At 44.7% G+C, this 72,089-nt stretch overlaps 3 protein-coding genes across 3 annotated transcripts; 1 reads left to right on the forward strand and 2 right to left on the reverse strand.

The window, feature by feature from the left end:
• Positions 1 to 24,118: 24,118 nt before the first annotated feature.
• Positions 24,119 to 27,551, forward strand: LOC123120329 (uncharacterized). Its single transcript, XM_044540299.1, has 4 exons — positions 24,119 to 24,478; positions 24,551 to 24,946; positions 25,353 to 25,617; positions 25,703 to 27,551. Exons 1-4 carry the CDS (start codon positions 24,450 to 24,452, stop codon positions 27,230 to 27,232), a joined length of 2,220 nt encoding a protein of 739 aa, XP_044396234.1. The 5' UTR covers positions 24,119 to 24,449; the 3' UTR covers positions 27,233 to 27,551.
• A 2,174-nt stretch (positions 27,552 to 29,725) lies between these two features.
• Positions 29,726 to 34,561, reverse strand: LOC123120330 (PP2A regulatory subunit TAP46). The gene is made up of 9 exons (XM_044540300.1): positions 34,245 to 34,561; positions 34,038 to 34,160; positions 33,840 to 33,926; positions 33,611 to 33,715; positions 33,126 to 33,287; positions 31,852 to 31,887; positions 31,684 to 31,755; positions 30,855 to 31,132; positions 29,726 to 30,196 (listed from the first exon to the last, which is right to left on the reverse strand). The coding sequence occupies exons 1-9, from the start codon at positions 34,389 to 34,391 to the stop codon at positions 29,962 to 29,964; spliced, it is 1,245 nt and encodes a 414-aa protein (XP_044396235.1). The 5' UTR covers positions 34,392 to 34,561; the 3' UTR covers positions 29,726 to 29,961.
• A 3,249-nt stretch (positions 34,562 to 37,810) lies between these two features.
• LOC123120331 (uncharacterized) lies at positions 37,811 to 41,769 on the reverse strand. The gene is made up of 2 exons (XM_044540301.1): positions 41,388 to 41,769; positions 37,811 to 38,800 (listed from the first exon to the last, which is right to left on the reverse strand). The coding sequence occupies exons 1-2, from the start codon at positions 41,467 to 41,469 to the stop codon at positions 37,983 to 37,985; spliced, it is 900 nt and encodes a 299-aa protein (XP_044396236.1). The 5' UTR covers positions 41,470 to 41,769; the 3' UTR covers positions 37,811 to 37,982.
• Positions 41,770 to 72,089: the final 30,320 nt, after the last annotated feature.

A 72,089-nucleotide genomic window follows, 5' to 3' on the forward strand; every position in this document is an offset into this window, starting at 1 on the left:
CTCATCATGTAAAAATTTCAAGATTTTATCATGTTCTGACTATTCACAAATATTCAAAACATAACAACAAACTTTCTATTTTTAAAACAACAACATATGGACTTGCAAAATAAGCATGGTAAAGGCTATACTTGACCTTATTATTGAAATAAAAGATGCAAAACATTACTCTAAATAATAGCAAGCAAATCCTAATAAAATAAAATGGCGCTCCAAGCAAAACTCATATCATGTGGTGAATAAAAATATAGCCTCAAGTGAGGTTACCGATGAACGAAGACGAAAGAGGGGATGCCATCCGGGGCATCCCCAAGTTTAGTTGCTTGGGTATTCCTTTAATATTACCTTGGGGTGCCTTGGGCTACCCCAAGCTTAGGCTCTTGCCACTCCTTATTCCACAGTCCATCGGAACTTCACCCAAAACTTGAAGACTTCACAACACAAAACTCAACAGAAAACTCGTAAGCTCCGTTACTATAATAAAACAAATCATTCACTTTGGTACTGTCAAGACAAGATTCATAATTTTTCTCACATGATGCCTACTGTACCATATCATTTCTACAATTAATATTAAGCAATATAAGCCATAGAAACTAGAAAGCAAGCAAACTATCCATCGAAAACAGAATCTGTCAAAAACAGAACAGTCTGTAAAGATCTGAATTGAAATCATACTTATGTAACTCCAAAAATTCTGAAATATAAGAACAACCTGGGAAATTTGTATATCAATGAACTCTGAAAAAATCATAATTTTTCGACGCTCCAATGATTTTTAACAATTCTGTGACTGGGCGCAAAAGTTTCTGTTTTTTGAGAGAATCAAGTCAACTATCATCCACGCTATCCCAAAGGCTTTACTTGGCACTTTATTGAAACAAAAGCTATAAAAAATGATTACTACAGTAGCTTAATCATGTGAACACACAAAAATAGTAGGGTTAAATATTGGGTTGTCTCCCAACAAGAGCTTTTCTTTAATGCCTTTTTAGCTAGGCATAATGATTTCAATGATGCTCACATAAAAGATAAGAATTGAAACGCAAAGAGAGCATCATGAAACATATGTGGCAAGCACATTTAAGTCTAACCCACTTCCTATGCATGGGGATTTTGTGAGCAAACAACTTAGGGGAACAAGAATCAACTAGCAGAGGAAGGCAAAACAAGCATGACTTCCAAACTTTCAACACATAGAGGGGAAACTTGATATTACTGAGATATGTAAAAGCATGTATTCCTCTCTCATAATAATTTTCAGTGGCATCATGAATGAATTCAACAATATAACCATCAAATAAAGCATTATTTTCATGATCCACAAGCATAGAAATTTTATTACTCTCCACATAAGCAAAATTCTTCTCATTCGGAATAGTGGGAGCAAACCCAACAAAATAACTATCATGTGAGGCACAATCCAATTGAAAATTAAAATCATGATGACAAGTTTCATAATTATTCTTTATAGCATACATGTCAGCACAATAATCATCATAGATAGAAACTTTGTTCTCATAATCAATTAGAACCTCTTCCGAAATAGTGGATTCGTCACTAAATAAAGTCATGACCTCCCCAAATCCACTTTCATCAATATTATGAAAAGATTCAACACCCTCCAAAATAGTGGGATCATTAGTACCTAGAGTTGACACTCTTCCAAACCCACTTTCAACAATATAATCATCATAAATAGGAGGCATGCTATCATCATAATAAATTTGCTCATCAAAACTTGTGGGACAAAAAAATATCATCTTCATCAAACATAGCATCCCCAAGCTTGTGGCTTTGCATATCATTAGCATCATGGATATTCAAAGAATTCATACTAACAACACTGAATCGTGCTCATCATTCAAATATTTAGTGCCAAACATTTTATAGACTTCTTCCTCTAACACTTGAGCACAATTTTCCTTTCCATCATTTTCACGAAATATGTTAAAAAGATGAAGCATATGAGGCAACCTCAATTCCATTTTTTAGTTTTCTTTCATAGACTAAACTAGTGATAAAACAAGAAACTAAAAGATTCAATTTCAAGATCTAAAGATATACCTTCAAGCACTAACTTCCCCGGCAACAGCACCAGAAAAGATCTTACTTGACGGGGTGTGAGTGCCGCTTACCTAGCCTCCCCGGCAATGGCGCCTGAAAAGAGCTTGATGTCTACTACGCAACCTTCTTCTTGTAGACTCGTGTTGGGCCTCCAAGCGCAGTGTTTTGTAGGATAGTAGCAAATTTCCCTCAAGTGGATGACCTAAGGTTTATCAATCCGTGGGAGGCGTAGGATGAAGATAGTCTCTCTCAAAAAACCCTGCAACCAAATAACAAAGAGTCTCTTGTGTCCCCAACGGTAAATTGTATAGGTGCACTAGTTCGGCGAAGAGATGGTGATACAAGTGTAATATGGATGGTAGATATAGGTTTTTGTAATCTGAAAATATAAAAACAGCAAGGTAACAAGTGGTAAAAGTGAGCGAAAATGGTATTGCAATGCTTAGAAACAAGGCCTAGGGTTCATACTTTCACTAGTGCAAGTTCTCTCAACAATGATAACATAGTTAGATCATATAACAATCCCTCAACGTGCAACAAAGAGTCACTCCAAAGTCACTAATAGCGGAGAACAAACGAAGAGATTATTGTAGGGTACGAAACCACCCCAAAGTTATTCTTTATGATCGATCTATTGGGCTATTCCTATAAGTGTCATAAACAGCCCTAGAGTTAGTACTAAAATAACACCTTAAGATACACATCAACCAAAACCCTAATGTCACCTAGATACTCCAATGTCACCACAAGTATCCGCGAGTTTTATTATATGATGTGCATCACACAATCTCAGATTCATCTATTCAATCCAACACAAAGAACTTCAAAGAGTGCCCCAAAGTTTCTACCGGAGAGTCCAGACGAAAACGTGTGCCAACCCCTATGCATAAGTTCACAAGGTCATAGAACCCGCAAGTTGATCACCAAAACATACATCAAGTAGATCACGTGAATGTCCCATTGTCACCATAGATAAGCACATGGAAGACATACATCAAGTGTTCTCAAATCCTTAAAGACTCAATCCGATAAGATAACTTCGAAGGGAAAACTCAATCCATTACAAGAAGGTAGAAGGGGAGAAACATCATAAGATCCAACTATAATAGCAAAGCTCGCGGTACATCATGATCGTGCCAAATCAAGAACACGAGAGAGAGAGAGAGAGAGAGAGAGAGAGAGATAGAGAGAGAGATATCAAACACATAGCTAGCTACTGGTACATACCCTCAGCCCCGAGGGTGAACTACTCGCGCCACATCATGGAGAGCGCCGGGATGATGAAGAAGGCCACCGGTGATGATTTCCCCCTCCGCCAGGGTGCCGGAATAGGGTCCCGATTGGTTTTTGGTGGCTACAGAGACTTGCGGTGGTGGAACTCCCGATCTAGGTTTATTTCTGGGGGTTTTGGTATTTACAGGAATTATTGGCGTCGACAACAAGTCAGGGGGGTCCATGAGGAGCCCACAAGGTCGGAGGACGTGCCCGGGGGGTAGGGCGCGCCCTCCACCCTTGTGGAGGCCTCGTGGCTCTTCTAGCCCAACTCTTTTGCTTCAGGGGCTTCTTCTGGTCCATAAAAAATCATCGTAAATTTTCAGGTCATTTGGACTCCGTTTGATATTCCTTTTCTGTAAAACTCAAAAACAAGGAAAAAACATAAATTGGCACTGGGCTCTAGGTTAATAGGTTAGTCCCAAAAATCATATAAAATAGCACATAAATGCATATAAAACATCCAAGATAGATAATATAATAGCATGGAACAATAAAAAATTATAGATACGTTGGAGACATATCAAAGAGCTACCACAATTTTTCTGGAGAGAAGAAGTAGTGGGCAAGTGCACTAAGTGAGTGGGGTCGCGTGGGCCCCATAAGACACTGATACGTTTACATCGTATCTACTCTTCCTAATGCTTTTCCTCTTGTTTTGGATTCCAATTTGCATGATTTGAATGAAACTAACCCGGACTGGCAGTGTTTTCAGCAGAACTACCATGGTGTTGTTTTTGTGCAGAAATAAAAGTTATCGGATTGGAACGAAACTTTGCGAGGAATTTTATATAATAAAAGATAATTTCTGGAGCCAAGAACCACCAGAGGGAGGGCACCTGGGTGGGCACAATCCACCAGGGCGCCCCCCTCCAAGCGCGCCCAGGTGGGTTGTCCCCACCTGGTGGCCCGGCAGACCTCAACCCTGATACTATAAAATCACATTTTTTGAGAAAAAATCAGGGAGAAAGTATTATCGCATTTCACGAGATGGAGCCGCCGCCACCTCCTATTCTTCATCGGGAGGCCAGATCTGGAGTCTGTTTGGGGCTCCGGAGAGGGGGATCTTTGATCTTCATCATCACCAACCCTTCTCCATCGCCAATTCCATGGTGCTCCCCACCGGGAGTGAGTAATTCCTTTGTAGGCTCGCTGGTCGGTGAGGAGTTGGATGAGATTCATCATGTAATCGAGTTAGTTTTGTTAGGGCTTGATCCCTAGTATCCATTATGTTCTGAGATTGATGTTGCTATGACTTTGCCATGCTTAATGCTTGTCACTTTTGGCCCGGGTGCCATGATTTTAGATCTGAACCGTTTATGTTATCACAATTATATCCATGTTCTAGATCCGATCTTGCAAGTTATAGTCACCTACTACGTGTTATGATCCGGCAACCCCGGAGTGACAAAAGTCGGGACACTTCCCGGTGATGACCGTAGTTTGAGAATTCATGTATTCACTATGTGTTAATGCTTTGTTCCGGTTCTCTATTAAAAGGAGGCCTTAATATCCCTTAGTTTACAATAGGACCCCGCTGCCACGGGAGGGTAGGACAAAAGATGTCATGCAAGTTCTTTCCGTAAGCACGTATGACTATTTACGGAATACATGCCTACATTATATTTATGAACTGGAGCTAGTGTCGTATTGCCCTAGGTTATGACTGTTATATGATGAATATGATCCAACGAATTCACAGATCCAATGCCTACGAATTTCTCTCATATTGTTCTTGCTAAGTTACTACTACTACTGTTACTATTACACTTGCTACAAAATCATTGCTATCACTATTACAGTTACTATTGTTGTTGCTACTACTATCAAAACTATCATACTACTTTGCTACTAATCACTTTGCTGCAGATAATTAATCTCCAGGTGTGTTTGAATCGACAACTCAACTACTAATACTTGCAAATATTCTTTGGCTCCCATGTGTCGAATCAATAAATTTGGGTTGAATACTCTACCCTCGAAAACTGTTGCAGTCCCCTATACTTGTGGGTTATGAGACACCATGGTGCTCCCGGGGGTGGGCATGCCCTGCTGTCTTGTGGGCAGCAGGGCACCCCCCTGGGGTGTGTCTACTGCAGAAAATTATTAAATATTCAATAAAAATCATGTTGAAATTTGACGATATTCTAAGTACTTTTATTTTTGGTTCTTTTTTATTGTATGGATAATTAAAAAAAGAGGAATAACATGGCATTTTACTTTATTAAACTGTAGATAACAGAGTAAACCAAAGTTACAGAAGGTTGTGCTTACGGAATTCATTGAGCACATGTCCCACAAAAAGAATCCATTAATAAGGTTGATCAGGTCTTATTAACAAACTATTTCCGAGTGACATGTGATGTCTACTACACAACTTATTCTTGTAGACTAGTGTTGGACCTCCAAGCGCGGAGTTTTATAGGACTGTAGCAATTTTCCCTCAAGTGGATGACCTAAGGTTTATCAATCTGTGGGAGGCGTAGGATGAAGATAGTCTCTCTCAAACAACCCGACAATCAAATACAGGAAATCTCTTGTGTCCCCAACACACCCAATACAATGCTAAATTTTATAGGTGCACTAGTTCGGTGAAAAGATGATGATACAAGTGTAGTATGGATGGTAGATATAGGTTTTTATAATCTGGAAATAAAAACCAGCAAGGTAACAAGTAACAAAAGTGAGCAAATATGGTATTGCAATGCTTAGAAACAAGGCCTAGGGTTCATACTTTCACTGGTGCAATCTCTCAACAGTGCTAACGTAATTGAATCATATAACAATCCCTCAACGTGCGACAAAGAGTCACTCAAAAGTTCTTATCTAGTGCAGAACATAAGATGAAATTGGTGTAGGGTACGAAACCACCTCAAAGTTATCTTTTCCGGTCAATCTACTGAGCCATCCCTATAAGTGTCACAAAGCCCTAGAGTTCGTACTAGAATAACACCATGTGATACGCACCAACCAACTCTAATGTCACCTAGATACTCCAATGTCACACAAGTATCCGTGAGTTGATTATTCAATATGCATTAAACAATTTCAGATTCATAATATTCAATCCAACACAAAGAACTTCAAAGAGTGCCCCTAGGTTTCTACCGAAGAAATAAGGACGAAAACATGTATCAACCACTACTGCAGGATGCTGCTAACGCGACACTACGATCAGAGACCCTTCGAGAAACTATGTGCGATGCAATAATCGCAAACGATGCTGTATGAAAACCGTTAGAAATGTATAAAACATTTGCGATGGCGGAGCCATCAAACACGGTTCATATTTTAGTTGCGTGTGCGATGCAGGGCATACGGTTCAGTTCAATTAACCGTTTGCAATGAGGAGGAACAAAAGAAACGGGCAGCCAGATGAAGGCGTGTGCGATATACAGCATATGGTTCACTCGGATGAACTGTTTATGATGAGGCAACACAAAAGAAACGGTCAGACAGATGAAGGTGTGTGCGATATACGGCATGCGGTTCACTCGGATGAGCTGTTTGCGTTGAGACATGAGAACAGAAATGGTTCAACTTAACAAGATGTGTGTGATACGCAGCAAATAGGTCTATAATCAGAAATGTGTGTGAAGACCGATAATAACACAGACGGTTGCTGCTAATAAGACGTGTGTGTTGTGCGATGTGATTGCATAGAGAACAACATATATATATACATACATACATACATACACACTTATAAGGACATGCATTCGTATTTTATTAGTTAAATCCTACTTATAAACCAGGACGGGGGTATAGGAGGTAACTAAATCGCAAACGTTTTTTTTGTATTAACCGTATGTGTACATGTCCTTTCGTCCTCCTCTCGCACGTCTTGTCTCCCCGCTGCCGCAGACGGCTTACAACGCAAGCTTGCGCAGCGCACAGGGGTGTTCTTTTGGCCAAATGGTGGCGCCAATTAATCGTCGGTGAGCCCATTCCCGCGCAACCTCGCAGGTTCCTGCGCAAGCTTCCCGCCCGACTCGATGTAATCCCCCAAAATCCCAATGCTTACCGGCCTGCTATAAAAACCCTCATGGCCGGCGAGTCTTGCGTCACATTTTCCCCTCCCTCCCTGTAGCTTATCTCGTCTACTTCTCCCACAATCGCCAATGGCATCGGTCTGTCGTCGTCGCTCAGCCACTCCGCCTTCATCAGAGGACGACTTCAGCTGGGAGGCTACACCGTGGCGGCTGCGCAGTCCCCGGCGTAGTGTACTGCGTGTGGCATCCCTGTTGGGTGTGCGCGGAACACCCACCACATGCTCCGCCGCCGCTGCCCGTCGGCAACTGTTGCCGGCCGCCGTTGCCGCCACACCACCATTGAAAGACAGGGCCATCTGCCGCTCCGCCGCCGCGGCCCGAAGGCGGGAGGTGGCCGTCGTGGCCTCCACCCCACTGCCGGCCACCGTGGCCATCACCCGCTCCGCCACTGGGGCCCGAAGGCGGGAGGTGGTGGTCGTGGCCGCCAGCCCACCGTCGACCGCCGGGAACATCACCCGCTCCGCCACCGCCGCCCGAAGGAGGGAGGCAGAGGTGGAGGCCCGCACGTGCGTCAGCGACCTTGTGCGCTACATCGAGTTCCTGCGGGAGGAGGAGGAGCACCTCATCGAGCACGCAAAGAGCCTTACCGCAGCCGTGGCCGCAGCACACGCCGACGCAGAGGCGAGGAATCAAGAGATCTACAAGCAGTCCGGCCGCTTCGAGAGGGATCGTCTGGAGCGGCAGTGGGCGTTCGAGCTGGCGAGCGTCGCTGAACGTGCAAAAGCGGCAGGCACCGTATTGCATTTCTCTGGCTCGTTGGTAGGCTCCTCCTCCTCCTCTGCCTCTCACTGAGCGCTCGATAGAGGAGAGGCTGTCGGAAGTTGCACAAAGCCCCTCCATGGTAGTAGTAGTATTTAGGGGCTATTTTGTTCAGTTCATCTTACTATAGATGTGTGGTCGAACTGTACAACGTACTTAGAATTAGCTAGTATATATAGTTGACCTAGCTATTTCAGTATGTGGTTGGCAACAATTGGGGAAAAGTTTGGTCGGTTCAGCTGTCGAGTTGAACTGTTTGTATAAATTAAGAACGACTGCTTAATCTATGAATGAAATCTATGCTTAATTACTGAATTTTAGTTGCAAAAATTAGATACTTCTAGTGATTTCTAGCTGCATATTTTGACAAATCACAGTGTTACAAGGATTGACAAATGGCAATGTTACTAGATCAACAAATGTAAATCTTTCCAGTTTGATAAATGGCAACATACCCAATATGACAAATGCAAATCTTACCAAATTGTTTGTACGTGGTTGCACACGGGTCATCCAAAACAACCGCTTGCGTTGAAGGGATGCACAAATCCCGCGCTGCTCTCACTTTGCGTACAGGTGTTCTATCTAAAATGTTTGCGATCAAGAGCTGCACAAATCCTGCTCGGCACATTTTCCCTTGGCTTCCTCGGGAAGCTGTCGGTTTGCATACGGGTGTTCTAACTAAAACGTTTGCGATGAGTGTTTTATATTTAAAAACCAAATTAAACTGCGGCTTGGGCGCCATTAATGGAGAGGATGCGAGCAAGGCGGGCGGCCATGGAAGTCAAAGGGCTCGCTTCCCGGTGAGCCTGCGCGGCGTACAACTCGCACGCTTCCTGTTGAGCCTCCGCATTCGAGTACAGCTCGCACGCCTTCCGTTTAGTCAAGCACTCAAGCACCTGTCCACACGGCACCTCCTAGCCATTAAAAGAGTGAGGCATGGCGTCACGTGAATGGTTAACAGAATGCACACAATTTAAATTATACAAAACGTTTGAGATGTTACAGTGGCAGCTATTTGTTTCAAAATGCCTTTGTTGGCTGTTATTCGAGTGCGCCTTCTCTCAAAATGGACACGAAAAATACCACAGCATGTCGGGTGCCATTCCATTATAGCATGCCAAGTTCCATGAATTTCAGACGAGTTTTGGATTTACTAGAATTTAAAAACAAAGTATCTCAACGTTTTGCCGGCAATCAACAGTGCCCTGGTGTTTGAAATTCATTCTCATTTCTTGCATGGGACCTAAGCATGCCCCGTAGGACACAGATTTGATTTTTTAACCAATTTATATGCACTGGAGCTTGTGCATGTAGTTCAAATTTGAATTATGCACATGAAATGCCTAGAAAACCCAGTTAATGTATAAAAGTGTCCAAACGAACCCCGAAAAATTACAAAAGTAAACACAACACTACCGTTGTTCTATGTTGACACTAGAATTTTTTTGAAAGCAATAAGAGGCAACAGATATTGTTTCGTCCCCAAAGGTGGCAGGTTCCCTACCAAAACCATCACGCTTATTGTGAGAAGCTCTGGTTTGTGAGAAGCTTATACCCAAACCTGCCCTAAATGGGACAAAAATTTTACCATGGCATGTTGATGCCGCTCCATGATAGCATGCCAAGTTTCATGAATTTCAGACGAGTTTTGGATTTACTAGAATTTAAAAACCAGGTATCACAATGTTTGCGGACGAGTGACGGTGCCAAGGTGTTTGAAATTCATTACCATTTCTTGCATGGGACCTAAGCATGCAACCGAGGACACATATTTGATTTTTCAACCAGTTTATATGCACTGGAGAATGTGCATGTAGTTCAAATTTGAATTATGCGCATAAAATGCCTAGGAAACCCAGTTAATGTATAAAAATGTCCAAACGAACCGCGAAAAAATCCAAAACTGAACACAACACTCCTGTTGTTCTATGTTGACACTCGAATTTTTTTGAAAGCAATCAGAGGCAACGGATATCGTTTCGTCCCCAAAGGTGGCACATTCCCTACCGAAACCATCACGCTTGTTGTGAGAAGCTTATACCCAAACCTGCCCCAAATGGGACAAAAAATTTACCACGCCATGTTGATGCCGCTCCATGATAGCATGCCAAGTTTCATGAATTTCTGACGAGTTTTGGATTTACTAGAATTTAAAAGACATGTATCTCAATGTTTGCGGCCTAGTGACGGTGGCAGGGTGTTTGAAATTCATTCCCATTTCTTGCATGGGACCTAAGCATGCACCAAAGGACACATATTTGATTTTTCAACCAATTTATATGCACTTGAGCATGTGCATGTAGTTCAAATTTGAATTATGCACATAAATGCATTGAAAAATCACTTAATGCATAAAAAAGTCCAAATGAACCCCGAAAAATCACAAAAAAACACAACACTCCTGTTGTTCTATGTTGACACGAGAAATTTTTTGGAAGAAATAAGAGGCAACAAATATCGTTTCGTCCCCAAAGGTGGGCGTTCCCTACCGAAACCATCATGCTTGTTGTGAGAAGCTATGGTTTGTGAGAAGCTTATACCCAAACCTGCCCCAAATGGGACAAAAAAATTACCACGGCATGTTGATGCTGCTCCTTGATAGCATGCCAAGTTTCATGAATTTCAGACGAGTTTTGGATTTACTAGAATTTAAAAACCAAGTATCTCAATGTTTGCGGCCGAGTGACGGTGGCTGGGTGTTTGACATTCATTCCCATTTCTTGCATGGAACCTAAGCATGCAACCAAGGACACAGATTTGATTTTTCAACCAGTTTATATGCACTAAAGCATGTGCATGTAGTTCAAATTTGAATTATGCACCTAAAATGCCTACAAAACCAAGTTAAGGTACAAAAACGTCCAAACGAACCCTGAATAATTCCAAAAAAATTTGACGACACACATATAGTTGCATGTTCACTCCAGATAAAAGGTCTAGCATTCAAACACCGTCCATTGCAGCTGTGACCCCATTATGTAATTCAAATGAAGATGAAAAATCAAGTAGATCACACACAGTTTATTATCAGCAACCGTGTGAGATGCAGCACAAAATATCCTGGAGCACCGTTGGTGTATAGTACGCCTATGGCTTACGCAAGAAGGTGCGTCGGCTACAGTCCACAGCCGGCGTCTCAAGCACACTAGCTCACTCCCCAAATATCATTTCACTGTTCAATCATCGCCGGTGAAAGATGGGGACGTGGATCCGCATCGTGAGGGCAACTTCGGCGGCCCACTCCGGCGAGAGCGTGGCCGCAGCCGCCAGGCGGGTGCTAACAAGCTTCGTGAGGGCGACCGCAATTTGCGTCCGGTCGGCCAAGGCAGCCCAAACGGCCGCTGTTGCTTCTCAAGCGGCGGCAGCAGCATCTGCCTCGGGGATATCAACTGGCGAGAGCGGCACAGCAGCTGTCCGTTCCGCAGCGGCGGCCTTAGCCCTGATGGAGGCAACCCGCCACCATGTCGAGGCCGTCCACGCCCACCTCGTGGCGCTCACCGCACAAATTGAAGGAAGTTTCTCCGACAATGGTCGGCAACCCACGGCCGAAGAGGTGGCAATCGCCGAGAGAGTTCGAGCAACCATCCGTTCCTGCGCGGCATACCTTGCGACGATGGAGCCCGCCAAAGCCCAGATCACGTCCGCCCACGCCCAGCTCGTGGCGGCCTATTCCAAAGATATGGCGGACGCGGATGGCGAGATGCTTGCCGAGTATGGTGCGATGGATACCATGGAACCCCTTCCCCAGGAGACCGTCGGGCGCGAGCTGGACATGGAGGCGGCGGCGGAGATCGACGAGCACCAGCCGTAGTAGTACTCTTTGTTTTGTTTAATTAAGAGCGCCGGTCTTTAATTTGTTAGAGTAATGTTTAGGTCAGCTAGCTCTGTTTAATTGTTGAACTTGCTCGATTAAGAAGTGTGGGTGTGCTGTAGTCTCCTTTGTGTAGACGTGGATGACCACTGTAACCATGGAAATTCGAACCAAAACTTTTGACGTTCAAACTCATCACACACGGGTTAAGCTATCTGAATCGTTTGTGATGTCCACATATCGTACACCGTTCTGAATAAGGGACCGTGTCTGATGACACTTTGCACGCCAGTTTTTTGGCTGAAGCGATTCCAAATTTTTGGCTTCCGCGGAAATATCTACCTCCCCGCCCCTCCCCCTTAACAAAAGCCACATTTCCCCCTCTTTCCGCCTTCCTTTCCAAGTTGAAACCTTCACTCCTTGCTTGCAGCGCCGCTTCCTCATTGGCAACCCTCCTTCACGCTGCTCGGCCTCGTCTATCCAGGCAGGTAATCCACACCCGACCCCCATCCTCCTCCTCCTTCCACATCCCACATGCCCTGACCGCTGGCGCGAGCGCGACACTTTCCACCCAAATCACTGACCCCTCCATGTTGGGGAACGTAGTAATTTCAAAAAAATTCCTACGCACACGCAAGATCATGGTGATGCATAGCAACGAGAGGGGAGAGTATGTCCACGTACCCTCATGGACCAAAAGCAGAAGCGTTAGCACAACGCGGTTGATGTAGTCGTACGTCTTCACGATCCGACCGGTCAAGTACCGAATGCACGACACCTCCGAGTTCAGCACACGTTCAGCCCGATGACGTCCCTCGAACTCCGATCCAGCCAAGTGTTGAGGGAGAGTTTCGTCAGCACGACGGCGTGGTGACGATGATGATGTTCTATCGACGCAGGGCTTCGCCTAAGCACCGCTACAGTATTATCGAGGTGGACTATGGTGGAGGGGGGGCACCGCACACGGCTAAAAGATCAAACGATCAATTGTTGTGTCTCTAGGGTGCCCCCTTGCCCCCGTATATAAAGGAGCAAGGGGGGAGGTGCGGCCGGCCAGGGGCGCGCCAGGTGGAGTCCTACTCCCACTCCCTCCCTTTTCCTAGTTGGATTAGGAGTGGAGGGGGGAAGAGGAGGGAGAGAGGAAGGAAAGGGGGGGCGGCGCCCCCCTTTCCTTGTCCTATTCGGACTAGGGGGGAGGGGCACGCGGCCCTGCCCTGGCCGCCTCACCTCTTCTCCACAAAGGCCCACTATGGCCCATTAAGCCCCCGGGGGGTTCCGGTAACCCCTCGGTACTCCGGTAAAATCCCGATTTCACCCAGAACACTTCCGATATCCAAATATAGGCTTCCAATATATCAATCTTCATGTCTCGACCATTTCGAGACTCCTCGTCATGTCCGTGATCACATCCAGGACTCCGAACAACCTTCGGTACATCAAAACATATAAACTCATAATATAACTGTCATCGAAACGTTAAGCGTGCGGACCCTACGGATTCGAGAACTATGTAGACATGACCGAGACACGTCTCCGGTCAATAACCAATAGCGGAACCTGGATGCTCATATTGGCTGCCACATATTCTACGAAGATCTTTATCGGTCAGACCGCATAACAACATACGTTGTTCCCTTTGTCATCGGTATGTTACTTGCCCGAGATTCGATCGTCGGTATCTCAATACCTAGTTCAATCTCGTTACCGGCAAGTCTCTTTACTCGTTCCGTAATACATCATCCCACAACTAACTCATTAGTTGCAATGCTTGCAAGGCTTAAGTGCCCAGAGATACCTCTCCGACAATCGGAGTGACAAATCCTAATCTCGAAATACGCCAACCCAACAAGTACCTTCGGAGACACCTGTAGAGCACCTTTATAATCACCCAGTTACGTTGTGACGTTTGGTAGCACACAAAGTGTTCCTCCGGTAAACGGGAGTTGCATAATCTCATAGTCATAGGAACATGTATAAGTCATGAAGAAAGCAATAGCAACATACTAAACGATCGAGTGCTAAGCTAACGGAATGGGTCAAGTCAATCACATCATTCTCCTAATGATGTGATCCCGTTAATCAAATGACAACTCATGTCTATGGCTAGGAAACATAACCATCTTTGATCAACGAGCTAGTCAAGTAGAGGCATACTAGTGACACTCTGTTTGTTTATGTATTCACACAAGTATTATGTTTCCAGTTAATACAATTCTAGCATGAATAATAAACATTTATCATGATATAAGGAAATAAATAATAACTTTATTATTGCCTCTAGGGCATATTTCCTTCACTCCACCCAATAAGCGCCGGCCTAAGCCATGGTGCACGCGGTATAGCCAGGATCTCAAGGAGCATTTGGCAGCGGAGAAGCAAATCGTGATCGCACGGGCGGATGAGGTCGCGATGGCTGCCATTCGTGCCGACCCCCAGATCTTGGAGGAGCACCTCGCCGTCGAGGCCACCGTTGACGCCTCGCGCGTCGACGCCACGACGCGGTTAGCTGCTTTAAACGACAGTTTGTGGCGTTTTCTCGAGGCCATCGTTTGCTAGCTACTGCCTTTCCTTAACAAATTATAGTGAATTGTGCTATCCACTTTTACCATGCAATCTTCTGCTATAGTGTATATGTTCTATATGTCATGCAATGTGGTGTTCAGTTAACTGCTTGGTTCAATTCTGCAAATGTGATGTTCAATTCTTTAGGGTGCAACATTTCCAAGTTGTTAAGCATGCTTGGTTTGGTTAACTGTCTGATCTTCTATTACGAGTGTGTTATATTGTGCAATGTGGTGCTCAGTTAATGTTTGGTTCATTTGTTGTGGTGTTTAGTTAACTGCTTTGTTCAGTTCTGCAATGCGATGTTCAATTGTTGTGGCTGAATTCTGTTATTGTATACCATGTGAGAAATAAATCGAATTTGGTTGTACTAAATACATGAGAAACAAATACAATTGCTATATTTCCAAGTTGTTAAGCATGCTTGGTTTGGTTAACTGTCTGATCTTCTATTAGGAGTATGTTATATTGTGCAATGTGGTGCTCAGTTAATGTTTGGTTCATTTGTTGTGGTGTTTAGCTAACTGCTTGGTTCAATTCTACACTGTGATGTCCAATTATCATGGGTAGAAATTTGTATTGTTGTGCATGTGAGGAATAAATCGAATTTGGCTGCACTTAATACATGAGAAACATATACAAGTGCTATATTTCCTAGTTCTTAATCATGCTTGGTTTGGATAAATGGGTTTTCCATGTGGCTTGAATTAATCGGATGAATCTACAATGTGCTTATTTTTCATCAACATATTTTACTGATAGCATGCGAACCCTTACTTAACCTGATGACTAACTACCTTATATGTGTTGCAGGGAAACAATGGGAAGCACTGAGGTTTACAATCAAGGTTAGCACGTGCATGGTCCATTGTCTAATAGCACATTATTGTGCAATTGCAGGAACCATTCTAATATTTAGCTTTTTAACAATTTGGTCTTGCACATGTAGGTCCTGCTGTCAGAGGTTTTGACCCACTGTTCGACCCTTTTTGCATATGGGGAAATGAGTTGTCCATGAATATCAGTCAAGTCAAGAAACTCAGAAAGATTGTTAGGATAAAGAAATTAGCGACAAAAAACAACAAGATCTTTGTCTGCACAATGAAGAAGACATCAGTTCACTACAGGATGGTACTAACTATTATACCTTGCCTTTTTTATTCCTTTGCCCCATTTCCAATATAGAGAAGATATTTATGCACATCCTTGTTTTCAGGCCTTTCCAAAGCAGTTCACAGATGATTACCTCTCAAACCACATGTATGGTCAGGAGGCGAGGAAGTTATTCATACAACACCCACGGTTCAATATTGAAGTGTTCCTGAAGAGGACGAAGGATGGACGGTCAATCATCCACAGGCACTGGCCTAAAGTTACAAAGACCTTCAACATCAATGAAGGCTCAATATTCGCCTTCTGCTTCAGCAGTTTTCCAGATGAGATACATCTGTCGATGTACCATCTATGATGCTAATTTCGAAAGGTTATAGATGTTGCATGTGAAACTTGGTCCTGGTGTAGTTGTGTAATGGGGTAGCTGAGTGCTGAAGCTATATGATGTTGTACTCTGATGTATTATGAAAATGAAATATATTGTGTGCTTAATATGAAATGTCAATTAGATTAATAAATGGATTATGAATAATCGGATAATTAGCCTGCTAGTGGATAATTAGCCTGCTAATTGGGTTTTATTATTGCAAACGGTTGTTGAATAAAATACCATGGGCGATGACCTCAGGCAACGCACACAGTTTCTAGGAATAAACCGTGTTGGATCAATGAACAATCACACACAACTTTCTCTTGAAAACTGTTTGTGTTAGGCCACCTTGCGCAAACGTTTACCACATAAAAACTGTGTGTGATGGACAGCCTTTGCCACACAGTTTCTTCTATGGACCGTGTGTGATACATTAAATAACGCAAACGATTTAACGGGAAAAATTGTGTGTGATGTACCTGTGAACGGAAATGTTTTCCTTGGAGCGACTGTGTGGGATGTACATACGAACGGAAATGTTTAGCGGGGACTAACTGTGTGGGATGTACTTGCGACCGAAAACAATTTCGCCGTATAATTGTATTTTTTTAAACTCTACTGTATGTATTTCTATATTTGAGTGCTCGCCGGTCGCACACGACCTCATTTTGCCGAGTGTGTGTGCCAGGAGGGCATATCCCCGACGGTTTCTGGATCGTGTGGGAAGGACCCCCCTATCGCCCACACTCACTTGGCGACGGTTCCAAAGGCCGTCGCGGAAAGGGGTTAAAAACCGTTTGTTTAGGAGCTCGCTGTACTAGTGAACCCCTATGCATAGATTACCCCGATGTCACCTCAGGAATCCGCAAGTTGATTACCAAAATATATATCAAGTGAATCAATAGAACACCCCATTGTCACCACGGATATCCATATGCAAGACATACATCAAGTGTTCTCAAATCCAAAAAGTATTCAATCCGATAATAGTAAAACCTCAAAGGTAAAACTCAATTCATCACAACAAGATAGAGGGAGAAACACCATATGATCCAACTATGTTAACAAAGCTTGTGGTACATCAAGATCGTGCCAAATCAAGAACACGAGAGAGAGAAAGAGATCAAACACGTAGCTACTAGTACATACCCTCAGCCCCGAGGGTGAACTACTCCCTCGTTGTCATGGAGACCGCCGGGATGATGAAGATGCCCTCCGGTGATGATTTCCCCCTCCGACAGGGTGCCAGAACAAGGCTGCAGAGGAGATTGCTTCGGCATAGAGGCTTGCGGCGGCGGAGCGGAAGTTCTAGGTTTCTTTCTGGGGTTTTTGGTATTTATAGAAATTTTTGCTGTTGGTTTCACGTCAAGGGGGCCCATGAGGAAGCAACAAGCCCGCTAGGCACTTCTTGGGGGGGGGGGCGCTGTGTGAGCTTGTCATGTCCTCGTGGGTCTTTTGGTCCTCCCACAAAGCTTCGGGGGTCTCTTTTGGTCCATAAAAAATCACCGTAAATTTTCAGTCCATTCCGAGAACTTTTATTTCTGCACAAAAAACAACACCACGATAGTTCTGCTGAAAACAACGTCAATCTGGGTTAGTTCCATTTAAATTATATAAAAATTGTACGAAAACCATATAAAATTATTGTAAACATGGCATGAATACTTCATAAATTATAGATACGTTGGAGACGTATCAGCATCCCCAAGGTTAATTCCTGCTCGTCCTCGAGTAGGTAAATAATAAAAGAAATAATTTATTAAGTGTGAATGCTAGCATAGTGCATAAGTTTGATCAATGATAATTTCAATCACTTTATCTAGCATCATAACAACAACTTTTTCTCATAAAACTTAACTTGATAAAGTAGCAATCAGTTCACATGTTATGGTTCAAACAATGCATTCTCTTCAAACTTAACCACCTATGTTCTTAGTCACCAAACATTTCAATGCATCTTATCTTCAATAAAGTCTAAGTAAGAGTTCCACATACTCAATTATTATATAGTCTTCTAGGATTGCTAGTACTCAAAGCATATTTTTAGAACAAATGGCATCCATCAAACACAGAGAAAGATAGGGGCTTAATATTTCGCCTCCAAACTCATTTATCATATAGATAATTGTCAACAATAATAAACCATGGTCAAATATATTTGAATGGCCATATATGCCTGGATCTTTCCCCACCACATGATGATTGCCAACTAGAGAATAGGTTCGAATAAGAAGAAATACTATTGAGGCCCTTCGCAGAGGGAAGCATGGATTTGCAGAGCTGCCAGAGCTCGAAGCTTAAAACATAGATGAATACATTTTGCGAGGCATGCCTTTCCTGCCAATGTCACGACCGGGAGTTCTCAATATCTTCCATGCTAAACACATTATAGGCGGTTCCCAAGCAGAAAGGTAAAGTTTACTCCCCCTCAACCATTCAAACACAAGCCATGGCTAGCCGAATTCTCGGGTGCCCTCCATACAATCAACTTTCCGGGGGAGTTTGTTTCATTATTTTTCGTTTTGATCATAGGACTGGGCATCCCAATTACCAGCCACCCTCGTGCAATGACAAGTGAATAAACACCCATCATGAGAATAACCCGCTTAGCATGGAAGATACTGACCACCCCATGCTGCTTCATGTTAAGAATAGGGAAAGGGCACTTAAATACAAATTATTTGATAAAAATCACCCTGAGATTATTACCTTGCCTGCTCCTTCCTTGTTTGATTTATCTGCAGGCCAGTATCTCGTTCCGCTAGCGACCATCCAAGCGTATCGGAACCCTGCATCAGCCACAGAGCTAGAGCCGGAACCACAATTTGATCCTCCACGACAGTCTAATTACCAGTGGGATCCGGAGATGATTGCCAACCAGTGGCAATCAGATGCTTCTTCTTCTCAGTACGACCCCAACTATAACTTTGGATATCCGCCAGGCCAGCCATGGCAATAGACCAACCAAAAGCCTAAGCTTGGGGGAGTACGTATTTCTCACCGACATTACATTTATGTTCACACACTCATTGCTAGTTGTCGGTGCTCATACTCTTTCACTATAATATCCATGCTAGTTTATTTTCTTTTTCTTGCTTTCTTCTTGTGTGTTTGAAAAACCTTAAGAAAACCAAAAAAATTAGTAGTAGCTTTTAGCTAGTTTACTTTTCTTGCTGTAGTAATAACTAAAAGAAAACCCAAAAAGATTTCCTGTTCTTCTTTTGCTTGTTGGGAGCTTTCTCGTGTAAATAGTTTTATTTCTTTTCTTTTCTTTGGGGGTCGATAGGAGAAGACCATGATGAAAATGTTGAAGTGGCTCTTATATGCATTATTGTTGATTTAACCAAGAGCCCATATTGCCTTGTCTTCTCCTGTTTATTGAATGCTTGCAGATTCCAGCTTAGTCCAATGCACGGGCACTATTATTATTCACATCGTTCAGTCGTGCAAGTGAAAGGCAATTATGACGATATATGACGGACTGATTGAGATGGGAGAAGCTGGTATGAACTCGACCTCTCTTGTTTCTGTAGATATGATTAGTTCATCGTTCCTGATTCTGCCTATTATGAATAAACATGTTTGCAATGACAATTAGAGATTATAGTTGCTTATGCCATGCTTAATTAACTAGGAGTTTATAATGGTTTACCTTGCGTGTCAACATGTTATTAAAATGGTTGTGATGTGGTATGATGGGGTGGTATCCTCCTTTGAATGATTCAAGTGACTGGACTTGGCACATGTTCACGCATATAGTTGAAACAAAATCAACATAGCCTTCATGATATTTATGTTCATGGTGGATTATATCCTACTCATGTTTGCACTCAATGTTCATTAATTTTAATGCATGTTCATGACTGTTGTCGCTCTCTACTTGGTCGCTTCCCAGTCTTTTTCTAGCCTTCACTTGTACTAAGCGGGAATACTGCTTGTGCATCCAATTCCTTAAACCCCAAAGTTATGCCATATGAGTCCACCATACCTTCCTATATGCGGTATCTACCTGCCGTTCCAAGTAAATTTGTATGTGCCAAACTCTAAACCTTCAAATGAAATTATGTTTTGTATGCTCGAATAGCTCATGTATCAACTAGGGTTGTCCGTATCTTCCATATTAGGCGAATTATTCTCAAGAGGAGTGGACTCCGCTCCTCACTCACGAGAAAATGGCTGGTCACCGGGATGCCTAGTCCCATGCTTTATGCAAAATCAAATCAAAATAATTGCAAACAAAACTCCCCCGGGACTGTTGTTAGTTGGAGGCACTCGTTGTTTCGAGCAAGCCATGGATTGATGCTTGTTGGTGGAGGGGGAGTATAAACTTTACCATTCTGTTTGGGAACCGTCTATAATGTGTGTAGCATGGAAGATATCGCCATCTCTTGGTTGTTATGTTGACAATGAAAGTATGCCGCTCAAAATATTATTTATCTCTATTTCAAAATCAAGCTCTGGCACCTCTACAAATCCCTGCTTCCCTCTGCGAAGGGCCTATCTATTTACTTTTATGTTGAGTCATCACCCTCTTATTAAAAATCACCAGCTAGAGAGCACCGCTGTCATTTGCATTCATTACTGTTAATTTATATTGGGTGTGACTATGACTGGATCTTTTTACCATGAATTACAATGTTTAGTCAGTCCTTGATCTTTAAAGGTGCTCTGCATTTATGTTTTGCGGTCTCAGAAAGGGCTAGCGAGATACCATCTTGTTATATCATATCATGATTGTTTTGAGAAAGTGTTGTCATCCGAGATTTATTATTATTGCTCGCTAGTTGATTATGCCATTGACATGAGTAAACATGAGACCTAAGTGTTATTGTGAATATGGTTAGTTCATAATCTTTGCTGAAGACTTGAATGCTGGCTTTACATATTTACAACAACAAGAGCAAACAGAGTTTGTAAAAGTTTTTCTTTATCACTTTCAGTTTATCAACTGAATTGCTTGAGGACAAGCAAAGGTTTAAGCTTGGGGGAGTTGATACGTCTCCGTCGTATCTACTTTTCCAAACACTTTTGCCCTTTGGACTCTAATTTGCATGATTTGAATGGAACTAACCTGGACTGACGCTGTTTTCAGCAGAATTGCCATGGTGTTATTTATGTGTAGAAACAAAAGTTCTCGGAATGACCTGAAACTCCACGGAAGTTATTTTTGGAAATAATAAAAAATACTGGCGAAAGAATCAAGGCCAGGGGCCCACACCCTTTCCACGAGGGTGGGGGGCACGCCCAGGCGCGCCCCCCTGGGCGCGCCCCCTGCCTCGTGGGCCCCTGGAGCTCCACCGACCTCAACTCCAACTCCATATATTCGTGTTCGGGGAGAAAAAATCAGAGAGAAAGATTCATCGTGTTTTACGATACGGAGCCGCCGCCAAGCCCTAAACTCTCTCGGGAGGGCTGATCTGGAGTCCGTTCAGGGCTCCAGAGAGGGGAATCCGTCGCCATCGTCATCATCAACCATCCCCCATCACCAATTTCATGATGCTCACCGTCGTGCGTGAGTAATTCCATCGTAGGCTTGCTGGACGGTGACGGGTTGGATGAGATTTATCATGTAATCGAGTTAGTTTTGTTAGGGTTTGATCCCTAGTATCCACTATGTTCTGAGATTGATGTTGCTATGACTTTGCTATGCTTAATGCTTGTCACTAGGGCCCGAGTGCCATGATTTCAGATCTGAACCTATTATGTTTTCATGAATATATGTGAGTTCTTGATCCTATCTTGCAAGTCTATAGTCACCTACTATGTGTTATGATCCGGCAACCCCGAAGTGACAATAATCGGGACCACTCCCGGTGATGACCATATTTTGAGGAGTTCATGTATTCACTATGTGTTAATGCTTTGGTCTGGTACTCTATTAAAAGGAGGCCTTAATATCCCTTAGTTTCCGCTAGGACCCCGCTGCCACGGGAGGGTAGGACAAAAGATGTCATGCAAGTTCTTTTCCATAAGCACGTATGACTATATTCGGAATACATGCCTACGTTACATTGATGAATTGGAGCTAGTTCTGTGTCACGCTATGTTATGACTGTTACATGATGAACCGCATCCGGCATAATTCTCCATCACCGATCCAATGCCTACGAGCTTTTCACATATTGTTCTTCGCTTATTTACTTTTCCGTTGCTACTGTTACAATCACTACAAAACCCAAAAATATTACTTTTGCTACCGTTACCATTACTTCCATACTACTTTGCTACTAAATACTTTGCTGCAGATACTAAGTTATCTAGGTGTGGTTGAATTGACAACTCAACTGCTAATACTTGAGAATATTCTTTGGCTCCCCTTGTGTCGAATCAATAAATTTGGGTTGAATACTCTACCCTCGAAAACTGTTGCGATCCCCTATACTTGTGGGTTATCAAGGACAAACCTCCTAGGTTTTAGGGTTAGGCTAGATTAGGTGAGGTTGGACTATAAATAGAGAAAGAAGGGAGATTTGGATCACCCGATCGAGATCGGATGGTCGATAAAGAATAGACTAGGGGAGTCCAACAACGAACCGAAGATATCTTAGGGATATTTGGGGATGATCCGAATCCCACGGTGATGACTGAGCGGGTCGGGTTCGGGTAAGTTTCGGACACGGGTGAGGGGTCGATGCACTGTGCAAAGAGGGGTTAGGCGGTCATGGTCAAGAGGGAAGCGAAAATCTGATTGGTCTGGAACGGTCAACGAAGGCAAAGCGGTTCGAGGAAAGGTGATGAAGGCAAAGGGAGAAACGGCAACGACGAACGAATGTAAGTTTTAAAACATGACGGCAACAGAGTGCCGATGCAATGCAAATGATGACATGATGAAATGCAACAAACAAACAAATAACACAGCTGGCACGCAAAACATGGAAGGCAACTGGAGCGTCGGTGTTGGGGCGTCACACAAGTAGCAGGCACCCATAGCGGATCTTGAACAATATGCGTGTGTCTGTGTGCCCCAAGAAGCATTGAGTGTTTCCACATGGGGATGGATGCACCACGAGTAATTTATTTTGCTTTTAGAGAAAAAATGTAAATTACAGTAATTTTGCTAGTGTATTAAAATGTAAAAAACATTGATGTATTTGTTGTCGCGGGGAAACTAGACATAATGTTGACATGTTTTGGTTGAACTTTCCAAAACTATTTTTTATTGGATCTACTATGTACGTCAAATGCTTCAGCTAAATATTTCTTTTGACACATGTTTCCATTTTATTATTTGCAATAAATTAGAAGCACCAAATACGTAGTAATTCATCTTAATCATATCAAGAGGTCCGTTGTTGTTGAATCAAGCCTTCCAATGGATGATCAGCTCACACTCTTAACAATTTTCAACCCTAACCCCTAACTGCTTTTGCGTTGTTTCCTCTATTGGCTTTGTCAACCCTTTCTCATGTTTTTTACCACTCCAACGAGGTTTTTACACTCCTTTCCATTTTCATTGTCATGCCATCTTCACTAGCAACTCATTCCGTCCCATTATCTCGTTACCGACTCTGCCTCGAACTCCATTGACAATCAGCATTGCAAGAAATCATTCGTGCTCAAGTGAAAAGGTCTAATCCCTTGAGGTACAATATGATGTCTTAACAATGGATCCATGATGGGAGCATCTCAATATGGTAAGCGTTATTAAAGTTTGTCACGGAGAATATGTGATGATGTGATAGAAAAAAATGTCGAGCGAGAACACTATTAACATGTGTGCAACTAAGACCCTGTTTGTTTGGGGTTTTGCTTCAGCTTTTCCACTTAAAAAGCCCCTATTAGGAGCTTTTGTGGGTTTTTTTTTTGTTAAAATGGAAAAGTTGGAAAGGCTGAAGTAAAAGCCCAAACAAACGAGGCCTTGCACAAGTCTTTCAAAAATATATTAAGAGTTGGACGCATCGGTAACTACAAGCTTTAAGCTACAAACATTTTTATAATGATTTGAGGATTGCTCACCACATCTGCCACTCGGTTTTCTATTCTCGCCAAAAAAACTTATTGATTATTGGGTGATGATATGGTTAATTTTGAAAACAAAGTACACACAAATTTCAATACTGGAAATGCTCTGAATAAGACGGGCATCGGCCCATCTAAGCTACCGGACCGGACCCAGCCACGAGCCTCGGTCGTTTTCTGCCGCAGCGACCCACCCCGGCTGCACCCCCGCAAACCCTCGTCGACTGTTCTCCGCCCGCCGATGAGGCGAACCACTTCGCCGCCGGCGTCTTGGCCCGCTGTCGGCGTTAGCTTCCGCCTCCTAAGGCAGCGCCGCCAGTGCCCGTGCTGACTGCAGCGCAGAAGGCGTTCTGCTCAAACCCGGCGCCCCCCTACCGAGGACGCTCCCCCAAACCCTCGCCGGCCGCTGTAACTTCTCTTTGCACCACATATCCCCTTCGTCCTCGTCTCCATCCATCTGCACTGAGAGTGAATTAGGGCAATGGAGTTCTCCGTCGAGGAGGAACCGAGGTTAGCACATGGCATTGCATGAGTGATTCCTTTGCCTTTATTCCCCATTTTGCTTATTTCATTTTGGCACAGGTCGGGCGCGCCCCTGGCACTCGGGCTCGGGGAGGACGCCATGGAGGCGGTAAGGAGAGCTTTCCCGGGTCAGGATTTTGCTATTGATGTGGTGAACCGAGCTTTCGGTTGGCGGAATCCGGAGGAGCGCAGCCAACAAGATTCCTCTGCCTGTGGTATCAGTGGAGCATGTACATCGGAAAAGCGTGTGGATTTGGAGCAGGTGGAGAACGCTGGGAAGAGCTGTGCGCAACAGGATCCCTCTGCCTCAGAAATGCAGTTGAGATCTCAGGAAGCGGAGCAAGCCGGTCAGCGCTGCGATGCCCCTCCCGCACCTGCAGACGTAGGCGCTGAAGCCGGTGGGCCTCCCGCACCTGCAGACGTAGGCGCTGAAGCCGGCGGGGGCTGGAACCGCAGGTATGCCAAGGTTGACCTTGAGGCCGCTGCACATTCCAAGTCCACTGGATATATTGTTCGTTGTTACTCGTTGTGGAACTAGTTGTGGAAGGTGTCTGTGTTCTGTATTCTTCGGTATTACTGTTTATGTTTGTAAGTAGCAAAGTTGATTGGTTGCCACAAACCATGATGCATATGAAACCAGGAATACTAGCGCATCCTATTTGTTCCGTTCTATCTGACGAATTGCTGCTCAACAAATATCAACAGGCCCACTTGGTTGCCCCCATCCCTAGTGGTTTGAATTATTTTTAGAAAATTCGACGATGCACACCGATGTAGGATTCTATGGCATTGCAATGAGAAAGTGCTTAATGCTGTATCAACATGCAACAAAGCCATAACTCTTGCTTCTTATTGGACTCAGGGTTAGGCGAGGCCGTATCCCAGATGAACGGGAACCAGATGCCCAGCGAGTAAGTGCGCTAGAGAAGGCATTGACTGGCTTCGCGGAGAGGCAGACTGATGTTGTTGTTAATCCAACAGTGGGGACCTGCTTTGATTCGATTACAGAGGCATATGATTTTTATAACCTCTATTCCTGGGAAATGGGGTTCGGTATAAGGTACGGCAAGAGCAGGCGGAATACAAAGGGAGGTAAATGCATGCAGGAAATTACTTGCGTTAATGCGGTAAGAATACGTGTATTTTACTAGTCATCAGTTCCTCAATTGCAGTTGGTCCCGAAACATTATGCAGTGATTATGTTGCTTTCAGGGTAAACCAAATATGGGCGGGAAATCGCGCAGGTGCGAGTGCACAGCACTAATTAGGCTACTCAGAACTGATGACAACGGATGGTATGTCACCCAGCATAGGAAAGTGCATAACCATGCTTTTTCCACTACATATGGAAACAAGGTTCATTGGCCATCTCATAAGCATCTAGATAAGTACACCAGGGATTTGGTTCGTCAGTTAAGGCACAATAATGTTAATTTAGGCGTGTATGATACGATTGCTTCTTTTTTTGGGCGAATGGAGAATGTCCCTTTCAATAAGCGTTCGATCAGGACACTGTGTGGGGAAGTTATCCGTGAGCAAGCTGATGACGATGCTAGGAAGACCATGGAGACAGCAGCTGCATCTGGAGAAAGACCAGAAAACCATACGGGGGAGGAGACGACATTCAACTGTATGGGCTTAGCCTCAACCACGGTTGGTTCCCCGAATATGCCGGTTGATCCCCTGAGGTACCCTGAGCAGGACGATACACACAGCAATGCTGAGGCAGGCAGGCTGGCTGATCTGTTGTTAGCTTTTGGGGATTGTCACCTGGTGCTTAAAAGCTGCACCTATGATGATCTCATCAACTCCAACGGTACCATGTCGGGTCTGGAAGAGGCAGTGAAGGCTGTTACACCCCATCTTCAGCAGGGCATTTTTGGTGACCTGTGGTCCAGGGCCCACAATTCTGGAGGCGTCGTGTCAGCTCAGGTGCTGACCATCAAGGATCTGTTCAGATTCACGCGTTGGCTGACAACCACCACGGGCCAGCATAATCTGCGGTGCGTCCAGCAGCGTGCCAAGCTGGTCAATTCTGGGAAGGCTGTCTTAGAGCCCGAGCAGATAGCCCTCCTCCACCTTTATCAGGCTGAGAATGATGAATATTCAGTTAAGATGAACAAGCTCCAGGGAGAAAGGGATGCGAAAATTGCCCACTATATGGCGAAAATTGATGAGGCCCGCAAGTCCTTCGAGGTCAGCATTCAAGCTGCAAAGCAGCACTACCCTGTGTCCGCCTCCTATGTCGCTCTGGATAGCAATGAACTCCGCGGGCAGTGCTGGACCATGTATCTCGCCCAATGTCGGAAGGAGGCGAAGGATCTGAACGCGAAGGCCTCAAACATCGTCGAGAAGTATGGGCCAGAGGTCATACAGCGTCACCTATTTGAATTTTGCAGCCAAGAGACAAACCGTCAGGCCCTCCTCAAGTATGCCCAGACCAAGGTCAATAAACTGAAAGAGGCAGGAGATGCTCGTGAAGATACTCTTCATGACTACATGACGCTCCTCGATATTGAAAAGGCTTATGCACTACTCGCTGCTGAAGAGCAAATAGCCAATGGCCCAGACACTTGTGGGGGCAATGAGGATGCGGATCACGGTAATAGAAACAATACCATTGCAAGATGTGAGGCTGCTGAGGGTGCTCGAGGTGATGGACAAGATGGGGGTGAAGGTGCGTCCGAAGGCCCTCCGCGGCAAAAGCGTCAAAGGAACGACCAAGACTATGTTTGGTGGTGACTCTTATAGCAGGTGGTTCACATTTATCGTAAGAGGATTGCGTGCATGATATGTTTCCATATCTTGCAAGTCCAAGGTGGGATATGAGGTTCAAATTAGGTTGCAGGAGGATTCATGGGTTCTTAATATACCTTGCTGTGAGGTATATTAAAATTTGTACAATGGTTGCACTACCATAAACATCATGTTGTGGAAGCTGTCGAAAGGCTGGTGTGGTGTAAGCTATTGTTCAGTTGATGTCTTCCCAGGTTTCCCTTTTCTAATACTGACAGGCTTGGACGCTGACCAAATCAGGGAAATACATTGTTACCTCTTTATATAGCTGTCTGATTCATCATAAGTTCATAACATAAATTTTTCTGTAGAGAGTTAAAAGTTTCTGCAAGAGTTAAATTTCTTGGCAAGATGCTCCAACGATTTGCATTTCATCGTTATCTTTTTGGGATTGAATTTGTGAGGTAGTTAGTGATCTCTCTTTTGTACACAAAATGAAGCTGGGGACCGTTTCGAAAAAATGAAGCTGGGGAGATCCGTGGAGAATGCTTACAAAATGTACCAAAACAGTGTAAAGATATACTCCCCCATTCCAGAATGTAGTGCATATTAGGTTTAAAAAAAATCAAACTTATCTATGTTTGACCAAGTTTATAAAAATTATTAGCATCCAAAATCCAGAGATTAACGACCAACTTGAAACTGAGACAAGAGTTGTCCGGGCGACCTTTACTCCCGCAAGATTTAAGAGAATCCTAAGCGAGAAAAAGCAGAGCCTATAAGCGTCAAATGATTGAGTATCACCGAGAATTTGATTGAATGCTAACTTAGACTTGTTACTCTTGAGGATTATGCATCCTCGTAATGGTTAGGAGTCGTTCAAAGATAATCCAACGTAAGGATTAGTCGATGAACAAATTTGTAATGGTCCGGAGATCACCACAAGATCTAATGAGTGATGGAGCGAGTTTCGATGAACTTAGCACAAAAAGAACAAGGCGAGCTGTGGCTTAGGCTCTCCAACCCAGATGTAGCTCGGGCACTGGCGTAGCCAGGATCGAGCCGGGCCTCTGGCAAGCTCCAGGCTGAACACGCGCTACAGTGCTAAACACTGTCGAAATTGCTAGTCAACAAAGATATGACCCGAGCCAGGACGCGGCCTTGCTGCTGGGGTCTGGTCTATGCCACTGGGGTAAACACATCGTTGTGTCGCCGTCGAGCGATGGGTTCTATTTCACTGCGCCGCTTTATTTTCTGTAATTCGTCTTTGTTTTGAAGAACTTTCCTGTCCTACTTTTATTTGTGAATGTTGCAAAGACGTTATTTAGTACTCCCTCCGTTCCATAATGTAGTGCCTATAAATTTTTGAAAAAATCAAACCTTGCAAACTTTGACCAAGTTTACAGAGAAAAATATTTACATTTAGAATGCCAAACATATATTATTAGATTCATCGTAAGATGTATTTTCATATTTTATATATTGACATTGTATACATAGATAGTTTTCTCTATAAACTTGGTCAAAGTTTGTAAAGTTTGAATTTATAAAAAATCTATAGGCACTACATTATGGAACGGAGGGAGTATTCCCTCTGTAAAGAAATATGAAAGCGTTTAGATCACTAAAGCATATCATCGCACCGCTTTATTTTCTGTAATTCGCCTTTGTTTTGAAGAACTTCCCCGTCCTACTTTTGTTTGTGAATGTTGCAAAGACTTTATTTGGTATTCCCTCTGTAAAGAAATATAAAAACATTCCTATATTTCTTTACGGAGGGGGTATTTTATATCCCGCTGCTTTGCTTCATGTTTAGCTTCGTACTCAGTCTCTCTTCTCTAAAGTGTACATCTGTTTGTATGTTAAAACTTATTCTAGCTCTACTGCTGCATAGTTTTTCTGTTATCTACTGTACTTCTGTTGTTAACTTACTAGTTTTGCTATGCATGCTTCTAAGTTATCTACTCTGAAGTTATTCCGTTTACTCTGTTTTTCTTTGAATAATTGTTCTGTTTTGAAGAAAATATCAAAATCCTTATTCACTCCCCTATGATCGATAACTTTGATCAGTGTCCACCTACCCGACCGCGCCCACCCTCCACCCGTATGTCTGGCACCGATGTCCTGCTTGCCACCTTCCCCAAGCCCGGTACCACCTGGCATGTCGAGGCCAGGGCAGGTTCTCCTCCTGGACTACGACGAGCTCACCGCCGGAGCCTGGCAGGACTAGAGGTGAAACCGGTTTAGGAAGACCGACATGACCGAGACGTCAGTGTTGATGGCAAGGAGGAGCAATAAGGTCCCTGAGAACAACTTCTGAGGATATAGATTGGTGGACATTGACAGATCAGAATTACTCTCTCCATTTCTAAATATTTGTCTTTCTAGATATTTCAACAAGTAACTATATACGGAGCAAAATAAGTGAATCTACATTCTAAAAATATGTCTAAATACATCCGTATATGGTAGTCCATTTGAAATCTCTAAAAAGACAAATATTCGGGAACGGAGGAAGTAGTTGATTCATGATGTCAAATGCTATATCAATAGAGATATGGATGGCACCTGAAAAAGGGGGATATGGATGAAATAGTGCACTTGCACAACATTTCTACAAATAATGTACTCTGGTGATCACTCTTGCAAACGTGAGGGGAAATAACAGAAACGTTATAATAGTATATGAACATCAGCTACATGTCGTATCTTCAGCAGTGTCAATAGCTTTCAATTTAGCCGCAGGGAGTGAGCTTCTTGTTGCCTGCACCGCGTGGGTTTTCATCCTTCCAGTCATCAAATGCCCTTGCTTTCTCCTCTTCTGCGTCCTCGTCGTCCTGCGCCAAACTAGTGTCATCCTTGTGCCAAGAGGAGCTTGCCTCTTGAATCATCTTGGCAGTTCTTTCTTGCCATTGCTCCATCATTTTCATTTCAGCTAAGCCGGCCTGTTCGATGCTCATTGTCGGCATCCTGTGGTTTCATACAGTCAAAGAGGCAACATAAAATAAAATTTCAACCTGAGAATAATCTCATAGTATAATTTGCAAATGATTCTGCATACTGTCATGACCACACAATGCAAGACGACTTCAAGGGACAAGATACACAATTGGCCTAGCGTTCCAGGGAAACTGTCTAGTGGTTTCTACCTAACAAGTACTCCCTTCGTCCGAAAATATTTGTCGAGAAACGGATGTGTCTAGACGTATTTTAGTTCTAGATACATCCATCCTCCGACAAGTATTTCCGGACGGAAGGAGTATAAAATAGCCATGTCTCTTTATTTGGACCCTTTTTGCATAAACTACGGCCTCATCTGAGGTACCCCTTCAACCCATTATCTCAATTAATTAGTGTCCTTCACCGAAGGAGATTTTGCTAATTTCTCTCAATTCGTTTGTACTTTACCAAAACAGTGAAGTGGACAAGCAAGCATGACAGAATAACAAACCTACAGTACTAATTAATTACTACCTCTGTAACCAAGTATAAGACGTTTTTGCAGTTCATGCACTACCAGTTGCGACAAGTAGCAATCATTTCACGTTCTGCCATGGTCACCAGACAGCATAAAACATAAACAAAAGCAATGAAGTGTCGAGGCATGTGACAATATACTGAAGCATACCTGAAACTAGGCTGAAAAACTTGTGCTGCCATTCTTTCCCTCTCACTGGTGAGTCCCCCACCAACAAGACTTGCAGGTCCAAATATCAGGGGTTGGTGTTTGTGGTCATGAGCTTGTGAAACACTTGCTCTGCCTTCAATGACATCTTGAGCAAAAGTTGCACAAGTGATTGGAGCAGCTGGTTTGGAATATGGTGCACGGCTGGCAGCATTCTGGTGCCATGCTTCAGCCTTTTGCCTGCGCTCATCTAGCATTTCTCGAGCAAATGCATTTCCATCCTAAACACCGCAAACACACAATTTTGCAATTAATGAAGGAAAACTCCATGTACATGAAGAGATTACTCAAGGGACCCACAAATAATTTTAAAAAAACTCACCGCCTATCCTTAGACATCACAGAAGACACAACTGTACTTAACAGAGAAAACCTCCATGTACCCCTCCGTTTCTTTTTAGTTCGCATATAACGGAGGGGGTACATGGAGGTTTTCTCCTAAACACCGTGAAGTAAAAAGAAACGGAGGGAGTACATGAAGATATTACCCAAAACAGACATGCAACACAGGGGGGGGGGGGGGCAAAAATTCAGAAACAAACTGTTTAACACATGATAAATACAAATTCAGAAACAAAAATATTTCCAATTGTACATAAAAATTAACTTTGGGCCGCATATTCAAGAAATGGTATGTAGAAGAATGTCAACCACAATTTTTGTAGATGTTATCCAATATGTAAAGGAATAAAACATTGTTTTATAAAAACCACTGAAAGAATCAGTCAAAGATCCTCTCTTATCAAACGCCAGTTGTTTCAACAAGTTTTACCTTTTCTTTTCTTTCTTTTACAGCCAGAAGCATCTCTTCTTCCTTCTTTAACATGTCAACGAGATCAAAAGCCTACAAAGGGAAATATAAGTATATACATTCGAAAATCAAATAATATTCTGAAAGACAGCATGTCAACTTAGAAAATAGAAAAGAGCACAAACTGACCTTGCAGAGAGCCAAGGAGATAGTAGCAAGCCAAGCCTGAATGAAAGAAAAAAAAATGATACCATAAGTTTTGACAGATTACAGAACCAAGGTACCAGATTACATACTAACAGTATAAGCTTGGGAACAAACATAGACAAATCACAAAAAAGCTCGCATCGACATGCACAAAAAGGAAAGTGCGGCACCAGATAATTGGAATCTTTGGCACAAAAATCAGGTAAACAAAATATTTTCACATAACATCAACCAGGCTGCAAATGTATTTCGCTTTGGATCAGTACAAGGATTGAGTGATGAAACTCAGGAATGTATACACAGTAACACGCTAGAATTCGATGTAAGGGCTTAAGGGGCTCAACCAGCGAGCGCACAACGATATATAAATATGTAACCAGAGTACCGACCAGATATGCTTCTTTGAACAGTTATCTAGACTTTGTCTATTCACCTTGCATGAGAATCGCTCAATGACTCATATAAAAGGGCTACTATGGGGAACAGGTGAACTTCAGAGGGACTTCCTCTGCCAGTCATCCAGTGTCTACAAGCAGGATTCACCCAGACAGATCATGATGGTGGTGTGAATCAGAACAAAATTGCAAAATAAACTGATATTATCTACGAAGATTAGCTAAACCTAGTATTTTGTGCCAAACAAATCTAGTGTGTGCAGTCTGCAATCTATTCAAAGATTAATGCACTTATGTGAAAATGAGAGAAACTAAATAGCATAAAAACAACAGAGAGGATTAAAATTAGAAGACCTGATAGTGTGCGAAATTTTAGGTCAGGCACTAAAGAATAAAATTAGTATGGTCTTGTTATGTGCTACAAAATTCTGATCGCCCCCTAGAAGGTTTTCAAGAACCTAGCTGGACACATCAAAATCCAGACAATCAGTATAACTTGGTAAATCAAATTATTTCCTGTCGAACTGAACAGAGCCTTATAAACTAATTAGTACATGAAAGATACTTCCAGATTTTGGAATATTTTTAAGGATATCTTACAGCTTTAGTATATATGCTGGCATTCCAGTTTAGCAAACAGTGTTTGATTCGAAAATTATTAGCAGGCCATGCAAAAATGCTAGCTACTCTCTCCATTCCTAAATATAAGCCTTTTTAGAGATTCCAATAGGACTACATACGGAGCAAAATGAGTGAATCCACACTCTAAAGTAAGTCTATATACATCCGTATGTGGTCCGTATTGGAATCTCTAAAAAGGCTTATATTTAGAAACGGAGGGAGTAGATGTCTGATGCTAACCTCCCTTTCTTCCTCTCCATCAGCCTCCAAATCATCTTCTTCCCCGGCTTCAATAGGTGCTGATAAAGCCGTTGCTCTCAATGAACGCCCGCGCCTTTCCTTTCTCTCTTTGATCTCTTGGAGCTTCGTTTCTGCAGCCTTTTGCCGCTTGAACCTGGCAACCTAAGCTCGAGAATTAAGGCAACAGAGTAACTTACATGAAATTAACGAACTTAGATAGAGATATAAGTATCCCAAAGTTTGAAGGCTTAGCATGATGGTCGCATCCCAGATTATCATGATTCTCTTACCGAAAAAGGCTTTCGCCCCGCTTTATAAATAAAGCAAACCACCGAGCACAAAGTCAACAAGTTACACACAAACACAACGCCACCGCAGGCAAGGTCCAACAAACACGCACACGAACACTACCCAAGGCTCATGATTCTCTTGTAAAATGGAAATTATTCAGTGAATCCTAAAGATTTTAGGGTGCAGAGGTAAACCTTTTGTGCTCTTCGGTTTGCCCCTGTTTCAGACTGCCCCTGCCTATATAACTGAAGCTCGTCCTCTGGAATAAGCTCCAATGCTTCACATACAGAAATGAACTCCTGTAGACACCAGCAAGGATGATTAGCACATGGTAAATGGGTAATCTAACGATCTGACACCACACAAGGAGGCACGCATGATAAGTGCTCGACAAATCAAGCACAAGTAACGTGACGACCTAACCTTCAAATGGTCCTGCGATGCCTTGAGGACCGGAATCCGGTCCTCCTGCTCCACTTGCTCAGTCATTTCCCCAAGGTAGTACGGCACCTGAAGAAACCAAACACCCTAATCACAGGTCGGACCAGGACCAGCTATAAAACGGAGAGGAAACTCCTCAGATGTGGCGTGAGAGGGAGAGGAGGGGGACGGTGGCCATACGAGCAGGTACTTGAGATTGGCGGTGGAGACGTCTTCCTTGGTCTCGTTGGAGGAGAAGAGGCCGAGCTTGCTGACCATGTCGTCGCAGCGCCGCAGCAGGTCGACCCCCTTCCGGATCCCTTCCTGCCCAAGCAAAACCGATCATGTGAGGAGGAATCGCGCAAACCAACCAAGGGCCGGTGATCCGGAGGAAGGAGCTAAGGGAACCTGGTCGATGGAGGAGCTGGAGGCGAGCGAGTGGAGGTGGGATGCCCTGTCGAAGAGGGCGGGGAGCGGGAGATCGGCGTCGTCCTCCGCCGCGTGGACGCGCAGCTGCGTCTCCATCCTGTTGCTGACGTCCTCCATCTCCCCCATTTTCCAGCGGGCGCCTCGACACGGCAAGAGCGAGGGCAGAGGAGGTGGGGGGAGATCGCCGGGTAAAACCCTAAGGAGGGGCAGCAGGGCAGAGTCGCCGGGAGGGAGAGGGGCGGAAGAAGACGATGGTGGAATGGAAGTGTCGGGTTTGGTCTGGCCTGGCCTGGCCTGGCCGGCCAGGGGAAGACATGTGGCTCGGGGTGGCCAATCTGGCGAGTAGAACCGGGGATGAATGTTCGAGAGAATTACATGTTCGAGGGAAGCAAATGTTTCTTTTTTCGTATACTTTAAGAATTATAAACCCCTTTGTATTAAACAAGGAAAATGATTCAAATCACCTGACTGATAACGACACGTGCTTCCGCCGGTCCCGGGGCCGTCAGATCGAATTTTAATCAGATCGACCGGGAGTAACGTATTACCTAGAATAAACTTTGCAACTGAGTCGTTGTTGCCATCCCCAACCGTAACGAGTGATGTTGCTGAATCTGGATCTGAATCCTCTCGTGAGCAGTTGCGTCCCGTGCTCTCCCGAGCTCGCCGTGAAGCCAACGCCGTCATGTGCTGCTTCGACGCCGCCGCCGCTGCTCGCCGCCGGCAGCACGCCGACAAGGTCGACTCTCCCCGTCTCCGGGGGTCCGCTCGCGACCAGTGGCCATGGCCGCTCGAGCGCGGACATCGGAGCTCCGCTTCGGCGGTCGCCGTCCAACTATGATGCTCCGACCCCATGCTGCATTGCCTCCAACACCACCATCTCCCCTTCCCCAACCAGACTGAGCTCCTGCTCGAGGCCATGACCGCAAGCAATGTGATGCGGGGACTTTCCACAACAAGACATTTGTTGCAAGCAAAAAAGATTTGCAACAAGGGGTCATTTACAAAAATATATTCTGTAACACAATCTTCGTTACAAATATTGTTGCAATAAGACTAGTGTTGCAGAAGGGTTCTCGCAACACGACTTATGTTGCAAAAGTGACGATGACGCTTGACAGGATGATTGCGTTAGATTGGACGCCTCGTAGACCGGCGGATTTTTTGGAAAGATCCGTCGGCCGACGCGTAACACGGCTCAACAAACAAGGTTTAAAAGAGGCACCCTTCTTAAGTAGCAAACCAAATATGCCATTCTTAACGACTCAGTCGGTGTGGTGATGCCGATTCATCTGCCACCAATGGTCCAATTTGATACCAACGGTTGTGATTGAGATTGAGAATCTATCTATTTTGCAAAATGCCCCTGGAATCTATCATGAGTTGTTAAAACTATAAGCCTCCTTTGGTTCATAGAATAAAAATAGTGTAGGAATAGAAAAATTATAGTAAGTGAGATAATACACATATCGATTGTCATTATTTGATGCATAGGACATGAATATTTTCATTGAGTCGGCTAATGCTTTTTCCTTTGAAATGTAAATAATTGATTCTTATCCTACATAGGAATAGAGATCCATTTCTACAAACCAACGGTCTCCAAAGGATTTTTTTTTTCTTAAAATTCTATCCTTTAGAATTCCTACAATATTCCTATGAACCAAAGGAGGTCATATAGTATTTAATCTTGGAAATATAAAGTATGTATGTCACTTTCATCCCTGGGAATGTGTAAGGCCTCCTTTGGTTTGTAGGATATCTAGAAATTCCTTTAAAGCCCTTTGGCTTGTAGGAATAGATTCACATTCATATTGAAGGAAACAAATATTAGCATAGACTTAATAAAAAAAATTATCATATACATCAAATAACTTCTCTTTTCCCTATAGGAATTGAGATATGTCATCTTATTTCCTATGATTTTTCTATTTCTATGATTTTCCTGCCATATGAACCAAAGGAGGTCTAAGTTTCTTGCTAGCTATTTCTATTCTCGGAACTTTTCAAGTTTCTCTGTTTTTACGACAATCAATCTTCTTCTTCTTTTTCTTTTCAAACCGTAGGCAAAAGTTTTGCCACATCGATTAATTAAGAAGAAGATGATTGCATGGTTAATTTACAGAAAACCGGGCGCAAACCAATGCAAACTTAGCACAAACAAACTACTCCCACGGCATGAAACCCCACAACCACGCAGGCGACCTGCCAAAACTCTTCGAATACACAACATCCATAAAACCCGACACTTCTACTATGCCAAGTGACTCCCCACGAGAACACCTCGGCACAAGACATCGGGCACCTCCCAACCCACAACGTTAGCCCAATCCAAGAGGACAAGCCGAGAGACTGAAGATCATCCATCAAGCAACCATAGACACCTTGCCTTTGGCATCACTTTTGCCCTTGCCCACCTTCTTTTTGTTTGCCACTTATTGGCGTCCTCGAGGCAAGCAATCGACCTACCCAAATCAGGTCAAGCAACCTCCACGCTGGCTAGAAAATCACAAAGTTCCTTCGTAAAAAGAGCATTTGGATTTGAAGTAGGTGCCAACACAAGTGGCTCAATGGTCATGCCACTCACAGGCATCACCTGTCCGACGGTCACAGACGAGGGAAGGGCAGCAACATCTAAAACTCCACGCTCCACGACGCCGAGAGGTAGGTTGTCTGACCCCTGACAAGGCTCCACGGGCGGTGTGTGTGTGGGGGTGGGGGGGGGGGGGCACCACATCCACCTCCGAAGCCTGACAAGGCTCCACGAGGGTGGTGAGGACACCCAGTCCACCTCCAAAGCCTGGAGAGAGCCCAACTTGAGTTGCTCCATCGATACAGGCAAAACAGGTTACCCACACAACACCACTGGAGACACAACCTCAGCGGAGGCCGCACCCTCGGAGTCTGGCAACACAAGGGGCGTCGAACTAGACCCAACACGGAATGAGGAGCTACCAAAAAGCTCCGCACCCGCCACATCCAGGAAGCCAACAGAAGACTCAACCACGGGAGCCTATGCAAGAGGGAGCCTTTGCCGAGCAGCCTCCGCGCGCTCCAGAAAGCTCCCAATACGCACCAGCCAGCCTTGCAAGAAGTCAGCGATCTCGTGAAGCGGCTTAATTGCCTCCTCCATTTGCAAGGAAGTCATGCAATGAAGATCAGATCCTAGCAGTTTCGTGTGCACCCCAAGAGCAGACTGGAGCGTCACATCAATCAGGACAGAAGCCGAAGCAACCAACGAGTAAGGCGAGGAATCACGACGAAGAGTCTTCATGTTGGGAGGATTGACCTGCTTCATGCGCCGTTCACAACCACAAGGCCTCGTCATAGACGAGATGGTCCCAACGAAACTCCTGTCAACAATGGCAATTCTTATGATTGGCACCAACAAACTAGACAACCTACGGAACTTCCAAAACTGAACATTGCACGAAAGGGAGGTCTTTTTTTGCGGGGTGCACGAAAGGGAGGTCCATCCGGATCCAGGTGGCAAACCGTCTTCCTACGAAATGGCAGCAACACTCAGGAAGAGAGAAAACAGAACATATCACAAAGAGCAGCAACAAAACCTGACACATCTCCTTACAGGTAAAGCGTTGTTGCAACATCCAGCCATTACAACCTGCAGCTCCGCATAAAAGACACTAGAAACCGCGCATCATTTATCATACAACCAAAACCTTTCCACGGTTCTCGCTCACTCTCATCGCCACCAACTCAGAACCCACGCTCCGCTCGCTGCACGTTTGGCCTATTGTCAAACGGAAACCGCTCACCATGCCTCCCCCTGTCCCGGTGATCCTGCCATCTGCCCCTCTGGTGGTGGCTCTCAGCCTGGTTTCTCTGCTTGCTGTTCCTCTGCTGGGAGTACCCGCCGCCACTGTTCCTCTTCCTGCCATATGCGCTGCATGGATCCTGGTAGTATGTGTTATTGTTGCTGGATGCTCCATGGGAACTGTTCCAGTTATTCCCTGAGCAATGGTTGTTGCTTGAGCTGCCCCAACCGGGCTGCGCCAGGGCATCACCCCAGCCGGTGCTGATTTTGTTCCAGCTGCTCAGAGGCTCCTGACTCGCTGCCCAACCTGTGTTGGATGCCGAGTTGTCCGCCTCCCACTTGTTCACCTCAGGGGTCGGCTTTTCTAGATAGATGTCCCAGTTCCCCGTCTGGTTCTGGGCACACCTGTTATTGGCAGCTACGGCGGGCTCGTTGTCCGCCTCAAAGGGTACCCGCACCTTGTCCAGGTCAGCTACCAACTCGGGGTCGACCTCGCCACGATGGTCGACCTCATCAATGTACAGATCAGGGTCTGGGTAAGGTATATCAGAAGGTTGGCCATGGTAATGAGACCAGAACCTTGATTTTGCATTCTGGAAATTCTCAAAAGCTCCCGAGTCATCCCACTGCTCTATCTCCTTGTACATATAGGCAAAGTGCTTGTTCTCGCAGAACCTCTGCCACGAAATGCCACCAACAAGACTGCAAAATTCCCTTTCCCATAATGGGACTTGGCATTGATTATCCACGTGACTGTATCCTGTGCGTATTAAAAACGATATTAGATTCATGGTGTGAGCACATTAACGCAGGGAAATAAAAGATTCCTGACCTACTGCATTATGGGAACAGAAATAAACAGGAGATGGAACGTACTGAGGGCATTCTTTAGCCTGGACTGCCTAACAATCTAATCTATAAATTCCAAAGCCACAGGCTGCTCTAGAATTTTACATTGTTGAGTACAGTATCCTGGGGGAGAAAAATATGAATTGCTGAGCAGCAGTGCATTCCTAACTTAGACTCAAGTAGGATATGAAAGTACTTGTTGTTGCTTTATACGGGTGAAAGATGAGTCAAACCAAAGATACATCTTTCAACTACACAACTATACAACTGTGGCAGAGTAGCAAGTTCAATACATAAAGTATGAATTCAAGTATTTGTGGAACACTCTGATCAAGCATAAGTGGGTTTTATAGTCTGTCATTCTAATTTACGCCAAGTATAGACAACTGTCAAGAGAAATGAACCAGCGCAAACCAGTACTTTGAATTTGTCGAGGATAGCGGCAATAAAGCGATCCTTTCAGAGATCACAGAAAAGGAACAATGAGTCACTCAAAACACAATTTAAAGGGTTCCATCCTAAAACAACACCATTCCTTCTACGGGTCTGCTCCTATGTAGCCATATGACTACATCTTTAATGGCTATGTCATTTATATAGTACTCCCTCCGTCCCATAATATAAGAGCGTTTTTGACACTACACTAATGTCAAAAACGCTCTTATACTATGGGACGGAGGGAGTAGTAAACTAGTGATAGTCATAATTAGTAGAGTGAGAAAAAAAGTGATCGTGCACCGGCAAAAAGATCATGGTTTTGAGGTCCTAGTGCCTGAAGAAAACATGCACAATGCAGTTACATAAGTGGTGGGTTCCTTGCATATCCTACCATTGCAAGGAGCAAGTTAAAATTTAATGGTCCCACATCTGACAAAGACGCTATACCTCTTTGTTTTCTTTTTTGTTATCACATCGTCAGCCAGCTGACTACAGTTAGTGTTGGCTGACTACAAATAGTGTTAAACAAACATCGGTGCCCGAAACTATTTTTCCAGATAAGACACTCCGAATGCAAGTCGGATTCCAAGTTTTATTAGTTATGTCCTAAAAAAAACCTTGCTGAATCGTACACCCAAATCTGAGTTGGATTCCAACACCCGTGTCCATGTCTGAGCAGGCAAGCAACTATTTTGCCGGATAAGACACTCCGAATGCAGGTCGGATTCCAAGTTTATTAGTTATGTCCTAAAAAAACCTTGCTGAATCGTACGCCCAAATCTGAGTTGGATTCCAACACCCGCGTCCATGTCTGAGCAGGCGAGCAACACTGTCTACATTATGGTTTGCAAAAGACATTCCTTCTTCCATGCTCCTTGGAGGAGCAAGTTGAAGCCTGTCTTTAGCCGTTTAGCGTCAATACTCAATAACATTGACTTCTTCATTTTCCGCACTGCTGTGAATACTGAATAATACTCCCTCTGTAAAGAAATATAGGATTGTTTAGATCATTAATATAGTGATCTAAACGATATTATATTTCTTTACAGAGGGAGTACCATTTTGAGGGAAATGTTCTAAAGGGAGCCCGCCTTGGTGCTAGACACCATCCTCCTGCGTTGCTTGCCTAGCATGACTAGTCGGTAGGCGCAACACGCTGTCCAACTACTTGACCAGTGCTTTTTAGAACACATTGAGGTCTTATAATTAACCTAGTTTTATAAAATTTGTGTGTATGAACATTATATCTTTGTCCCTTCCCTCTATATCCAAGCCATTTTCATCTGTGTTTGGGTGAGTTGAAGCGGTCAAGCAACCAATACAAAATTGAGATATGAAAGATGGCATTTTAATTTTGCTTAACCATTTATTTTCTTCCCGTGGATTCGGGGGATGGCGGCGTTTTAAATTTTCTATATCAGCGAAAGACCATGCCAACTATAACAGTTATCACTTCCATGCACGTGTCTCCCGGAAAGACAGCATTTTGTCATATTGACACCACCTCAGTGAGACTCAAAACCTATTTTTCAGGGAGCAGGCTGCAGCTAAAGCATTACCCAATTGTATTGTTTTAGATACATAATCTACACCTTGCAACTGCAATACCTTCCCAATGAGACTGGGAGGCTGTTCCCAATAGATGGGTTAGTCAAACAAAGCTAGCATTTTTCTGGCATTCCGGCACAACCTTTTCCAATGGTAAGAAGTAAGAACAATTTAAACAAATGTAAACCCTAGCCTTACATAGATAATTGGATAATGCACCAGGAACTCTAGTTTAAAGCCTGAACCGGCTGGAGAACACTTTAGCATCTAAGTTATGTGTGTCGTTCGCAGGATGACGCGAACTGAATCTTTTTCAAGCACACTATAAGAATCACTGCACTGTCTGAATCAAGAAGTGGATGTCTAGATCGGCGAGGTTCTGGCCCGATATAATAAAACCCTAATAGATTGCAACCTAATCTTAATCGGGCCGCACAAACAAAGATGAGAAACGGAGAGAGGGGGAGGGGGGACGGACGGGTGGAGAGCAAACAACCGGTTGCCGTTCGTACCGGAATACGGAGGCGGGGGGCGAGGGTTCGAAGAGGCGTCGTGGTGGCGCTTCGTCGGCCATCGCCGATTGCGACCCCCCATCGCCGGGAGGAGGGGCGCCTATCAGGACCGCGATTCGCCAAGGCTGTCGGCGGCAGCAAGCCAGCCGGGCAGCCTAACGGCAGTCGGGAGTGGATTCCTCGTGACCTAGATAGCTCGCCGTGAGGCCAATCGCCGAGCCGTCTGATTGGGGAGGGGGAGCGCCTGCCCGGGTGCGGGGGTTATAAAGACTGGCGTGGAGGCGGGAGGAGGGGAAGGGGAGGAGCACGAGGGAGGGAGGGAGCGAGGCAAGGACCGACCGTAAATGGCAGGTGGGTGGAAGAGGAAGGAAATAGAGGCACCACCGAGCATGGAAATATGGGCCGGCTCGGGTACCTCAGAGTTCAGAGTAGAGAAGAGTGACCTTTTTTTTTTTCTTCTTAAGAGGGAGGAAGAGTGGCATTTGTTCTGGCCTTCTTGCACGATTAGAGATCAGTGTAGTACATTGCTAGTTCTTCAAAATAAATCATTGTACAATGTAAAATTCTCATATGTAAGCAAAAATTTAAAAGAAGCATCGTAACCCCCAACAAAGTTAAGGTCCAAACCCTAGCCGGCGGAAGTTGTCGTTCTCCACACCAATCATTTATGGTTTCTCTTTCTCCCATAGACCTTGTTGTCGGCAAGTGGGATGAAGAATCTGATTTACCGGCCAGAGTTTGTAGTTAGAGTAGTTTCCTTGTGGAAGTTGTATGCAGCATACCCACTCACAAATGCAACCATGATGTGGAAATTATATGCAGCATACCTATAGGCAATTACAGTGATGGTAGTTGTGCCGGAACCTAAAAAAAGCTTGGCAACTTCACGGTAAGATCGATTTATCAAGCACTAATGGCTAGAAGTTTGGACAACCGTCGGCCTTCATCGTGAGGAGATAGACAGGATACAAAAGTGTTGCAAGAAGCTTTGCAAACTTACAGTTATGCCAAAGGTTAGGAATTTACGGTAGAGTGATACACAACCTTATTCCATGTTGTGTTGTGCTTTCAGATAGATACCTTGAAAGAATTGCCTAATGTGAGGTGTGTGGGTAGAGAAAGGATGACCCATGCTTTATTTGAGTGTACCTACGTGAAGTTTTTTTGGGGAATAGTAGAAGATCCTCACACCACCGAAAATCACCAACTTACATCTTGATTCATGGGCAATAGATGTGGTGGAGGGCGTCGTCATCTCAACGAATGAGGCGTGCATGATTTTATGTGGTATTGTTGGCATGTTTGGTAAGAATAGAACGTGTGTTGTTATGGCGAGAGTCGTCGAACAGTCCAATCGTCGGTTAAATGGACGATTAACGCCTACATGGACCTAGCAGCCTCAGGCAAGAACCTTCGCCGATAGGGTGTGCGTCGAAGAAAGTTGGAGACCGCCATATGAGGGGATACTGAAGTTAATATAGGCGTGAGCTTCTATAGGATTTAGGGCGGGGTAGCACGAGTGGCAATTTGTGATCGTGAATGATAATTGATCCGAGCTTGGACAAGTTGGTATGAGCTTGTCGCTTATTCTCAGGCAATGAAAGCTAATGTTATACGTGATGCATTCACTTGGTGTTGGACTTAGGGCTTCATCACGTGATGGTGGAGAGCAATGATCAAGATGTGGTGGAGATGTGCAACGCAAATAACGATGAACGATTGACCATCTCAACAATCTTGCTTGAGATCGGTGAGCTTCGTAGGGGAGTAAACATTCTTGTAATCTCCTTTGTGAGGCGAGAAGCTAACGAGGTAGCCTATCGACACGTGAAACAAACCAACAAGGCAAGGAGACGATGTCTCTGGATAAACTTCATTCCATCATTCATGTGGGACAGGACTGAACATCTGAATAGTACTAGTACCCCCCCGGCCGCGTATGTGATTAATATATTCCCGTGATTTGCCAAAAAAGAGTAGTTTCCTTTATTTGAGTTCGGTTTTAGCTATTTTCTCGTCCATGGCGCCCACTCGTGGTAAGTGGTTCTCAAGTATGCGTGACCATTTTTGTCGCTAATGTTGGTATCAGAAAATTGGAATCCTATTGGCAAAATCATTGATGCCCGCCTCGATGGATTGGTTTTGGACTTCTTCTCAAAGTAGTCGGGAGATGGGTGGTCTTTACAATAATGGTATGGCTTACTCCATTCTTGGCTTTGGTGGAATGCACTCATGGCTCACTGGTGACTTTAATGACACATGGATTCCCTTTGACTGATGGTGCCAGTACTTTCGTTGATGTTGAGTGAGTTATTCTGGTGGCCCCATCATGTGCATAGCATTTGATTCTGATTTTTTTTACTGGAGAGTCCATGTTAGAATTTGCAAGTAAAATTCCAATCTTCATAAGGATGTCGTCAAAAGAGCATGTGATTTGATCATTGGAGAAGATCTCGGGGATCTCAATGTTTTATCTCTTTTTTAGAGTTATTTGTGTGAAGTTAGGAACAACTATTTCTCTCAACCACACACTATTCACTACTTGCTTCATTCCATATTAAGTGTCGCTGACTTAGTATAATATGGAACGGAGGGAGTATTAAATATGTCATGATATGGAGTTCAAAATGAAACGTATGTTTAGAAGAATGTTCTTATACATAGGTGTTTATGAAAGGTTTATAGCCACATTGATATGCATCTTCACTTTTCAATACAAAGCTTCTTTGTATACACGGTCATCAAGCACTTGTGCCTAGTCAAATGTGTTTGTCAGCTTCACAGGTAAGAAGTTGTAGGATCGAAAGTATGTCTAAGGGGGAGTGATTAGACTACTTGACCAAATAAAAACTTATAATTTTCCCAATTTTAGTTGTAGGCAAGTTTTAGCAATTCTACCAAGTCAAGGACACGTTACACATGCAAGTCTAAGAGTTGAGAGGCAGAAATTAAAGATTTTGCATATGAACGTAAATGAGGGATCGGATAAATCAAACGCAATGAAGACACAGTGATTTTTGGTGTGGTTCCGATAGGTGGTGCTATCGTACATTCACGTTGATGGGGACTTCAACCCATGGAGGGTAACGACTGCACGAGTCCACGGAGGACAATGACTGCGCAACCTTGTCTATTACATCATGGCTTACGTCCACAAAGTACTAGCCTCACTCGGATAGATCTTCACGAAGTAGGCGATCTCCTTACCCTTACAAACTCCTTGGTTCAACTCGACAAGATCTTGGAGGCTCCCGAGTGACACCTAACTAATCTAGGAGACACCACTCTTCAAAAGGTAATAAATATGTAGTTGATGATGAACTCCTTACTCTTGTACTTCAAATGATAGTCTCCTCAACACTCAATCACTCTCTCACAGATTTGGCTTGGGTAGGAGAGGGATTGGAGCGGAAAGCAACTTGGGAGGCTACAAATCAAGGCTCAAATGGTTGGATTGGAGTCTCTTGATCTCAATACATGAGTAGGTAGTTCTCTCTTAGAAAATGAATGGTGGAAGTTGTGTTTCATTCTGATGGCTCTCTTTACTACTACAGGATGTTGCTAAAGCGACACTACAATCAGAGACCCTTCAATGAAACCGTGTGCGATGCATTAATCACAAACAGTGATGTAAAAAAGTCAAAAAGATACAAAACATTTATGATGGCGGAGACATCAAACACAATTCGGATTATAGTTGCGTGTGTGATGCGTGGCATATAGTTCACTCGAAGGAACGTTTCCGATGAGCATAACAACAAAAACAGTCAAACTGATGAAGGTGTGTGCGATATACAACATACAGTCCACCCGGATGAACTGTTTGTGATTAAGCAGCACAATAGAAATGGTCATCCAGATCAAGTGTGTGTGTGATATATGGCATACATTTCACTCGGATGAACTGTTTTCGATTAGGCAACACAAGGAAATGGTCAGCCAGATCAGTGTGTGTGTGATCGACGGCATACACTTCACACGGATAAACTATTTGCGATTAGCCACAACAAACAGAAACGATCAGACGGATGAAGGTGTGTGCGCTAGACGGGCACACATTCTAATTACAAGAAGCATGCACGATGGTAATAACAAGCACGCATGGTTCACGGAACAAGTCGTGTGCTGACATCGCCTATTGCGGTGCACCCTATGGTGCAAACGCCACGTAAGCATCCGAGAACGCGTGCCCACATTACGCCATCCAGAGATTGTGCCACACTTCAAAACTAGAACCGTCAATAATTTTTGAGCTTGCTTCCCACCACATTCCAAATGTCTACCACGCTATATTTAATGGTAAACCTGTTCACACCAATCAAAACATAAACAGTTTCTCACTTAGCAGCGTATTACTTGGTTATAAATACTACCTACTCCAAGATGACTACACATTCCTCCTCAATTCCTCATCAACAAAAACAAACAAGTATTTCATCGTCGTTCCCTTGTGTCTGCCATGGCCCGCATGAGTTCTGGGTCAAAAAATTACTACCAGGGAGAGGTGATCATGAAAGCGGAAGCACGAGAAATGTCCCGCCTCGCCGCGAAAGCAGCCGACATGTCCCGCCGCGCCATCGTAGCAGCACAGAGGTCCTGCCGCGCCGCCTGATACGTCTCCAATGTATCTATAATTTTTTATTGTTCCATGCTGTTATATTATCATTCTTGGATGTTTTATAGTCATTTTATATCATTTCTGGTACTAACCTATTGACACAGTGCCAAGTGCTAGTTGCTATTTTCTGCATGTTTTTACATCACAGGAAATCAATGCCAAATGGAGTCCAAACGCATCGAAATTTTTTGTGGATTTTTTTGGACCAGAAGACATCCAGTGGGCCAGACAAGCGCCTTGGGGGGTGCTCCGAGGGGAGCACAACCCATCAGGGCGCGCCTGGAGGCCCAGGCGCGCCCTGGTGGGTTGTGCCCACCTCAGGTGCCCCCTGAACCGCCTCTTTTCTCTATAAATACCCCAATATTTTAGAAACCCTAGGGGAGTCGACGAAAATCAATTCCAGTCGCCGCAGAGTCCAGAACCACCAGATCCAATCTAGACACCATCACGGAGGGGTGCATCATGTTCATTGGTGCCTCTCTGATGATGCGTGAGTAGTCTCTTGTAGACCTACGGGTCCGTAGTTAGTAGCTAGATGGCTTCCTCTCTCTCGTTTGAATATCAATACAATGGTCTCTTGGAGATCCATATGATGTAACTCTTTTTGCGGTGTGTTTGTTGGGATCGGATGAACTTTGAGTTTATGATCAGATCTATCTTTTTATCCATGAAAGTTATTTGAGTCTTCTTTGATCTCTTATATGCATGATTGCTTATAGCCTCGTATTTCTTCTTTGATATTTGGGTTTTGTTTGGCCAACTCGATCTATTTATCTTGCAATGGGAAGAGGTGCTTTGTAGTGTGTTCGGTCTTACGGTGCTTGATCCCAGCGACACAAGGGGAACCGGCACGTATGTATCGTTGATCCTAAGGATAAAATGATGGGGTCTATTTCTACATAAATAGATCTTGTCTACATCATGTCATTGTTCTTATTGCATTACTCCATTTCTCCATGAACTTAATACACTAGATGCATGCTGGAATAGCGTCGATGTGTGGAGTAATAGTAGTAGATGCAGGCAGGAGTCGGTCTACTAATCTTGGACGTGATGCCCATATAATGATCATTGCATGGATATCGTCATGATTATTTGAAGTTCTATCATTTGCCCAACAGTAATTTGTTTACCCACCGTTTGCTATTTTTCTCGAGAGAAGCCACTACTGAAATCCACGGCCCCCCGGGTCTCTTCTTTAATATATTTGTCTTTGCGATCTATTTTTATTTTCAGATCTATTAAACCAAAAATAAAAAATACTTTGCTGCACTTTATTATATTTGGTGTTCGATCTATCAAATTATTACAACTCTCTCATGTCCGTTTGCCAATTTCTGGCGCCGCAGCCCGAAAGGGATTGACAACCCCTTTAACACGTCGGGTTGCGAGTATTTGTTATTTGTGTGCAGGTGTTGTTTACGTAGTGTTGCTTGGTTCCTCTACTGATTCGATAACCCTGGTCTCATCACTGAGGGAAATACCTACCTTTGTTGTGCTGCATGACCCCTTCCTCTTTGGGGAAATACCGACGTAGTTCTAGCAGACATCAAAAGGAATTTCTGGCGCCGTTGCCGGGGAGACATCACCAACATCTAGCAGATTCCTAATCAAAAATCTGATCTCCTCGCAATTTACATTATTTTCCATTTGCCTCTCATTTTCCTCTCCCCCACTTCACAAAAATTTGCCATTTTATTCGCCCTCTTTTTCGTTCGTCGTTTTCTCGTCAGATCTCATGTTTGCTTGTGTTGCCATGTGTCTTCCATTTGCTTGCATATTAGCTTGCTAAAAATCAATTGATATGGATCCTCATCCACTTGCTAATCTTTTCAAGAGATCCAATTATGATGAACTCATTGCTAGTGAACTGAGTTCACTAGATTATCTTTATGAAGTTTTGCTTGAGATTTATGAATCTGGAAATTGTGATGAAGTCTTAAAAGAACGAATTTATAAAGTGATTCATATAGCTCCTTAGATGAAAAGCACGATTGCAATGATGCTAATATAAATTCTATTAATGTCAATTGTGCTAATAATATGCCAAACCCCAAGCTTGGGGATGCTTGTTTTTGGTATGTCCACTACTTATTGCAATGATCATGATTGGGGTGATAATGATTCTTATGATCTTGAAAATTTACTTAAACCTCATAATGAATATGCTTGCGATAATATTAAAAGTGGGTTTGGAAGAGTGTCAACTTTAGCTAAAAATAATCCCACATATTTGGAGAGTGTTCAGTTTTATGATTTTTTTATAAAATTGGGCTTGGAGAGGTCATGACTTCATTTGATGATAATCCCACTATATTGGAAGAGTGTCAACTTTGCATGCATGTGGATCATATAGCGAATATGTTATGTGATAGCTATTGAATTTGAATATGATCCCACATATAATTATTATGAGAGGGGGAAATATGGTTGTAGAAATTTTCATGCTACTAATTTACCTCTCTTCATGTTGAGATTGTCTATGTTTTATTCTTCTTTCTTGCATATGCTAGTCTTTGCTTGTTTTGATAATTTGTTTGCTTATAAAATGCCTATGCATAGGAAGTATGTGACTTAAATGTGTTTTCACATGCTACATGACACTGGTGCGCGTCGGTCCTAAACAAACGGTTTTTAACCCCTTTCCGCCGGCATTTGGAACCGTTGCCAAGTGAGTGTGTGCGATAGGGTGTCCTTCCCACATGACCCAGAAATCGTCGGGGATAGGCCCTCCTGGGACCCAGGCTAGGCCCGTGTGTGATCGGGCGAGGCATCGAAACCCAATCATTTCCGTAGGTATGTACATCCCACATGGTAATCTGAGAAAATCATTTCCGTAGGTATGTACATCCCACACGGTAATACGAGAAAATCATTTCGGTAGGTATGTACATCCCACACGGTGAATCCCAGAAAAACATTCCCGTTCGTATGTATATCACACACAGTCAATCCAAGGAATACGTTTCCGTTCTTATGTACATCCCACACAGTCAATCCAGGAAAAACATTTCCGTTCGGACGTACATCCCACACAGTTTTATGTGTAGGCTCTTGTGCGAAAGGTGTAACTATCACACACGGTCTTCCTTGGTTAACTGTTTGCTTTTATCAACTATAGCACACACGATTTGATGAAGAAAACTGTGTGGCATTGGGCTATCCATCGCAAGCGCTTTTACTGCTAGAACCGTTTGCAAAGGTCCATGACACATTTAGCAGGTTTATTAGTTTAAAATTAATAATTCCAGTATTACGCAAATTCACATTTCATATCGAACAGCTGTTTGCCAATTTCATATCAGGCACATAAATATATTATAACATTACAGTACGGTAGCTACATGAAAACAACACAGTACAACATATAGCTAGTTCAACTTCATAAGAACAATATATTCATTTCCCTAATCAAGATCATCCAGGCTCGTCTTATCCACCTCTGCTTTCAGTTCAGTAAGAACCCTTTTTGCACGGGCCAACTGGGAAAGTGCCTCCTCCTTCGCCAACACCATCTTAGCAAAGTCTGATTTAAAAAATCCGATTCTCCACCTTCAACTTTTTATCCCGCATCTTAAAATATGCTTCAGCGTTGACAAAACTTTCTCTAAGCCTACGTGTGTTCTCTTCCTCATACATGCTCCAGAGCTTCGCTAGGCACATCTTCAAAGACTGTGGCCACTCTTGATCAACCCACTCCAAGTAAGTACACTTCTGTTCATCCTATAATATTTAAAACTAGATCAGTAACAATTGTAGGGGAAATAGGTTTATAGCAACATAGAAAATCACCAATGCTTATTTTGAAAAACTGAAGAAACATGTTAATTATGACATATCTTCTCAAAAAGATCAATGTACAAATGAAATAATTGGTACTGAGACAACAACCAAATTCTGGAACATCAGAAGCTATAATTAACTACAACGACGCTACAAGTTCTTACTCATGTACAATAAATAACAAATTGAACATTTTATGAGGAAGGTAAATATAACTGCAACAGCATAGTGACAGTGTTTGGATGACAGCAAATTGATACTAACAGGTGTGTACATGCACAAATTTAGTAACATAGAACTAATAGCACTAAGGCCGTCCACTATGTATGCCAAAACTGGGGTAAAGACAATTGTTGCTACATCTTGCACCGGTGCCCTGCACTGGCGAGCCGATGCAGCGGAAAAAAATCAGGGACCCAGACTCCGGAGCACGTAGTTGCTCCGATGCCCAGTTCCTTCGTGCCATAAAGATTTAGTATTTTACTGCTTGGCTGCTCGGATGTGTGGACCAAAGTTGGCTGCACAAACTGCTGGAGCGGTGCCAAGTAATTTTCTAATGGCATGAGATGGCAACAATTTAAGATACTAGGTACAAACTGTGACACTGTCTTAGGATGCGTTTGGTTGAAGGTGTGGTGTGAGTGGGTTGGGACCGTGACAGTGTCTGAATCACATCTAACTAATGATTTGTAACAACGAAAGAGGGTCTAACCTTCTCTGCACATGCCAGAAACTTCCTCCCACTGTCCACAGAATCAAACGCAACTAGCTTCACGCATGGAAATTGATGGTGACAACGAGCAGATAGATCTTCAGCCACCCCGCTCCATTCGTTGCCACTGATGGTCCTAGGGAGCTACAAGAGGAAGAAATGACTCAAATCGACCGCCGGGTAAAAATCCTTCATTCCAAATCATAGTCCGAGAGAGAGAAGAGAGGCATACCTGGGTGGTGAAGGAGTAGTCGCCGGAGGAGGAAACGCTGGAGAGGTCTTTGAAGAAGACCATGGCGACCCCGGCGGTAGGATGCGAGATGGCGAGAGCGAGGAAGCGGCTATAGCTTAGCAAGGAAGGAAGGAAGGAGGAAACAGGGAAAATGTGACTTGTGGTCGGGGAGAAAAGGGGGTGGGGAAGGGGGGAAGGGGGCGGGGGTAGATATTTTGGCGGTAGGCCAAAATATTCGAAATGTGGAGGGAAACTTTGCGCGCGGTGCCGCCGGACCATTCACTTTGAACGATTGTGTGCATCGCAAACGATTCTTCTGCTTTACGCGCATGGGATGAATTTGATAACTCAAATTTTGGTGGAAATTTCCCCGGGTACGTCATTGCATAATTTAACATCGATTGCTAATTTGGGCACACAAAAGAGCGTACAGTAGACAGACCACACTTACTGAATCGAGCAATGCTACCTCTTGAGCATGCGTTGGTTTTTCCCTTGAAGAGGAAAGGGTGATGCAGCAAAGTAGCGTAAGTATTTCCCTCAGTTTTTGAGAACCAAGGTATCAATCCAGTAGGAGGCCACACGCAAGTCCCTCGTACCTACACAAACAAATAAGAACCTTGCAACCAACGCGATAAAGGGGTTGTCAATCCCTTCACGGTCACTTGCAAAAGTGAGATCTGATAGAGATGATAATATTTTTGGTATTTTTATGATAAAGACTAAAAGTAAAGATTGCAAAGTAAAAATAGATTGGAAACTTATATGATGGAAAGTAGACCCGGGGGGCATAGGTTTCACTAGTGGCTTCTCTCAAGATAGCATAAGTATTACGGTGGGTGAACAAATTTCTGTCGAGCAATTGATAGAAAAGTGCATAATTATGAGAATATCTAGGCATGATCATGTATATAGGCATCACGTCCGTGACAAGTAGACCGACTCCTGCCTGCATCTACTACTATTACTCCACACATCGACCGCTATCCAGCATGCATCTAGAGTATTAAGTTCATAAGAACAGAGTAACGCATTAGGTAAGATGACATGATGTAGAGAGGGATAAACTCAAGCAATATGATATAAACCCCATCTTTTTATCCTCGATGGCAACAATACAATACATGTCGTTTCCCCTACTGTCACTGGGATCGAGCACCGCATGATTGAACCCAAAGCTAAGCACTTCTCCCATTGCAAGAAAGATCAACCTAGTAGGCCAAACCAAACTGATAATTCGAAGAGACTTGCAAATAACCAATCATACATAAAAGAATTCAGAGAAGATTCAAATATTGTTCATAGATAATCTTGATCATAAACCCACAATTCATCGGATCTCGACAAACACACCGCAAAAAGAGTTACATCGAATAGATCTCCAAGAAGATCGAGGAGAACTTTGTATTGAGATCCAAAGAGAGAGAAGAAGCCATCTAGCTAATAACTATGGACCCGAAGGTCTGTGGTAAACTACTCACACATCATCGGAGAGGCTATGGTGTTGATGTAGAAGCCCTCCATGATCGATGCCCCCTCCGGCGGAGCGCCTGAAAAGGCCCCAAGATGGGATCTCACGGGTACAGAAGGTTGCGGCGGTGGAATTAGGTTTTCGTGGTGCTCCTCGATGGTTTCGGGGTACGTAGGTATATATAGGAGGAAGAAGTAGGTCGGTGGAGCCACGAGAGGCCCACGAGGGTGGAGGGCGCGCCCCCTGCCTCGTGGCTTCCTTGTTGGTTTCTTGACGTCCACTCCAAGTCCTCTGGATCACGTTTGTTCCAAAAATCATGCTCCCGAAGGTTTCATTCCGTTTGGACTCCGTTTGATATTCTTTTTCTGCGAAACACTGAAATAGAAAAAAACAACAATTTGCACTGGGTCAATGGGTTAGTCCCAAAAATAATATAAAAGTGTAAAAAAAGCCCATTAAACATCCAAAACAAAATATATAATAGCATGGAGCAATCAAAAATTATAGATACGTTGGAGACGTATCAAGCATCCCCAAGCTTAATTCCTGCTCGTCCTCGAGTAGGTAAATGATAAAAACAGAATTTTTGATGTGGAATGCTACTTAGCATATTCTTCAATGTAATGTTCTTTATTGTGGCATGAATATTCATATCCAAAAGATTCAAGATAAAATTTTAATATTGACATAAAAATAATAATACTTCAAGCATACTAACCAAGCAATTATGTCTTCTCAAAATAACATAGCCAAAGAAAGCTTATCCCTACAAAATCATATAGTTTGGCCATGCTTCATTTTCGTCACACAAGAATGCTCTCATCTTGCACAACCCCGATGACAAGCCAAGAAATTGTTTCATACTTTAGTAATCTCAAACTTTTTTCAACTTTCAGGCAATACATGAGCGTGAGCCATGGATATAAAACTATGGGTGGAATAGAATATAATGATGGGGGTTGTGTGGAGAAGACAAAAAGGGAGAAAGTCTCACATTAACGCGGCTAATCAACGGGCTAGGGAGATGCCCATCAATTGATGTCAATGCAAGGAGTAGGGATTGCCATGCAACGGATGCACTAGAGCTATAAATGTATGAAAGCTCAACAAAATAAACTAAGTGGGTGTGCATCCAACTTGCTTGCTCACGAAGACCTAGGGCATTTGAGGAAGCCCATTGTTGGAATATACAAGCCAAGTTCTATAATGAAAAATTCCCACTAGTATATGAAGTGACAAAACAAGAGACTCTCTATCATAAAGATCATAGTGCTACTTTGAAGCACAAGTGTGGAAAAAGGATAGTAGCATTGTCCCTTTTTATTTCTTTTTTCCCTTTTTTGGGGGACAATGCTCTATTAATGATCATCATCACACTTCTCTTTATTTACAACTCAATGATTACAACTCGATACTAGAACAAAGTATGACTCTATATGAATGCCTCCGGCGGTGTACCGGGAAGGGCAATGAATCAAGAGTGACATGTATGAATAATATGCATGGTGGCTTTGCCACAAATACGATGTCAACTACAAATACGATGTCAACTACATGATCATGCAAGGCAATATGACAATGATAAAGCATGTCATAATAAACGGAACGGTGGAAAGTTGCATGGAAATATATCTCAGAATGGCTATGGAAATGCCATAATAGGTAGGTATGGTGGCTGTTTTGAGGAAGATATAAGGAGGTTTATGTGTGATAGAGCGTATCGTATCGCGGTGTTTGGATGCACCGGTGAAGTTTGCACCAACTCTCAAGGTGAGAAAGGGCAATGCACGGTACCGAAGAGGCTAGCAATGATGGAAGGTTGAGAGTGCGTATAATCCATGGACTCAACATTAGTCATAAAGAACTCACATACTTATTGCAAAAATCTACAAGTCATCAAAAACCAAGCACTATGCGCATGCTCCTAGGGGGATAGATTGGTAGGAAAATACCATCTCTCATCCCCGACCGCCACTCAAAAGGATGACAATCAAAGAACACCTCATGTTTCAAATTTGTTACATAACGTTTACCATACGTGCATGCTACGGGACTTGCAAACTTCAACACAAGTATTTCTCAAATTCACAACTACTCAACTAGCACAACTTTAATATCACTATCTCTATATTCAAAACAACTATCAAGTATCAAACTTCTCTTAGTATTCAATGCACTTATATGGAAGTTTTTATCTTGGATGCCTATCATATTAGGACTAAATTTATAACCAAAGCAAATTACCATGCTGTTCTAAAGGACCCTCAAAATAATATAAGTGAAGCATGAGAGATCAATTATTTCTATAAAATATAACCACCACCGTGCTCTAAAAGATATAAGTGAAGCACTAGAGTAAAATTGTCTAACTCAAAAGATATAAGTGAAGCACATAGAGTATTCTAATAAATTCCGAATAATGTGTGTCTCTCTCAAAAGGTGTGTACAGCAAGGATTATTGTGGGGAACTAACAAGCAAAGACTCAAATCATACAAGACGCTCCAAACAAAACACATATCATGTGGTGAATAAAAATATAGCTCCAAGTAAAGTTACCGATGGACGAAGACAAAAGAGGGGATGCCTTCCGGGGCATCCCCATGCTTAGGCTTTTGGGTTGTCCTTAGATTTTACCCTGGGGTGCCTTGGGCATCCCCAAGCTTAGGCTTTTGCCACTCCTTGTTCCATAATCCATCAAATCTTTCCCCAAAACTTGAAAACTTCACAACACAAAACTTAACAGAAAATCTCGTGAGCTCCGTTAGCGAAAGAAAAGAAAACACCACTTCAAGGTACTGTAATGAACTCATTATTTATTTATATTGGTGTTAAACCTACTGTATTCCAACTTTTCTATGGTTCATAAACTCCATTACTAGACATAGGTTCATCAAAATAACAAACAACACACGAAAAACAGAATCTGTCAAAAACAGAACAGTCTATAGTAATATGTAACTAACGCAAACTTCTGGAACTACAAAAATTCTAAAATAAATTGCTGGACGTGAGGAATTGATCTATTAATCATCTGCAAAAAGAATCAACTAAATATCATTCTCCATTAAAAAGTTGTAGCTAAACTCGTGAGCGCTAAAGTTTCTTTTTTTTACAGCAAGATCTCAAAGACTTTCCCGAAGTCTTCCCAAAGGTTCTACTTGGCACAAACACTAATTAAAACACAAAACCACATCTAAACAGAAGCTAGATGGATTATTTATTCGTAAACAGAACCAAAAAGCAAAAAACTAAAATAAAATTTGATTGCCTCCCAACAAGCGCTATCGTTTAACGCCCCTAGCTAGGCATAAAGGCAAGGATAGATCTAGGTGTTATCATCTTTGGCATGCAATCCATAAGTGGCTCTCATAATAGATTCATAAGGTAATTTGATTTTCTTTCTAGGAAAGTGTTCCATGCCTTTCCTTAACGGAAATTGGAATCTAATATTCCCTTCCTTCATATCAATAATTGCACCAATCGCTCTAAGGAAAGGTCTACCAAGAATAATAGGACATGAAGGATTGCAATCTATATCAAGAACAATGAAATCTATGGGCACATAATTCCTATTTGAAACAATAAGAACATCATTAATTCTCCCAATAGGTTTCTTAATGGTGGAATCCGCAAGGTGCAAGTTTAAAGAACAATCATCAAATTCACGGAAACCTAGCAAATCACACAAAGTTTTTGGAATTGTGGAAACACTAGCACCCAAATCACACAAAGCATAGCATTCATGATCTTTAATTTTAATTTTAATAGTAGGTTCCCACTCATCATAAAGTTTTCTAGGGATAGAAACTTCCAATTCAAGATTTTCTTCATAAGATTGCATTAAAGCATCAACGGTATGTTTAGTAAAAGCCTTATTTTGACTATAAGCATGCAGAGAATTTAGCATGGATTGCAACAAGGAAATACAATCTATTAAAGAAAAATTATCATAATTAAATTCCTTGAAATCCAAAATAGTGGGTTCATTCCTATCTAAAGTTTTGACTTCTTCCATCCCACTTTTACCAAATTTTGCATCAAGATCTAAAAACTCTGAATCATTGGGACGCCTTTTAACTAAAGTTGACTCATCTCCAGTCCCATCATTATCAAGATTCATATTGAAAAACAAAGATTTAATAGGGGACACATCAATCACTTTTAGATCTTCATCCTTATTATCATGAAAACTAGAAGAACACACTTTTACAAAGCAATCTTTCTTAGCACGCATCCTAGCGGTTCTTTCTTTGCACTCATCAATGGAAATTCTCATGGCTTTGAGAGACTCGTTGATATCATCCTTAGGTGGAATAGATCTAAGTTTCAAAGAATCAACATCAAGAGAAATTCTATCCATGTTCCTAGCCAATTCATCAATCTTAGGCAATTTTTCTTCAAGCAAAGCATTGAAATTCTTTTGAGAAATCATAAATTCTTTAACACTAGTCTCAAAATCAGAGGGCATCTTATTAAAATTTCCATAAGAGTTGTTGTAGGAATTACCATAATTATTAGAGGGATTACTAGGATACGGCCTAGGATTAAAGTTTCCTCTATAAGCGTTGTTACCAAAATTGTTCCTACAAACAAAATTCACATCCATAGATTCATTATTATTCTCAATCAAAGTAGACAAAGGCATATCATTGGGATCAGAAGAAACACTCTTATTAGCAAACAATTTCATAAGTTCATCCATCTTTCCACTCAAAACATTAATTTCTTCGATTGCATGCACCTTTTTACTAGTAGATCTTTCAGTGTGCCATTGAGAATAATTAACCATAATATTATCTAGGAGTTTAGTAGCTTCTCCTAAAGTGATTTCCATAAAAGTACCTCCCACGGCCGAATCTAAAAGATTTCTAGAGGCAAAATTCAATCCGGCATAATTTTTTTGTATAATCATCCATAGATTCCAACCATGTGTAGGGCAATTACGTATCATTAATTTCACCCTCTCACAAGCTTGTGCAACATGTTCATGATCAAGTTGCTTAAAATTCATAATATCGTTTCTAAGAGAGATGATCTTAGCGGGAGGAAAATACTTAGAGATAAAAGCATCTTTGCACTTATTCCAAGAATCAATACTATTTTTAGGCAAAGACGAAAACCAAGTTTTAGCACGATCTCTAAGCGAAAAAGGAAATAGCTTCAATTTGACAATATCATTGTCCACATATTTCTTCTTTCGCATATCACACAAATCAACAAAGCTATTTAGATGGGTAGCGGCATCTTCACTAGGAAGGCCGGCGAATTGATCTTTCATGGCAAGATTCAGCAAAGCAACATTAATTTCACAAGATTCAGCATCGGTAAGAGGAGCAATCAGAGTGCTAAGAAAATCATTGTTGTTGGTATTGGCAAAGTCACACAATTTAGTGTTATCTTGAGCCATCGTGACAAGCAATCAATCCAACACACAAGCGAAAAAGAGGCGAACAGAAAAAGAGGGCGAATAAAATGGCAAGGGTGAAGTGGGGGAGAGGAAAACGAGAGGCAAATGGCAAATAATGTAATGCGAGGGATAAGAGTTTGTGATGGGTACTTGGTATGTCTTGACTTGTGCGTAGACTCCCCGGCAACGGCGCCAGAAATCCTTCTTGCTACCTCTTGAGCATGCGTTGGTTTTTTCCTTGAAGAGGAAAGGGTGATGCAGCAAAGTAGCGTAAGTATTTCCCTCAGTTTTTGAGAACCAAGGTATCAATCCAGTAGGAGGCCACACGCAAGTCCCTCGTACCTACACAAACAAATAAGAACCTTGCAACCAATGCGATAAAGGGGTTGTCAATCCCTTCACGGCCACCTGCAAAAGTGAGATCTGATAGAGATGATAATATTTTTGGTGTTTTTATGATAAAGACTAAAAGTAAAGACTGCAAATTAAAAATATATTGGAAACTTATATGATGGAAAATAGACCCGGGGGCCATAGGTTTCACTAGTGGCTTCTCTCAAGATAGCATAAGTATTACGGTGGGTGAACAAATTACTGTCGAGCAATTGACAGAAAAGTGCATAATTATGAGAATATCTAGGCATGATCATGTATATAGGCATCACGTCCGTGACAAGTACACCGACTCCTGCCTGCATCTACTACGATTACTCCACACATCGACTGCTATCCAGCATGCATTTAGAGTATTAAGTTCATAAGAACAGAGTAACGCATTAGGTAAGATGACATGATGTAGAGGGATAAACTCAAGCATTATGATATAAACCCCATCTTTTTATCCTCGATGGCAACAATACAATGTGTGTCGTTTCCCCTACTGTCACTGGGATCGAGCACCGCATGATTGAACCCAAAGCTAAGCACTTCTCCCATTGCAAGAAAGATCAATCTAGTAGGCCAAACCAAACTGATAATTCGAAGAGACTTGCAAAGATAACCAATCATACATAATAGAATTCAGAGAAGATTCAAATATTGTTCATAGATAATCTTGATCATAAACCCACAATTCATCGGATCTCGATAAACACACCGCAAAAAGAGTTACATCGAATAGATCTCCAAGAAGATCGAGGAGAACTTTGTATTAAGATCCAAAGAGAGAGAAGAAGCCATCTAGCTAATAACTATGGACCCGAAGGTCTGTGGTAAACTACTCACACATCATCGGAGAGGCTATGGTGTTGATGTAGAAGCCCTCCGTGATCGATGCCCCCTCCGGCGGAGCACCGGAAAAGGCCCCAAGATGGGGTCTCACGGGTACAGAAGGTTGCGGCGGTGGAATTAGGTTTTCATGGTGCTCCTCGATGGTTTCGGGGTACGTAGGTATATATAGGAGGAAGAAGTAGGTCGGTGGAGCCACGAGGGGCCCACGAGGGTGGAGGGCGCGCCTAGGGGGGTAGGCGTGCCCCCTGCCTTGTGGCTTCCTTGTTCGTTTCTTGACGTCCACTCCAAGTCCTCTGGATCACGTTTGTTCCAAAAATCATGCTCCTGAAGGTTTCATTCTGTTTGGACTCCGTTTGATATTCTTTTTCTGCGAAACACTAAAATAGGCAAAAAACAGCAATTTGCACTGGGCCTTGGGTTAATAGGTTAGTCCCAAAAATAATATAAAAGTGTAAAATAAAGCCCATTAAACATCCAAAACAGAATATATAATAGCATGGAGCAATCAAAAATTATAGATACGTTGGAGACGTATCAAACAATTTTAGTAATTACATAGAGCTAGTTGACCAAAACATTGCTCTAACAAAAGACCAGCATTAAAAACAAAGCCTAAGTACGCATAATTTTAACAAATCCGCCATCGCGCTGGCCTATGCATCGCCAGTGTGAGATGAGACGTCGATGACTTGTCTTGACGACATGCCGCTGTTGGTGGACTCCGCGTCCCCCCTGCTGAAGTCGACTGCGTCCTCGTCCTTGTCCTCATCCTCGTCCTCGGCGCCGCCCTCAAGGTTGTAGTACTCATAGTAGTGGCTGCGCCAGAGCTCACGTTGGTACTCCACCGCCGATTCCTCGATGGACAGACTCTTCTCTACCTCGACCTCGGCCACGCGCAACTCCTCCCGGCGCTACTCGATCTTCGCCGCCTCCTGCATCTCCAGCTCCCGCTCGGCGACCTCATGAGGAAGGAGGTGCTCCATGGACACCACCGCCTTTTTATACGTGGGCTGCATGCTGGAGTCCGAGGTGGCCTGGAATATCTTGGCGTGTGCATCCTCGATCTTGGTGTGGATGGCCTCGACCTGGGCCAGGGCGACATTAGCGGCACAGACGGCAGCTCGAGCACTCTCGGCGTTTGCAGCCGCCGTTGCAGCAGCAGCTGCAGCCGTCTCGGCTGCTGCAGCTGCCCTCTTGGCAGAAGCGGCCGCGCTCAATGCGGATGCGGCTGCACTCTCGGCGTAGGCGGCTGCGCTCTCAGCGCAGGCGGCGGCGCTTGGGGGGACGCGGCCATCGTACGGGCCTTCACGAAGCGTTTCCACGGCGTCATCTTTGCAAGAAGGGGGTATGGGAATGCGGATCAGGATTCGTGGATTTGGGGGTTGCTGGCACTAGAGCAGACGAGCCGACGAAGCTTAAGGAGGGAGACTTAAATAGACCCAGATATTTTCATCGCAAACGGTTCCTAGAAAACAACTGTGTGTGATGTTGTAGACATTTTTTATTAGCTGTGAAAGACGGATTTGGAATAAAGTGCCAACGGATGGTGTTTTAAATGAACGAGAAATTTTGTAGTACTAATACAACTGTCATGTCAAATTTTGGAAAATTTCAGGGGTCATTTGACCTTCTAAGACATTTAAGTGATTTTCTAGCCATTTAATGACCGTAATTGAAATTTGAACTACATGTACATGCAACAGCTAACCATAACGGTTTGAAAACTCATATTTCGTGTACTTGTGTGCGATTTAATTCCATGTGCAGTAAACTGGAAGAAATTTTTAAACATATTGGTCTAACGGTTATGACACAATTAAGCATGGAGTGACATGGCATTTTAATTCCAAAAAAAAAATCAGAAACACATGAAACCCTGGTTGATGTAATGTCATGCCACCAAGATGATGTGGTAAAAAATTGGCATGTTTGACCAAAGTTTGGACACACACCCCTCACAAGCCGGAGCAACTCACTAGAAGGCTCATGGTTCCGAGAGGGAACAATGCATGTTTGATGACGAACAGGAGATAGCTTCCTCTTACGGCCTTCAATTTTTTTCTACGTCTAACGTGCACTACTACAACTATAATGTGAAATTTTTGAAAATTCTAGGGGTCATTTGACCTTTTAAAGACATTTAAGTGATTTTCTAGCCATTTAATGACCGTAATTCAAATTTGAACTACATCTACATGCAACACCTAACCGAAACGGTTTGAAAAATCATATTTGTGTACTTGTGTGCGAGTTAATTCCATGTGCAGTAAACTAGAAGGAATTTTCAAACATATTTGTCTCACGACATGGATACATGCATGCATACGTATGCATGGAGTGACATGGCATTTTAATTCCAAAAAAAATCAGAAACACATGAAACCTTGTTTGATGTAATGTCATGCCACCAAGATGATGTGGTAAAGAAATTGGCATGTTTGACGAAAGTTTGGACACACCCCTCACAAACCGGAGCAACTCGCTAGAAGGTTTATGGTTCCGAGATGGAACAATGCATGTTTGATGATGAACGGGAGATAACTTCCTCTTACGGCCTTCAAATTTTTTCTACGTCTAACGTGCACTACTACAACTGTAATGTGAAACTTTGGAAAATTCTAGGGGGCGTTTGACCTTTTAAAGACATTTAAGTGATTTTCTAACCATTTAATGACCGTAATTCAAATTTGAACTACATCTACATGCAACGACTAACCAAAACGGTTTGAAAAATCATATCTGTGTACTTGTGTGCGAGTTAATTCCATGTGCAGTAAATTAGAAGGAATTTTCAAACATATTGGTCTCACGACATGGACACATGCATATGTATGCATGGAGTGACATGGCATTTTAATTCAAAAAATAGAAAAATGATCAAAAACACATGAAACCTTGGTTGATGTAATGTCATGCCACCAAGACGATGTGGTAAGGAAATTGGCACGTTTGACGAATATTTGGACACCCCCCCCTCACAAACTGGAGCAACTCGCTAGAAGGTTCGTGGTTCCGAGAGGGAACAATGCATGTTTGATGGCGAACGAGAGATAGCTTCCTCTTACGGCCTTCAAATTTTTTCCTACATTTAACATGCACTAATACAACTGTCATGTGGTAAATTTCAGGTGTCATTTGACCTTTTAAAGACATTTAAGTGATTTTCTAACCATTTAATGTCCGTAATTCAAATTTGAACTACATCTACATGCAACGCCTAACCATAACGGTTTGAAAAATCATATTTTTGTGTACTTGTTGCGAGTTAATTCCATGTGCAGTAAATTAGAAGGAATTTTCAAACGTATTGGTGTCAAGGCATGGGCACATGCAAGGAGTGCATGCCATGTCATTTTAATTCCAAAAAAATAAAAAATGATCAGAAACACATGAAACCTTGGTTGATGTATGTCATGCCACCAAGATGACGTGATAAAGAAATTGGCATGTTTGACGAACGTTTGGACACACACCCCTCACAAACCGGAGCGACTCGCTAGAAGGTTCGTGGTTCCGAGAGGGAACAATGCATGTTTGATGACGAACGGGAGATAGCTTCCTCTTACGGCCTTCAAATTTTTTCCTACGTTTAACGTGCACTAATGCAATTGTGATGTGAAAATTTGGTAAATTTCAGGGGTCATTTGACCTTCTAAAGACATTTAAGTAATTTTCTAACCATTTAATGACCGTAATTCAAATTTGAACTACATCTACATGCAACACCTAACCATAATGGTTTGAAAAATCATATTTTTGTGTACTTGTGTGCGAGTTAATTCCATGTGCAGTAAATTAGAAGGAATTTTCGAACATATTGGTCTCAAGGCATGGGCACATGCATGGAGTGCATGCCATGGCATTTTAATTCCAATACATTAAAAAATGATCAAAAACACATGAAACCTTGGTTGATGTAATGTCATGCCACCAAGATGATGTGGTAAAGAAATTGGCATGTTTGATGAACGTTTGGACACACACCCCTCACAAACCGGAGCCACTCGCTAGAAGGTTCGTGGTTCCGAGAGGGAACAATGCATGTTTGATGACGAACGGGAGATAGCTTCCTCTTACGACCTTCAAATGTTTTCCTACGTTTAACATTCACTAATACAACTATCATGTGAAAATTTGGTAAATTTCAGGGGTCATTTGACCTTTTAAAGATATTTAAGTGATTTACTAACCATTTAATGACTGTAATTCAAATTTGAACTACATCTACATGCAACGCCTAACCATAACGGTTTGAAAAATCATATTTTTGTGTACTTGTGTGCGAGTTAATTCCATGTACAGTAAATTAGAAGGAATTTTCAAACATATTGGTGTCAAGGCATGGGCACATGCATGGAGTGCATGCCATGGCATTTTAATTCCAAAAAATTCAAAAATGACAAGAAACACACGAAACCTTGGTTGATGTAATGTCGTGCCACCAAGATGATGTGGTAAAGAAATTGGCATGTTTGACGAATGTTTGGACACACACCCCTCACAAACCGGAGCAACTCGCTAGAAGGTTCGTGGTTCCGAGAGGGAACAATGCATGTTTGATGACGAACGGGAGATAGCTTCCTCTTATGGCCTTCAAATTTTTTTCCTGCGTTTAACGTGCACTAATACAACTGTCATGTGAAAATTTGGTAAATTTCAGGGGTCATTTGACCTTCTGAAGACATTTAAGTGATTTTCTAACCATTTAATGACCGCAATTCAAATTTGAACTACATCTACATGCAACGCCGAACCATAACGGTTTGAAAAATCATATTTTTGTGTACTTGTGTGCGAGTTAATTCCATGTGCAGTAAATTAGAAGGAATTTTCAAACATATTGGTGTCAAGGCATGGGCACATGCATGGAGTGCATGCCATGGCATTTTAATTCCAAAGAAATAAAAAATGATCAGAAAAACATGAAACCTTGCTTGATTTAATGTCATGCCACGAAGATGATGTGGTAAAAAAATTGGCATGTTTGACGAAAGTTTGGACACACACCCCTCACAAACCGGAGCAACTCACTAGAAGGTTCGTGGTTCCGAGAGGGAAGAATGCATGTTTGCTGACGGACGGGAGATAGCTTCCTCTTACGGCCTTCAATTTTTTTCCTACGTTTAACGTGCACTAATACAATTGTCATGTGAAAATTTGGAAATTTTCAGGGGTCATTTGACCTTTTAAAGACATTTAAATGATTATCTAACCATTTAATGACCGCAATTCAAATTTGAACTACATCTACATGCAACGCCTAACCAAAACGGTTTGAAAAAAAAATCATATTTTTGTGTACTTGTGTGCGAGTTAAAAAATCATCAGACGATGTAAATATCTGGTGTTCAAAAAAGAAAATGTAAAGATCTGGCAAGACAACCGGCCCCCACACGATTGGAACTCTATCTCGCGGCTCGAGGTTTGGTAGGTGATTGGCGGGGATCATTAATCAGACACGGTTCTGTATTGGAAACCGTCAGCTATTATGTTCACACACGGATTTGCTGCGGGAATTGTGTGTAATTCAAACTACAATACTCGTAAATTCCGGCGACCGGCGTGTGTACTGTCCCTGTCGAGCTAGATTCCAGCCGCCAATAAATACTACCTTGCTCATGTCGTCCCGCCTGCATTCTCATGTACATCCTTCCCTCGCTCGCCCCCCTCTCTCTCTCAAATCTCTGCCATGGCGCCACCGGTCTACCCATGCGCCGACGAGGAGTCACCGCCCCCTGAGGACGCTCACTCGATTAGCAGCGACGAGGACCCCTACGCGCCGCCTGACGAGGTTGCGCCGGACCCCCCAACTTTGGATTGGTTTTGGGACAGTACAATCTTTGTCTGTGGAAGTCGCTGCCGCCGGCTAAGAAAGCCAGGCAAGTGGCGTTCAAGAAGGAGATGGCGGAGGAGGAAGCCAGGTACCAAGCGGCCTGTGAAGCCTGTGATGCCGCTTGGAAAAAGGAGGCGGCGGAGCTTTGGGGGCGGGCGCGTCGTCGTGCCGAGGAGGTGTACGAAGACGGATACTTCGCGAGGAAGGTCATAGGCGATGGGCGCCTCGTCGCTGCGTGGAGGTGGGCCGATAAGCTCCAGCGTGCCATCGACGAGGAGCTCCGGTGGGCGCCCAACAAAATGGCAAGATCGGCCGCGCTCGTCTGCCAGCAAGAGGCAGATCAGTACGTCAAGCGCTGTGAGGCGGAGGAGTCAGAGTACTGCCTCCGCACTGGGAAGACGCCGCGCACCAGGGAGCTGCTGGCGAGGGGCTGCCGGAATACTGGCCTCGGGCGGGATTATTAGTTTTAGTATTGTTCGTTTTCAATTTTATGCATTGTACCTAGTAGTTAAGTATCATCACGTACATGTGATGATATTATATATATATATTTATATATATATATATATTCTGTGATGAACTAATGAACAATTAATATATATATATATATTATGAATTCCATTTTCTATCTGTTTTTGTATACTAATTTGAATCTAGCTGTTATCATCCACATATACAGAATGGAAAGCGTATATACACACATTGAAACGGAGCAGATAAGAATGGGAAACAGAGTACACACATTGAAACAGAGCAATACTATGATTGCTATGAATACATAGCTATCCACGTCGAAACGACTTTTCAAAATAAAACGCGTCCATGATACCATGACTAGCAGCCCTTGCCTACGGTAGCTCTTGGCTCTGCCTGAACTTTTGCAGGCGTTCGTCCAAGCGGTCGACACGCTCGCGGAACATCTGGAGCGCGATCTCGGGCTCCAAGTTGGCTATTTCATTGGAGATCACCAGCTCGAGGATGCGACGGCCCTGTTCCTCTACTGCGCTGTCGGAGTAAATGGCCACGGGTAGCCTAACCGACTCCCCTTGGCTCTTTGAAAAATTATCAGGCCAACCGAGCCTTCAAGCATCCAGAGCATGGGGCCACCTTCCTCTGGCCGGCTATCCCCAAGGCCGACTACCAGAAGGCGACCCGGCCTCAAAAACCTTCTTGAAGAAAGCTACGAGATGGCTGACTCCAGGAAGCCGGCTCCAAGAGGACCGACTCCCAGAAGCCGGCCATGAAGAAGGCCGACTCCCAAAAGCCGGCCAAGACCGCACCCACCAGGGCTGCCCCCACATAACGGTGATAAGACGGGGCATGGCCGCAGTAAAGCCTACCACCCCCGAATCCCGGGACATGCGTGGCCACAGGGCGCCGTACGGGTCAGCCATCCCCCGTCCGGCGCGGCACTGTAGCCATGTTGACCTCGACGTCACCCATGACAGGCGCCAGTACGGCCCGCGAGCGGCGGGCCCCTTCAGCCAGAGAGACGCTCGAAGGCGGCCCGGCCTCCCCTAGTCGGCCTGGGGCGTAGCGAGCTCCCAATAGCCGGCTACCTCTCTCCCTCGAAACATGTGCATCATTAAGGAGACAAGACGAGGTGAGGCTACAGTGAGAGCCCGCTAGGCGGCGGCACTGTAGCCACGCTTACCTCGACAAAGCCCTCGTCGTCAGGGGCGAGGCAACAGTAACCAGCCGCCGACAAGGCCCCCAGGCGGTGGGGCCAGCCTGTCGGCCAAGAGGTCCCACCAGTCGGCGGGCCCCAACGGCCGGCGGAGAAGCCGGCGAGCGCAGACACTGACGGCTGGGACCCGCACCCAGCCGGATTACCATTGTACCCCTGGGGGTAGGCCTATATAAATCCCCAGGGACAACCATGCAAAAGGTTGATCTAATAGAGTTTTACACACCACATACAGAGAAAAGGAGAGCTAGCCTTGCCCTTCTTCTTCCCCTAGCCAAACAGCTCAAGGAGCACTTGTAGCTACTTGTGTTGATCTAGTGATCATGCGGAGACCCTGCAGAGCAGGACTAGGGGTGTTATCTCCACGGAGAGCCCCGAACCTGGGTAAGATTCGCCGGCGTGCATGTCTTCGCCTTATCCCGTTTCCAGGCACCGGCGATGTCTTACTGGCTCCCACAATGATAAGCCACCCGTTGGCATATGTGTCACCTACCACCCGACATTTGGCGCCCACCGTGGGTCAGGTGCACCGTCGTCCGGAGACCTGTTCTGGACGGGAACCCTTTTCCTCCCCCGCGAGTGTAGCCAGCCCGCTACGCCCGATGGCTCTTGCCCTGACGCGCTGCAAGGCGTCGACGACGCCTGTGCGGCGAGCTGCCTCGCCGACCTTCTTGGCGAGACTCGCATCTCCGACGAGCCCGCATCCGACGCGGGCACAGACTACCCCGAGAGCCGCCTCGTCAACCTCCTCGACCAACTTCACGTCTCCAGCGAGCTTGCTGTGGACTTGGAGTCGGTCGGCTCCACCGACCCGATGCTTGTCGACTCCGACACGGCATCGCTTGATGCCTTCCCCATCGACGACCCTCTCCCTCGAGCCGATAGTGGCAGCAGCGCTGTCACTGAGGTGCTGGTCATCAGCCACGGCGCCGTCTCGGGCGAGAACGCCCACGACGCCCTACAAGCAGCGCTGCACGACTTGTCCGTCCCCATCCCGGCCAACGCCAACACCGAGACTCTGGAGGCACGCCGCCTCGCCCTCATCGCGGAGGGCCAGAAGATAGCATCCATGAGACGCCTCACTGAGGCTCACCAGCGCGAAGTCGACCGCGCCGCCTTTGGTACGCCGCCTCCTGGCGGGCCGAGGCGAGCCGACCTCGTCAAGAAGCGCGGCGCGGCCATCGCCAGCATGCTGGGAGCAGACCGCCCAGTCTATGCCACGCCACTCGAGAACCTGCGTGTCGCTCAGGCGACCGTAGACGAGCTGAACGGGCTGGGGGCTGAGGAGCTCCCCTACATGACTAGATGCATCCAGCAGCTGATCGACGCGGCCACAGAACGGCATGAAGCCGGCGCCCGCGCTGAGAGTCCTCCCCCGCGCCGAGAACACGCCGCGACATCCCGGACGCCGACTGCAAGCGGCACCCGTGCAAGAAAAGACAAGGAGCCGGCTGCTAGCCACAGCCGGACTCGGGTCACCATTGAGCGCGACGCAGAAGGCCGCCCCCGGGCGCTGGAATGACAAGGCAATCCGCCTCCCCCCGCCTCGTGGGGAGATATATCCCAACCTGCCGCCTATCACGCATCCGACTCTTGGTGGCCGACTAGGCCACCGCGAAGATGTCGGCGAGAATGATGCCCGCCACCGGATTGATCGCCTAGCGCGATCCCTGGCGCTAGAAGAAGAAGATGATGTCGGCCCGCCTTGCTTTGGCCCCTGCATCCGCGACGAGCCCTTCCCCAAAGGGTTCTCACTCCCCAGAGACACGCCAAAATACAACGGCTCCGTGAAGCCGGAAGATTGGTTGATCGACTACTCTACCGCAGTCAGCATAGCAAACGGCAACAGGCGCGTTGCCGTGAAGTACGTCCTTCTCATGCTTCAAGGCATGACACGCACCTGGCTGAACAGCCTCAAGCCCTACAACATCAACAGATGGCTAGACTTCACGGAAGTCTTTGTCCGCAACTTCACCAGCACATACAAGCGGCCTCCCAAGCCCCGCCAGCTCTCCTTATGCGTCCAAGGGCCCAGCGAATCGACTCGCGACTACCTCACGCGTTGGGCCGAGCTCTGCAACTCCTGCGAGGGGGTGCACGAGGTTCAAGCCATAGAGTACTTCACCGCCGGGTGCCGAGAGGGCACCCTCCTCAAGCACCGACTCCTCTGCGACGAGCCGACCACCCTCGACGAGCTGCTAATCATAGCAGACAAGTACGCCATGGTCGACTCCTTGATGAAGACCGAGCTCCGAGTGGATGCCTCTGGAAAGGTGCTCACTCCGGCTCCCAAGACGCCGGCTGGTGACTCCAACCGACGCCCCTACCAGAACGACCACAAGCGCAAGGCCCCTATGCCGCCTTCCACCAGTCGGCAAGTAGCCACCGTCGAAGACGAACAGCCCGAAGAGCGGCCCGCTCCCAAGAAGAAGGGCGGCAGGCCGGCTTGGCAACCGGCCTTCTCCTACGAGCAAACTCTCGATGCCCCCTGCAAGTTCCACGGCGGCGCGAAGCCGTCCAACCACATGACCCGGAAGTGCCATTGGCTCACACGGATCTCCAAGGGCGAGGGGCTGGTGCCGCCTCCGCCTCCTGGCCCGCCGCCTCCATCCCCCCAGCAGCCGGCTGTTTGACCAGCAGTCGGATCCATTCAGGATGAGTTCCCAGATGAGCACGCCGCCTACGTCGTCTTCACGAGCCAGATTGAAGACAAGCGCAGTCGGCGCCGACAGCACCAAGAAGTCAACGCGGTCGCCTCCAGCAACCCCGAGTTCATGCATTGGTCTGAAAGGCCTATCAACTGGAGCCGGGCTGATCACCCAGAGGTGATGTCGTCTCCCGGCTCCTACGCATTGGTGTTGGACGCCACCCTCGCGACGGAAAGGCGAGCTGCCCGTTTCTCCCGCGTGTTGATTGATGGTGGAAGCAGCATCAACATACTGTACCGAGACACCATGGAGAAGTTGAACCTCAAGGCGAAGCAGCTCATGCCAAGCCGGACTGTGTTCCATGGCATTGTACCCGGCCTGTCCTGTTCCCCAATCGGCAAGATCAAGATGGACGTTCTCTTCGGAGACAAGGATCACTTTCACCGAGAAGCGATCTGGTTTGAGGTAGTGGATCTAGAAAGCCCTTACCATGCCTTGCTTGGCCGACCTGCCCTGGCCAAGTTCATGGCTGTGCCCCACTACGCCTGCCTCAAGATGAAGATGCCGAGTTCAAAGGGGACCATCACCATAGCCGGAGACTACAAGAAGTCCATCGAGTGCGCTGCGGCCAGCAGCCGACTGGCCGAGTCCGTCGTGATTGCTGAAGAGAAGAAGATGCTGGACCGAGTCGTGGCCATGGCCGGCAAGCAGCCGGCCCTGTCCCCCAGCCCAAGGAGTATGATGCTTAGGGCTCCTTCCAGCCGGCCAATGAGACAAAGAAGATACCTCTGGACCCGGAGAACCCGGAGAGGTTTGCTGTCATTGGAGCAAACCTGGATAGTAAATAGGAAGGCGAGCTCATCGACTTCCTCCGTGAGAATCGGGACATCTTTGCATGGTCCCCAAAGGACATGCTGGGTGTTCCGAAGGATTTCACCGAGCACAAGCTACACGTCCGAGTGGACGCGAAACCAGTCAAGCAGCCTCTCCGCTGACTGTCGGAGGAGAAGAGAAGGATCGTGGGAGAAGAGATAGCCCGGCTCCTAGCCGCCGGCTTCATTATGGAGGTGCTTTTTCCAGAGTGGCTTGCCAACCCGGTCTTGGTGTTGAAGAAGAACAATAAATGGCGTATGTGTATAGATTGCACCAGCCTCAACAAAGCCTGCCCCAAAGATCCGTTTGCCCTACCACGGATCGATCAAGTGATAGACTCCACAGCCGGATGCGAGCTGTTGAGTTTCTTGGATGCTTACTCAGGATACCACCAGATGAAGTTGGACCCAGCCGACCGCCTGAAGACCGCCCTCATCACACCATTCGGAGCTTTCTGCTACCTGACTATGACATTCGGCTTGAGGAATGCCGGTGCCACTTTTCAGCGTTGCATGCAGAAATGCCTCCTCAAGCAACTCGGCAGAAATGCCCATGTCTATGTAGACGATATTGTGGTGAAGACGGAGAAGCGCAACACCCTGCTGGAAGACCTCAGAGAAACATTTGCCAACTTGTGCCGATTCCAGATCAAGCTCAACCCTGAGAAATGCGTGTTCGGAGTACCAGCCGGCCAGCTTCTAGGCTTTTTGGTCTCCGAATGCGGCATTGAGTGCAACCCAGTGAAGATCAAGGCCATAGAGAGGATGGATATTCCTACCAAGTTGCGAGACGTTCAGAAGTTTACCGGGTGCCTAGCCTTCCTAAACCGCTTTATCAGCCGGCTAGGGGAGAAGGCTCTCCCCCTGTACCGACTCATGAAGAAGTCCACCCACTTCGAGTGGAACGATCAAGCAGATCAAGCTTTCCATGAGTTGAAGAAGATGCTGACCACTCCACCTGTCCTGGCAGCGCCGACTGAGAAAGAGCCCATGCTCCTTTACATTGTTGCGACTAGCCGAGTGGTCAGTACAGTCATCGTGGTCCAGCGCCCAGAAGAAGGCCGAGCTCAGTTAGTCCAGAGGCCGGTATATTATTTAAGCTAAGTACTGTCCACCTCAAAGCAAAACTACCCGCATTACCAGAAGATGTGCTATGGAGTGTACTTCACCGCCAAGAAGCTGAAGCCCTACTTTCAAGAGCATCCCATCACGGTCATATGCACTGCCCCGCTTGCCGAGATCATAGGCAGCCGGGATGCATCCGGCCGGGTGGCTAAGTGGGCCATTGCGCTGGCTCCTTACACGATCTTCTACCAGCCCCGCACCGCCATCAAGTCCCAAGCATTGGCTGACTTCCTTGTCGACTGGGCCGAGACCCAGTACCTACCGCCGGCTCCCGACTCCACTCATTGGCGGATGCACTTCGACGGATCCAAGATGCGCACTGGCTTGGGAGCCGGCATCGTCCTCACCTCTCCCAAGGGCGACAAGCTCAGATACACATTGCAAATCCATTTTGCCTTCGCGGCCGCCTCATCCCGTCTGGTCGCGCCGCCCCGCCCTTGGGCTTCTTCGGCCGACTGCCGAACAAGCCCGACGCGGCCCAGCGCTTCTGCACGCCGCCCCGAGCAGGCGGCGCGGCGGAGGAACCCGCGGCACGGTCGGACGCCGGCTGGCGGCGTGGGACGATTTCTGCCTTGTCGTCATCCGGCCAGTCGTCGAAGCTGGCTCCAAGCCTGGAGCCGCCTGCTTCGCCGCCTCCCGCCTCGGTGTTGTTGTCCATGGCGGCCGCCCCCAAGTCGAGGTCCTCCAAGTCATGCTCCGCCCGGTCGGGGAGAAATCGGTGATCCGCCCCCGCTGTCCCGGTCGCAGGTCGAAGGAGAGGGCTCTGCCAAGACGTGCCGACTGGTCAGAGTCGGCCAAGAAAAACTTGGTGACAAAACTAAAAGAAGAAAAGATAAAGAAAGCATACCGTAGGCGGGGGATGAGCACGGGAGTACGGCTCCTTGCCAAACTTCCACTCTGCGGAGAGCTTGCAGTTCGCGAGATAATTCACCATATGAGCCACCTCGTCATGAGGCATCTCCTTGGTGCACATCCGACTCGGATCGAGTTGGCCGCTCATCTGACTGATCAGATGAGGGCGACTTTGAAGCGGGAGCACCCGGCGCATGACGAAGGCGGCCAGCAGGTCAGACCCAGTCAGGC

This window comes from Triticum aestivum, chromosome 5D (genome assembly GCF_018294505.1).
Source record: "Triticum aestivum cultivar Chinese Spring chromosome 5D, IWGSC CS RefSeq v2.1, whole genome shotgun sequence".
NCBI classification, from domain to species: domain Eukaryota; kingdom Viridiplantae; phylum Streptophyta; class Magnoliopsida; order Poales; family Poaceae; genus Triticum; species Triticum aestivum.

What these genes read in the sequence shown, in the direction of transcription:
- LOC123120329 (XM_044540299.1), top strand. Translation starts at nt 24,450, where the DNA reads ATGGAGTTCTCCGTCGAGGAGGAACCGAG. An exon ending in GGCGGGGGCTGGAACCGCAG is followed by an intron (nt 24,947 to 25,352) that starts GTATGCCAAGGT and finishes TATTGGACTCAG; the next exon opens with GGTTAGGCGAGGCCGTATCC. An exon ending in AAATTACTTGCGTTAATGCG is followed by an intron (nt 25,618 to 25,702) that starts GTAAGAATACGT and finishes TGTTGCTTTCAG; the next exon opens with GGTAAACCAAATATGGGCGG.
- LOC123120330 (XM_044540300.1), bottom strand. Translation starts at nt 34,391, where the DNA reads ATGGGGGAGATGGAGGACGTCAGCAACAGGATGGAGACGCAGCTGCGC. An exon ending in ATGGAGAGGAAGAAAGGGAG is followed by an intron (nt 31,888 to 33,125) that starts GTTAGCATCAGA and finishes TCTTTCATTCAG; the next exon opens with GCTTGGCTTGCTACTATCTC. An exon ending in GTTTTTCAGCCTAGTTTCAG is followed by an intron (nt 30,197 to 30,854) that starts GTATGCTTCAGT and finishes ATGAAACCACAG; the next exon opens with GATGCCGACAATGAGCATCG.
- LOC123120331 (XM_044540301.1), bottom strand. Translation starts at nt 41,469, where the DNA reads ATGGGGGGTCGCAATCGGCGATGGCCGACGAAGCGCCACCACGACGCC. An exon ending in CCCCCCGCCTCCGTATTCCG is followed by an intron (nt 38,801 to 41,387) that starts GTACGAACGGCA and finishes TAATACGCACAG; the next exon opens with GATACAGTCACGTGGATAAT.